The sequence below is a fragment of the Eschrichtius robustus genome, chromosome 6, assembly GCF_028021215.1.
Source record: "Eschrichtius robustus isolate mEscRob2 chromosome 6, mEscRob2.pri, whole genome shotgun sequence".
NCBI classification, from domain to species: Eukaryota; Metazoa; Chordata; class Mammalia; order Artiodactyla; family Eschrichtiidae; genus Eschrichtius; species Eschrichtius robustus.
The window spans coordinates 144,421,326-144,482,273 of NC_090829.1; the positions used below are offsets into that span (position 1 = coordinate 144,421,326).

At 49.4% G+C, this 60,948-nt stretch overlaps 1 protein-coding gene and 1 non-coding gene across 3 annotated transcripts; both read right to left on the reverse strand.

Moving 5' to 3' along the window:
• Positions 1-10,307: 10,307 nt before the first annotated feature.
• Positions 10,308-10,414, reverse strand: LOC137766911 (U6 spliceosomal RNA). The gene has a single exon (XR_011074438.1). It is a non-coding gene; the product is annotated as a U6 spliceosomal RNA (small nuclear RNA).
• A 20,033-nt stretch (positions 10,415-30,447) lies between these two features.
• Positions 30,448-56,497, reverse strand: WDR4 (WD repeat domain 4). 2 transcript variants are annotated; one of them, XM_068547133.1, is made up of 11 exons: positions 56,362-56,497; positions 54,326-54,391; positions 53,181-53,324; positions 46,182-46,338; positions 45,485-45,597; positions 42,995-43,055; positions 37,464-37,562; positions 35,949-36,013; positions 35,001-35,184; positions 34,221-34,290; positions 30,448-33,333 (listed from the first exon to the last, which is right to left on the reverse strand). In XM_068547133.1, the coding sequence occupies exons 1-11, from the start codon at positions 56,448-56,450 to the stop codon at positions 33,137-33,139; spliced, it is 1,245 nt and encodes a 414-aa protein (XP_068403234.1). In that variant the 5' UTR covers positions 56,451-56,497; the 3' UTR covers positions 30,448-33,136. The 2 variants fall into 2 exon arrangements, with proteins under 2 accessions (XP_068403234.1, XP_068403235.1); XM_068547134.1 differs by lacking the exons at positions 53,181-53,324; positions 54,326-54,391.
• Between the last annotated feature and the right edge of the window lie 4,451 nt (positions 56,498-60,948).

Consider the following 60,948-nt stretch of genomic DNA (forward strand, 5'->3'; position numbering starts at 1 on the left):
GGGGCGTCACAGCCTCCCCTGCGGCTCCCCGGGGAAGGCAGCTTTCCAGCCAACGCAACCAAAGTTCTCAGGACACGAGAGCGACCCTTACGTGCCTTTCTCTCCCCTGCGAAGGGTCCAGATGCTGCAAATACCCGCGTACACATACACACACACGCGTGCACCCACCCACAGGTGTACATGTGCCCGCACACACGCACATGTACGCCGCGCTTGCCTGTCCTTCCCTGGGGTTTTCAATTTTCTCGGCTGCTAGGAGAGGACTAGGAGGTGCTTCCCATTTCCGCTCCGTGTGATTTGCCCGGCACTTTCCTCGGCTGCAGCGCCATCTGTACAGCCTGTCCCTCCCAGGTGAGATGCAGTCTCCCACCTGACTCGGGGAACACGCAGGGTCCTCCTGCCACCAAGTCTCCCACAGAAAAAATTTTTTTCAATTCCTCCATCAGAAATGTATTTTTTTCCATTAAGGAAGTGTCCATCATTAAAATGCAAAATGGGAAGCAGGAAGACGTTTCGAGTGGTAACTTCCAATCTACAAAGAGAAAAATCTAAAGTGCTTTATAATCCTGGGAAAACAGGGAAAATGGAAAACCTCAGGGGGAAAAGGAAAGTCTTGTCTGGTCCTGCTTTGATTGAAGGGTTGGAAGCAAGAATATTTAGAAGGCAAAATAGGAAATTAATGGATTGGAAGTTTTTTAAGGGTAAAAAAAAAAAAAGTTGATAAGTTGATGCATCATTGACAATTCAGTGGGGATTAGTCCTCTGATCACACCTGACTGCACTCAACAAGAGGGGGATTTGGGAGGAAGAGATCCCATCATTGTGCAACCTGGAAAGGGCCAGAAAGCACGTTTCTTCGAGTGTCCCTTTGGGGATTTCATTGGGAAACCGCTGGCTCGCTGTGAGGAGGGGCCTCGGGGGTGGTGATAAGGAGGGTGCTTGCGTGGAAAGTGGCAAAGATGGGCTCCCATGGCACCAGCCACAGGCTTTCCTATGACCAGGCGGCCATGGGGCGGCAATTTCCGCTAGACCAGCAGGGACCATGGGCTTTGCCTCGGAAGCCAGGCAGCCAGGTCCAAATTCAGGATCAATTATTGCTAACCTCTGGGGCCTCAGCTGCCCTGCTTTTAAAGGAGGGGTCAGAATGACATCCATCTGGTCGTGAGGATTAAGTAAGAGTTCATAAAACCCCACTGAAGGAGTTCAAAGAGTTCCGGGTTGAACCCATCCACACACACCAGAAGGTGACGTGCCTCAGCTCCATGGGGACAGAAGCTCCTGCGCTCAGGACCCCTCTGGACCTTGCCTTGGCTACCTCTTCATCTGGCTGTTCATCTGCATCCCTTAGGATAAATTGGCAAATGTAAGTAAAGTGTTTCCCTGAGTTCTGTGAACTGTCCTTGCAAAGTATCAAACCGAGAAGGGGGTTGCGGGACGCCCTGATTTGTAGCCAAGCCAGACACAGTGTGGGAACCTGGGGACCCACTCCTCGGGGTCGGCATCCACAGGGGGGGCCGTCTCGTGGGGCTGAGCCCTCAGCCTGTGAGGTCTGCACTAACTCTGGGTACTCAGCATCGGGACTGAGTTGAATTAGGACAGCTGGTGTCAGAGTTGGAGAACCGGTTGGAGTGGGGAATAAACCCACACATTCGGTGTCAGAGTGAAGGGTAGTGAGTTGAAAACAGAAGTTTCCTTTTACGTAGAGACTGAAAGCAGCCTGGTGGTTGCCAGGCGCTGGGGGTTTGGGGACGCAGAGTGACTGCTTAGGGGGTGTGAGGGTCCCTTTTGGGTGAAGAAATACTTGGAACTAGAGGAGGTGGTGATTGCTCAGCACTGTGAAAGCAATAAATGTCACCAAATTGTACCCTTTCAAATGGTTAATGAATGTATATATTTTTAATGAGTCATGGTCTCTGCTCTCAAGACTCAGTCTAGTTGAGAAGAAAAAGCATAGATTCATCACAGTTTGTCACTGCAGGAAGCAAGGGGGAAGAACACCAATTCCAGCCCATTCTCAGCTGCAACCTCCATCCTTCCTCTTGACCCGACCTCGCCCATCACTTGGTCCTAAGATTATCCTAGAACAGAACATTCCGAGGTGCTCACAGAGCTTCCCAGGCAATAACCCCCTCACCCTGACTCACCCCCTTCCCGACACCTGCTTGCAGATATGTGTTGTTCCTCATTTTCTGGATTAAGATTTTTTTTATTCCATTTTTTTCTCTCTACTCTTTGAGAGTTACGTACTTACTCTATGTCTAGTCTTTCAGTGGCACCATTATGTTTTTAACTGTATACTCAGATTAACGGAATCTAAAGTGACTAACTCTACCCTGCTGCAAAATGCAAACATCTCAGGATCTTTCACTCCGATTGCCCCCTTTCGTTTGTGTGTCATTTTTGCCCAGTGTTTTGGGGTCTACCTGGGTGTTTTAACAGCCCAAAGTAGACTTTGACCATTATCGTTATTTTTCAAAGTCAATACTTGTGTATATTTACCAAATCCTCTGCTCACTTCTGTATCTGGCTGTCTAGCTCCTTTCATGGTAAACTCCCTTTGTTTTCTCTTGTTTGAAAATGTCTTTATTTCCTGCAAGTTTGTGAAGGATAATTTAGCCAAATGTACAGTCCTAGGTTGGCAGTTATTTCCTTTTCTCGGCACTTTGTTCTGCTACGTTCTCGCCATACACGTTGCTGTTGAGATGTCCGCTGTTAGTCCATCATCACCACCCAGGTTATTTAGCTTTTCTCTCGACGTGCTTTAAGATTAGTACATGGGAGAAGTGGGAAAGCCACAGAGGAGTGAGGCAGAGATCAGGCAAGAGACGTTTAAGATGAACACAAGTGTAAATGAACTTAAATTTCACATCTGAAGATGGGCTGGAGCAGAAAAAAAAAAGACAGAAGGTGGTATGGGAAGAGACTGCATGATAAGTGGAGAGCTGGCGTGGGGTGAATTTTTCATTGCTTCTGCCTGTCACATTCCTCTTATCGGTGGCTTGCTGAGCTACTTTGGGGCTGGGGCAAGTGGACCTGAGTACAGCAGACCTTGTGTGGTTGCTATGAGGACAAAACGAGCTAATATTTGTAAAATATTAGAGCAAGGCTTGACATACAATTTTTTTTATAAGAACCAAATTTTTAAAATTATTTATTTATTTATTTGGCTGTGCCAGATCTTTGTTTGGCATGCAGGATCTTTTTTAGTTGCGGCATGTGGGATCTAGCTCCCTGACCGGGGATCGAACCGGGGCCCCCTGCATTGGGAGTGCAGAGTCTTAACCACTGGACCACCAGGGAAGTCCCTAACATATAATTTTTATATATGTTTATTAAATAAGCTTCTTCCTGCTCTGCCATCCTTGGTGCAGTGCCTCATGGGCCAGAATAGCTGCTGAAGCACCAGCCATCATGACTGCATGCCAGGAGGAGGGAGGATAGGACACAACATTTCCTCTCACTTTTGGGAAATGCAGTCCTCTGACTAGGCAGCAACGTTCCCAGCTAAATCAGGATTCCATCACCGAGGAGAAACATTCATTTTACTACATGCTGCTGGGCATTCATCTCACTAAATAATGCCATTTTTCTTTAATGACAAATTCTCATCTTCATTTTATCAGGATCTTGCCACCTGAGCCATTTGTTCCTTCTCCCCCAGGGAGATCATACTGGAGAATCATCAAGTACTGTATGTTAGTCCACATCCCACACACTGTCTCAGCCTCCCCAGACAAGCCCATCTCACCTGCAGCAGCTCAGTTTCCAGGGCTGACTTTAGGGGAAGCAGAAGAAACACTTCCCCAGCCCCCACCCATGTGGAGGGGGCACACCTGGAGGGAGAGGCTGGTCGATGCTGAGCCCTGCCACACCTGTCTACCTCATCTTTGAGTGAGTCATTGCCAGAAAGAGGTAGTTATTCCACCACAGTTTTCCTTCTGTAACAAATATCCTTTGTTTTATCACATTGTTGCACTGAAAGAAGAGAAATAGAATGTATAACTTGCAAAATAGTGGAGTGGGCAAAAGCGTGTGTGTGCAGGGTTGGGGGAGATGGGTAAAAAAGCCAATCAACCTAAAGGAAAGAGAGTGAAGGGAGGCAGCAATGAAAAAGGATGCAGTAAGTGGAAAACACCAAGCAAGATGGATAACCTTAGTGCAGAGGTACCAGTAATTACATTTCTTACGAATATATTAGGCTTGTCAGTTACAGGACAGACTTCTTAGAGTAGGAAAAACATACAGCCATCTGCTATTTACGAGATTTACCTAAAATATAATGAAGCAAAAGGATTAAGGAAAGGGTTGAGGGAAATATACCAAGAAAGGATTTACCAAAAGAAAGCTGATGCTGTAATGTTGATACCAAGTAAAAATGCCTTTGTGGCAGAGAGCATTACTAGGCGTAATGAAGGTCCTTGGTTGGTAGTAAAAAGAACAATTCCTTAGGAAAGACAGACAAACCTTGAACCTGTGAGCCACTAAGTAAATGTTTTCAAAGTATAAAAAGCCAAAATATAGGACAAAATTAATAAATCCTCAGGGACTTCCCTGGCAGTGCAGTGGTTAAGACTTCACCTGCCAATGCAAGGGGTGCAGGTTCAATCCCTGGTCAGGGAGCTAAGATCCCACATGCCTTGCTGCCAAAACCGCAAAACGTAAAACAGAAGCAATATTGTAACAAATTCAGTAAGGACTTTAAAAATGGTCCACATCAAAAAAAAAAAAAAAATCCTCAGCTACTTTCCCTCCCTCCCTTAATAATTAAGTCTGAAAGCCGTTCGACTGGGCAAGGCAGTGGTGGAACCCAGTGTGTAAGGGAGTCTACAGGAGGGGCACAGGATGGCAGGAGGGTGCCCGGGAACCAGCCGGGGAGAGGAGGGGTCTGTGCTGGTGAGCCCATGGTGTCAGCAACATGGCACAGGGTTTGGGAGCCCAAGCAAGATAAGGAGGCAGCCACGGGGTCTAGCCCCTGCAGGAGCCTGGTGCAGAGTTCCAGACCCTGACAGGAGTGAGGAGGGTTTACTTACGGTGGTGGAGACAGCAATGGTGGTGGCCCACGGGGTGTCAGGGCCGGAGTGGGATGAGCAGGGCGTCCACGCCGGGGGTGGTGCCATCCATGGGAGATCCGGTAGGGACAGGGGACTGATCCAATAGTTAATATACGTAGCATAATGGGAGCCAGATTTCTTCCTGTTGGAAAAGGGAGTCGCAAACGTGGAAAGGGAAGAAAGGAGAGTGAACTCTGTGGCACTGGACTGGAGGAATCCATGTGAGCTCGTGGTCTGCAATATGTACAGACGGATGTAGAAATACCTCCATGTAGAAGTGTGTGTATTCATGCACCTACTTCCTCTCTCTGTCTCCTGAGGGGGCCTAGGCCGCTATAGCAGTGAGCACACCCAGTGCCCAGATCTTGGTTTCTAATTGCCATTCTCCAATAAATGAAACCAGGGCTCCTTGGAGAAATGGCTGATGCTAGGGCTTGGGAGGGAAGGCACAAGATAAGCCTGAAATCTTTTTGTACCAGAAAGTGAGAGAGTACTCAAAGAATGATGGGATGTGACCAAAAAAATGACACAGGAGCCAGGTCGAAGCCTCTCTCTTTGGCCAAATCAGGGACAATTTAGATTTCTCCACATCTTCACCGACACTTGTTTTGTTTGTTCATTTTGTTTTGTTTAATAGCCATCCTGCTGGGTGTGTGGTGGTATCTTACTGCAGTTTTGATGTGCATTTCCTTAACGATTAGCGATGTTGAACATGTTTTCATGTGCTGTTAACCATTACGTATCTTTAGAGAACTGTCTATTCAAGTCCTTCACCTATTTTTGAATCATGTTGTTTGCTTTATAGTAATCCCTGATCAGATATATGATTTGCAAATATTTTCTCCCATTCTGTAATTGCCTTTTTACTCTTTTTACTTTGTGTCTTTTGATGCACAAATTTTTAAAATTTTCACGAAGTCAAGTTTGTCTATTTTCTTTTGTTGCCTGTGCCTTTTCTCTTGTTGCTGGTGTCATATTCACGAGATCATTGCCAAATCTAAAGTCATGAAACTTTACCACTATTCCTTCTAAAAGTTTAATTATTTTAGGTCTTACATCTAGATCTTTGATTCAACTTGGGTTAATTTTTATGTATGGTTTAGGTAAGGGTCCAACTTCGTTCTTTTGCATGCGGATATCTAGTTTTCCCGAATCCACTTGCTGAAAAAACTGTCCTTTCCCCGTTAAATGGTCTTGGCACCCTTATCAAAATCATTTGACTATATATGCAAGTGTTTATTTCTGGGTTATTCTATTCCATTAGTCCATATGTCCGTCTTTATGCCTGTACCATAATCTTTTGATTCCTGTAGCTTTGTAATAAGAGAGTGTGAGTCCTTTGGCTCTGTTCTTTGAGATTGTTTCAGCTAATCAGCGTCCCCTGAGATTCCATGTGAATTTTACAATGAGTTTTTCTATTTCTGAAAAAAAAAATGCCCTTGGGATTTTAATAGTTATTGAATCTATCACTTTAGGTAGTTACTGACCTCTTAACAATATTCATGGTTCCAATCCATGAACATGGAATGTGTTTCCATTTATTTATGTCTTCTTTAATTTCTTTCAAAAATGTGTTGTAGTTTTCACTGTACAAGGCTCTCACCTTCTGGGTTATGTTAATTCCTAAGTATTTTATTCTTTCTGATGCTATTGTAAATGGAATTGTTTTTGTCATTTCCTTTTCAGGTTATTCATTGTTAGTGTATAGAAATGCAGCTGATTTTTGTGTGTTGACTTTGTACCCTACTACTTTGCTGAATTCATTTATTAGTTCCAACAGTTGTTGTGTGGTTTGAGGGTTTTTTGTGGAATCTTTAGGGTTTTCTACATATAATGCAGTACCATATATCTGCAAATAGAGACAATTTTACTTCTTCCTTTCCAATTTGAATACCTTTTATTTCTTTTTCTTGTCTAATTGCTCTGTTTAGAACTTCCAGCACTAGTCCAATAACAGTGACAAAAGCGGGCACCCTTGCCGGTGTCTGACCTTAGAGGAAAAGCTTTTAGTCTTTCACCATTGAGTACGATGTTCACCATGGGTTTTTCATATATGGCTTTTATTACGTTGAGGTAGTTTCCCTCCATACCTAGTTTGTTGAGTGTTTTTATCATAAAAGCCTGTTTAATTTTATCAAATGTTTTTTCTGCATTGAGGTCATTGGGGAGGGTGTCCTTCATTCTGTTAATGTAGTGTATTACATTGATCAATTTTCATATGTTGAACAATCTTGCATTCCAGGAATAAATCCCACTTGGTCATGGTGTATAATCCTTTTAATATCCTGCTGGATTCAGTGTGCTAGCAGTTTGTGGAGGATTTTTGCATCAATGTTCCAAAAGGATATTGGTCTGTGGTTTTCTTTGTTTATAGTTTCCTTTTCTGGCTTTGCCATCAGGGTAATGCTGGCCTCATAGAATGAGTTAGGAAGTGTTCCTTCCTCTTCAGTTTTTTGGGGGAAAGCTTGAGAAGGACTGACATTATTTCTTTGAATGTTTAGTAGAATTCACCAGTTAAGCCATCAGGTCCAGGGTTTTCCACTGTTGGGAGAGTTTTGATTACTGATTCAATCTCCTTACTAGTGACAGTTCTATTCAGATTTTCTACTTTTTGGTGTGATTTAGCCTTGGTAGGTTTTGTGTTTCTAGGAATTTGTCTATTTCATCTAAGTTATCCAATTTGTTGGCATACAGTTATTCACAGTACTCTCTTACAATCTTTTTTATTTCTGCAGAATTGGTAGTTAGGTCCACACTTGCGTTTCTGATTTTAGTAATTTGAGTCGTCTCTCTATTTTTCTTGGTCTATCAAGCTAAAAGTTTTGTCAATTTTGTTGATCTTTTTGAAGAACCAACTCTTGGTATAATGAATTTTCTACTGTTTTTCTATTCTCTATTTTGTTTATCCCTGCTCTAAGCTTTATTAGTTTCTTCCTTCTGGCAGTTTTGGGTTTAGTTTGTTCTTTTTCTAGTTCCTTAAGTTAGAAAGTTAGGTTGTTGGCTTGAGATCTTTCTTGCTGTTTAATGTAAGCATTTATAGCTATAAATTTCTCCCTTAGCTTTCGCCGTGTCCCGTAAGTTTTAGTATGTTGTGGTTTTGTTTTCATTCATCTCTAGTTATACACTAATTTCCCTTGTGACTTCTTCTTTGATCCATTGATTAAGAGTGTGTTGTTTAATTTCCACAATTTTGTGTTGTTTAACAGTTTTTCTTCTGTTATTAATTTCTAACATCATCCCATTGTAGTCAGAGAAGAGTCTTTGTACGATATTTATCTTTTCATATTTATTTTTTAATAAATTTATTTATTTATTTATTTTTGGCTGCGTTGGGTCTTCGTTGCGGTGCATGGGCTTCTCATTGTGGTGGCTTCTCATTGCAGAGCATGGGCTCTAGGCGCATGGGCTTCAGTAGTTGTGGCACGTGGGCTTCAGTAGTTGTGGCACGTGGGCTTCAGTAGTTGCAGTTCACGGGCTCTAGAGCACAGGCTCAGTAGTTGTGGCGCACGGGCTTAGTTGCTCCGCAGCATGTGGGATCTTCCCAGACCATGGCTCGAACCCGTGTCCCCTGCATTGGCAGGCGGATTCTTAACCACTGTGCCACCAGGGAAGTGCCTATCTTTTCATATCTATTGAGACTTAATTTGTGGCCTAACATGTGGTCTGTCCTGGAGAATGTCCCATGTGCACTTGAGAAAAATGTGCGTTCTGTTGTTGGGTGGAGGGTTCTGTATAGGTCTGTTAGATCTAGTTGGTTATTGCCTTAAGTCCTCTGTTTCCTTACTTATCTTCTATCTAGTTTTTCCATACGCTATTGAGAGCGGGGGTTTGAAGTCTATTACTGTAGAACTGTCTATTTCGCCCTTCAGCTCTGTCAGTTTTTGCTTCATCTGCTGGTCTGTTATTAGGTATAAAAATGTTTACAACAGTTATAGCTCCTTGCTGTATTGAACATTTTGCTAATACATAATGTCCTTCTTTACCTCTTGTGATCTTTTTTATTTAAAGTTTATTTTTTCTGATATTAGTACAGCCACCCTGCTGCCTTTTGGTTACTATTTGCATGGAATATCTTCTTCCACCCTTTTACTTTCAATCTATTTGTATCTTTGGATCTAAAGTGAGTCTCCTGTAGACAGCATATAGCTGGATTGTGTATTTTCATCTATTCTGCTAAGCTCTGTCTTTTGACTGCAGAGTTAATCCATCTACATTAAAAGCAATTATTGATAAGGAGGGACTTACTTCTGTCATTTTGCTATTTGTTTTCTATATGCCCTATAGCTTTTTTGTCCCTGCTTTCCTGCATTACTGTTGTCTTTCGTGTTTAGTTGATTTCTTGTCATGAAATGTTTAAATTCCTTTCTCATCTCCTTTGGTGTATATCCTATAGCTATTTTCTTTGTGATTACCATGAGGATTACATTTAGCATCCTAAAGTTATAACACTCTAATTTGAATTTGTAGCAGCTTAACTTCAGTAACATACAAAAATTCTGCTCCCTTACAGCTCCATCCCCACTCCTTTTCCTTGTCAATTTCACAAAAAAATTACATCTTTATACATTGTGTCTCACGGGGCCCTCAGGCTCTGTTCACTTTTCTTCAATCTTTTTTTTTTTTTTCCTGTTCCTCAGACTTGATAATTTCAACTGTCTTATCTACAATAACACTGATTCTTTCTTCTGCTCAAATCTGCCTTTGAATTCATCTTTTCATTTGGAGCTGTAAGCTCCATTTGAAGCTTTGTAAGCTCCAACTTTTCATTTCAGTTGTAAGCTCCAGAATTTATTTTTGGCTTCTTTTTAGGTTTTCTTTCTTGGTCTCTATTTAGGTCTATTTATTGATATTTCCATTTTGTTTGCATATCATTTTCTTGACTCTCTCCACATCTTCCTCTAGTCCTCTGAGCCGTCTTTAAGGCAGTTGCTTTAAAGTCTTTGTTTAGTAGATCTGCCCTCAGGTCTCTCAGAGACAGTTCCTGTTGATTTTTTTTTTTCCTTTGAATGGACCCTGTGTCCCTGTTTCTTTGAATGCCTTGTAATTTTTTGTTGAAAACTGGACATTTGGATCTAATAATGTGGTAGCTCTGAAAATCAGATTCTGCCCTCTTTCCCAGCGTTTGCTGGGTTTTGTTGTTGATTTGTTTATTGTTGTTGTTGTTTTTGTTTTTGGAGTATAGTTTCTTTACAATGTTGTGTTAGTTTCTGCTGTACAGCAAAGTGAATCAGCCACACGTATACATATATCCCCTCTAAAAATATGGAACGCTTCACGAATTCACATGTCATCCTTGCTCAGGGGCCATGCTACTCTTCTCTGTACCATTCCAATTTTAGTATATGTGCTGCCGAAGCGACCACTGTTTGTGTGTGTGTGTGTGTGTGTGTGTGTGTGTGTGTGTGTGTGTTTAATTGTTGTAGGCTGTCTCTATGCTGTGCCTGAGGTGTAAACTTAGTCTTCTCAGGTCTTTTCTGAGCCTTTCCCTGGGTATATACAGTCACTTTCTAGTTTTCCCCATATATGCAGTTGTTTTTGGATGTTCTAATCTTTAACGTCTGGCTCCAAAAGAGGAAAAAGCAAAAAAGGAAGGATGATAAAAAAAAGATGCCCGCCCTTTAAGTGCTCTGGCAGTCACTTCGGCCTGAGGGGGAGGGACTTGCAGCGATTGGGGAGGTACAACAATGGCTACCCCCCCTCTGTGGGCCCCTCTGGGGTCGGAAGCAGCAACCTGCCGTCAGATCACAGCCCCTTGTATTTGGGGGCAGAGTCCTGTTTCCCACCCTAACTCTCACAATCTACGCAGGTGGCTGTGAGGGCGTAGCTGCCTGCCCTGGGCTGGTGATGGGGGCTGAGTAGCCACTACTGTGCAAGAGCTGAATTTTACCAAAATTAACCACAATTTACAACCCAGCCCTTCCCCCTTGAAGTTGCAAGCCTTCAACAGACTCCAGATTTCGAGAACAGATCCATCATTCAGATGCTGCCGGTGCAATGGTCCAGGTGGGGAGACAGATTCTGCCGCTTCCTACTCTGCCGTCTTCCCAGAATCCTCCCACATAACTCTGGGTGCCTCCTGCATGGGGGAGAGATGAGGCTCAGGGACATAAAGACGAAGAAAACTGTGTCTTGTCTCAAGGAGACAACAACTGCACATGGGGGAGGTTGGACTTCGGAGCCAGAAAAACCAGTGCGACCCCTGGCTCTGGCGCTGGCAGCTGTGTAACCCTGGCCACGTCCCACGTCTCAGGCTCCTGACCCAGAAAGGGTGATAACAGTAACCGCTGTGAAAATTCAGCAAAATGGCCCATGAGAGCACCTCCCGTGGTGGTCAGCAAGTCAGCAGGTCAGCACTCAGGAAATCATTTTCTTCCCATCTCCATGGAAACAGCCCTCAAAGTCCTCAGGCTTGCTCTCCGCCGAATCTGAAGATCTCAGAGGGGAAACCATTTTCAAAATCAAGAGTGACCACTCACAGCTGATTGCCCCAGCCTGCTGTGGCCCCATGGATAGGTGTGCCCTGTGCCTGCCAGGGGACAAGCCACACCTGCCCAACAATAGGTAAAACTTAGGAACTAAATAGGAGTTCCAAAACATTTAAACCTGAAAATTTAATCCCGGGTCTCCATCCATCCAATCCATCCATGTGATCAATCCATCCAATCAATCCTCCAATTGTGCTGTGACCACACTCACACACCAGGAAGGACATGCATAGGCATGCATCAGGCAGGGCACACACAAGGACAGTCACAGCGGCTCAGATGCAGTGGCCCAATGCTCCAGCCAGCACAGCTGTTAAGACAAGGCATCCTCCCAACAATGTGATGAATCTCATGCCGTGATGCAAAATAAAAAAGCCAGACACAATGGAGAACATAATAAAGGATTCCATTCATATCAAGTTCAAAAAAGACAAAACAATATATGATGTCAGAAATCAGGGTTGTGGTTACAGGGGAGTGGAGGGGAGTGAGCCCAAGAAGACTCGAGGGGCGAGGGGCTTCTCCTGCTGCTGGCGCCCTGTCTCCTGACTTGGGAGTGGACTACACGTGTGGTCACGACAACGAGAAATCAAGCTTGGCGTGCGCTGCAACAGACAGGCCAACTTACATTTTCAGGTTAAAAAATAAAACTAGAACTGGCTGGGGAGCAGGATTCAACGGGCACAGGCTGTTTGTTCTGGACCAGAAGCAAAGAGCATTTGGCCCAGTGTGCAGTGCCGAATCCCAGCACAGCACTCCTGGTGAACACCCGCTGCGGCACTGAGAGCAAACCTCGCTGCCCCAGTGGGGTCTGGGAGGGACATCCGTGGATGCCCACTGGCTCTGCAATTAGAGGGGACAGGCAGCTGGTGCATGGACATGGGAAGTCCCGAGGGCTCAGGTGGTTGATCCAGACACAAATCATATGGGCATGACACGCTTTACAACAGATGTAGACCAGACATCCAGTCCTTGCATGAGAATGCATTCCAGACTGCTGCACAGTCTCAATAAAATGACCTCTGAGCTCTGCATCACCGCCCTCCCCCGCTGCAGGTTACCTCTGGTTACCTGGGCATCCCCGCACCTGGCTCCCCAGCCTGACACTCAGTAAGAGAAGGTCAGAGAAAGAGGCAGGACAGTCTGTCCATATGGGGTTCCATTGCTGCAGGTCTGTGGCACCTCTTGACAACTTCCTATGACCTATACTTCCCTTCCCTCAATACATGTAGATTAAGAACGGGCTTAGAATTGCAATAACGATCCAAAAGCTTATATCACTGTCCAGCTTTGTATCCTCAGAGCTGGCACACAGTGGGAGCTCAGTGATTATTTTTTCAGTGCTTTAATATAGTTTTCTCCAGTTTGCAATTTTACATATAGCAATATATACAACACACATATTTCTTAGTCTGTATCTAATGAGCTAACATTTATTAAGAGCTTATTATGTGCCAAGCCCTGTTCTAAGCAAGACACAGATGAATATATGTAGTTTCCTCTACATGTAATTTTCACAACTCTAGCAAGTGGGTATTCCTATTGCCCTCCCTGTATGGATGAGACACTGGCAGAGGTGAGTTATGTATCTCACCCACGATCATAGTTAGTTATCTCATCTAAGCCTTCTGCTACAGACTGTCTGTGTCTCCCCACAATTCATATGTTGACATCTTTCTTCTTATAAATTAATTAATTTATTTATTTATTTTTGGCTGCGTTGGGTCTTTGTCGATGTGCACGGGCTTTCTCCAGTTGCGGCGAGCAGGGGCTACTCTTCATTGCGGTGCACAGGCTTCTCATTGTGGTGGCTTCTCTTGTTGCGGAGCACAGGCTCTAGGTGCATGGGCTGTAGGTGTGCGGGCTTCAATAGTTGTGACATGTGGGCTCAGTAGTTGTGGCCTGCAGGCTCTAGAGTGCAGGCTCAGTAGCTGTGGCTCATGGGCTTAGTTGCTCCGTGGCCTGTGGGATTTTCCCAGACCAGGGATCAAACCTGTGTCCCCTGCATTGGCAGGCAGATTCTTAACCACTGCGCCACCAGTCAAGTCCCATACACTGATATCTTAATGCCTGAAGTGATGGTGTTAGGAGGTGGGGCCTTTGGGGTGATGAGGTCATGAGGGTGGACCCCCCGTGAATGGGATCAGTGCCCTCTACTCACAGTGCAGTGGCTCTTGGGAACCTGTTTTCATGGAAGCAATCTAGGTCTTCCTGCTGCCCAGTTCCCTAAGACCACTTATTTCATAGTGGTTCCCCCAGCACTTGGGATGCTGTACCACCCATCTTGCTGCTGTGAATAGCGGCTTCCGATGGCTTTCAAACGTGTGGTTAATGGTGATCGCAAATGCAAATGTGAATGACAGTTCCTCTTCTGGCCATGTTGGATTTACTGTTGGAAATTTCATGTAGGACAAGGCATCTTCCAGTCTTGTCTCCAACCGGCCTCCCCAGCTGTGATCGCTACACTCCCAGAACTCTCTCAATGTTGCCACACCCATGCCCTCCACACTGCCACCAGTGGGAGGCCAGGAGAGGGGCCAGGGTGGAGCCAGAAGAGACGGCCCATTTGCACAAGGAAGGTCCATGCCTTTTCCCACAGGGTGAGCCTGACATAATTGCCTGGATCGGAGACCAGAAAGGATAAAGGTATGGGAGCAAGGGTCTCACGGCCCTCAGAGGAGATGGGTGTGGCCACTCCCAGGACTGCCTGCTGACAGCCAGGGGGGGCACACAGAGCAAAGGAGGCCCCCCACCATCTTGCTGCTCTTGGGTGCTTTCCCTGAGCAGTGGAACATGAAAGGGCGAGCAGAAGTTGGGCATGCAGACACACACACACACACACACACAGACATACACACACACATACACAGGGCTGCAGCACATGAGCGAGGGATGCACTGGTCAATCCCAGGAGGTAGAGTGTAGAGGATAACGAAGTGCCCCAAAAGGGAAAGATGGGGATCGGCCATTCCCAAGCATGAGAAGTACTTGGAAAATTCAGAGGAAGGCACTTCAAGGTGTGGGGCCCCGGGGAGGGTTCCCAAACCACTTTTATTTGCTGAACCCATCAACCTACGCCCGAGGCATGGGGTTCCACTTGCCCTGGTCCAAGCGTGGTCCTGGGGAGGTACTGGTGTCAGGGGCCCAAGGAAAGTCTCCAGGGATGGAAGCCCTCAGCTTGGTTTGAATGATGGCGTGTGGTGTGCACGTCTGTCAGTGCCCACCCAACAGTATCATGGAGCTCTCCGTCTTTCCGTGTGTAAATTAACCCCCGCCCCCAAATGCAACCAACCCCACGAAGGCAGGACAGGCAGCCACTGGTCCCACCTGGCTCCCCTTCCTGTGGACTCCCTCCTGCGGCCCTCCCGTCTCTCCTCCTTATCAACTGCCCCGCCTCTGCCACTCCATTCCCATAAACACACACCAGGCCAGGTACCTCCCGTGTTTAATAAGTGTCCCACTGACGTCCTCTTCCTGTTCCAGGATCCAAGCCAGGCTCCCACACTCCCCCGGGTTGCCGGGTCCCCACTCACCTCCACACTGAGGCTGTCCCCAGTGCACCCGTCCGTAGTGGCCATGACGCCTTGGAAGGATGAGCCCTGGAGACTGTCCCTCCAAGAGAGCTTGTCTGACATTGTTTCATGGGTTACTCATGTTGGCAGGAGCTCCACAGCCATGACGTCAGGTCCTGCTCAGTGCATCAGGCAGGTCAGGGGGTGTGTGGTGTCCACAAGCCTGATTTACAGGGGAGGCTGACCTTGATCACCAGGCTAGGGGGCGTCTGCTGGGGGTTTCCATTGTAAAGGTATAGTTTCCCTTTGTAATGAATAAATATCTTGGAGGAGGTACTTTAAAACTGTGCAACTGTCCTGTTGCTCCCCAAACTTTTGCCCTCGGAACTGAGCATCCACCGGTGGGTCTTGCTGGCAATGATTATCATGGTGGCGTGTGCCTAGAGGTGATTTTGAATTTCAGTCCTTCCTTTTACATTTTAATTGGAGCTCTTCTGTAAGGAAGAACTGTCTCTCCTCCACCATTTATTTATTTATTCAATACTTTATATGAGCTTGTGGATACCTATTTTATGCTAGGGTTATAATACAACTCAATCACCATTTATTTAGTTGCCCAGATTATCCTAGATTTGGCAATTGGGAATTCCTGCAGGTTGGTTCCTGTGTACTTTCAACAAATGCCCCTCTTTTTCAAGCAATTCCTTGTTTTCTCGTTCCACAAGATGTTTCAGGCTCAGCTTGTATTTCCCTATCACAGTCCTGGAATCAACCAGTTCTCCAAGGATCCTTGGTTCCTTACATTGGAGAATGGTGCTTAAACACCAAGATCTGGGTGCCAGGTGAGCTCATTGTGACTGAGATGGCATTGTCTTTGAGCAACGAGAGCTAGAAAATATGTATATATGCTAACCCAAGCATATGCATACTCTGTATTAATTTCTGTTTCTACATGTCTACATACCCATATATCAAAAACCATAGATTCACACTGATTTCTCAGATGCAATCCAACACCACCAGGTTCCTTGCAGCTCTCTCCTTTCCTTATTTGTAACGTCTTTCTACAACAGTAAGAATCCTGGCCTCCTTCTCCATCATGTATTTAATTATTTATTCAGTCCTAATGTGCACACAGAGTAACTTTTTTACAAGATATTAAATATAATTCCCTGTGCTATACAATATATCCTTGTTATTTATCTATTTTATGTATAGTAGTTTGTATTTGTTAATCCCATACTCCTAATATGTCCCTCTCCCCTCCCTCTCCCCTTTGGTAACCATAAGTTTGTTTTCTATGTGATTCTGTTTCTGTTTTGTATATACATTTATTTGTATTATTTTTTAGATTCCACATACAAATGATATCGTATAGTATTTGTCTTTCTCTGTCTGACTTACTTCACTAAGCATAACACTCTAGGTCCATCCATGTTGCTGCAAATGGCATTATTTCATTCTTTTTTATGGCTGAGTAATATTCCATTGTATAAGTATACCACAGCTTCTTTATCCATTCATCTGTCGATGGACATTTAGGTTGCTTCCATGTCTTGGCTACTGTAAATAGTGCTGCAGTGAACATTGGGGTGCATGTATCTTTTTCAAAATAGTTTTCATTTTTTCCCAGGAGTGGGATTGCTGGCTCATATGATAGCTCTTTTTTTAGTTTCTTAAGGAAGTTCCATGCTGTTTTCCATAATGGCTGCACCAATTTACATTCCAACCAACAGTGTACAGCGGTCCTCTTTTCTCCACACCCTCTCCAGCTTTTATTATTTGTAGAATTTTTGATGATGGCCATACTGACCGGTGTGAGGTGATACCTCATTGTGGTTTTGATTGCATTTCTCTAATAATTAGCAATGTTGAGCATCTTTTCATGTTCCTGTTGGCCACCTGTATGTCTTCTTTGGGAAAAATGTCTATTTAGGTCTCATGCCCATTTTTTTGATTGGGTTATTTGTTTTTTTCAATATTGAGTTGTATGAGGTGTTTGCATATTTTGGATATTAACCCCTTGTCAGTTGCATTGTTTGCAAATATTTTCTCCCATTCCATAAGTTGTCTTTTCATTTTGTTGATGGTTTCCTTTGCTGTGTAAAAGCTTGTAAGTTTGATTAGGTCCCATTTGTTTATTTTTATTTTTATTTCTTTTGCCTTGGGAGACTGATCTAAGAAAATATTGCTACAATTTTTGTTCAACAATATTTTGCCTATGTTCTCTTCTAGGAGTTTTATGGTGTCATGTTTTATATTTTAGGTCTTTAAACCACTTTGAGTTTATTGTTATATATGATGTGAAGAAATGTTCTAATTTCATTGATTTACATGTAGCTGTCCAGTTTTCCCAACACCATTTGCTGAAGAGACTGTCTTTTCTCCATTTTATATTCTTGCCTCCTTTGTCATAGATTAGTTGACCATATGTGTGGGGGGTTATTTCTGGGCCCTCTATTCTGTTCCACTGATCTGTGTGTGTCTGTTTTTGTGCAAGTACCAGGCTGTTTTTGATTACTGTAGCTATGTAGTATTGTCTGGGTAATACTACATTTGTCTAGTAATTGTCTAGTAATATTGTCTAGTAATTCTGGGTCTTTTGTGGTCCCATATAAACTTTAGGATTATTTTTTTCTAGTTCTGTGGAAAATGTCATGGGTATTTTGATAAGGATTGCATTCAATCCATAGATTGCTTTGGGTAGTATGGCCATTTTAACGATTTTAATTCTCCTATTCCAAGACCATGGGATATCTTTCCATTTCTTTGAATCATCTTCAATTTCCTTTATCAATGTGTTTTTTGTTGTTGTTGTTTTTGTTTTTGCCACGTGGCATGTGGGTTCTTAGTTCCCTGACCAGGGATCAAACCCACGCCCTGTACATTGGAAGCATGGAGTCTTAACCACTGGACCACCAGGCAAGTCCCTCCTTTATCAATGTTTTAGAGTTTTCATCATATAGGTCTTTCACCTCATTGGTTAAGTTTATTCCTGGGTATTTTTTACTGCAATTTTAAACAGGATTTTTTTTTCCTTTCTCTTTCTGATATTTCATTAATAGTGTAAAGAAGCACAATAGATTTCTGTGTATTAATCTTGTATTCTACTACCTTGCTGAATTCATTTATTAGTTATAATAGTTTTGTGTGGAGACTTTAGGATTTTCAATATAGAGTATCATGTCATCTGCAAATAGTGACAGTTTTACCTCTTCCCTTCCAATTTGGATACTTTTTTTAAAATTAATTAATTAATTTATTTATCTTTGGCTGTGTTGGGTCTTTGTTGCTGCATGTGGGCTTTCTCTAGTTGTGGCGAGTGGGGGCTACTCTTTGTTGCAGCACGCGGGCTTCTCATTGCGGCGGCTTCTCTTGCTGTGGAGCATGGGCTCTAGGCTCATGGGCTTCAGTAGTTGTGGCACGCGGGCTCAGTAGTTGTGGCTTGCGGGCTCTAGAGCACAGGTTCAGTAGTTGTGGCACACAGGATTAGTTACTCTGCGGCATGTGGGATCCTCGGGGACCAGGGCTCAAACCCATGTCCCCTGAATTGGCAGGTGGATTCTTAACCACTGTACCACCAGGGAAGTCCCTTGTATACCTTTTATTTCTTCTTCTTGTCTGATTGCTGTCGCTAAGACTTCCGATACTATGTTGAATAGAAGTGGTGAGAGTGGGCATCCTTGTCTTGTTCCTGAATTTAGCGGGAATGTTTTCATCGAGTATTATGTTGCCTGTGGGTATATCATAAATGGCCTTTATCATGTTGAGATATGTTCCCTCTATACCCACTTTGGTGAGTTTTTATCATGAATGGATGTTGAATTTTGTCAAATGCTTTTTCTGCATCTATTGAGATGATCATGTGGTTTTTGTCTTTTCTTTTGTTAATGTGATGTATCACATTGATTTTGCTTATATTGAACCATCCTTGTGACCTGAATGAATCCAACTTGATCATGGTGTACAATCCTTTTTATGTGTTGATGGATTCAGTTTGCTAATATTTTGTTGAGGATTTTTGCTTCTACATTCATCAAAGATATTGGCCTGTAATTTTCTTTTTTTTGTAGTGTCTTTGTCTGGTTTTGGTATCAGGGTAACTGTGGCCACAAAGAATTGATTTGGGAGTAGTTCCCTCCTCTTCAATTTTTTGGAATAGTTTTAGAAGGACAGGTATAAATTCTTCTTTGTATGTTTGGTAGAATTCCTCAGTGAAACCATCAGGTCCTGGATTTTGTTTGCAGGGAGTTTTGGGGGGTTTTTTGTTTGTTTTGTTTTTAACAGATTCTATTTCACTTCTAGTGATCAATCTGTTCAAATTATCTGTTTCTTCTTGACTCAGTTTTGGTGGGCTGTATGTTTCTAGAAACTTGTCCATTTCTTCTAGGTTGTCCAATTTGTTGTTTATAGTGTTCTCTTATGATTTTTTGTATTTCTGTGGTATTGATTGTTATTTCTCCTCTTTCATTTCTTATTTTATTTGGGTCCTCTCTCTTTTCTTCTTGGTGAACCTTGCTAGAGGTTTGTCAATTTTGTTTATCTTTTTTAAGAAAACAAAACTGCTCTTAGTTTTATTGATCTTTTATATTATTTTTATCTCTCTTTATTTCCTCTGACATTTACTATTTTCTTCCTTCTGCTGACTCTGTGTTTTGTTTGTTCTTCTTTTTCTAATTCTTTTAGGTGGTAGGTTAGGTTGTTTATTTGACTTGTTTCTGGAGGAATACCTGTATCGCTATGAACTTCCCTCTTAGAATTGCTTTTGCAGCATCCCATAGGATTTGTAAATTTGTTTTCATTTTCCTTTCTCTCTAGGTATTTTCTGACACACAGTAGTTTCAGTATTACTAACCCATAACCCTGGGTGAAACAAATTTACTATCTAAAGGACAGTATTTTGTCCAATTCTTTTTGTCTTTAGACTTAAGAGTATCCTGTCAAAATACTGTTCTCCAAAGTGACTTAAGTTGGTTCTTTCCTTCCTGGCCTCCTTCACAGGGGTTCATTACTCACTGTAAGAGAGTTAGGTTCATTTGTTACTGTTTGTATTCATTTCTCCCCATATAGTCCTTGGTTTTCATCATTTATTTGGGGGTGCACTACTATAGTTCTAAGCATGGGAGCTTTAAAAACAAAAAGTATCCAGTTCCCTGGCAGTCCAGTGGTTAGGACTCTGTGCTTCCACTGCAGGGGACATGGGTTCAATCCCTGGTTGGGGAACTAAGATCCCACATGCCACATGGTGTGGCCAAAACAAAACAAAGTATCCTTAGACGAAATTTGCTCCCACTCCCCCGCACCCCCCGCAGGTAACCAACCACCCTCTTTAGTTTCTGGTTTATCCTGTATTTCTTCTACACAAATAAGCAGGTGCCTGTGTCTTTTCTTACAACCCCATCTTTCTCGCATGAAGGGATCATGCTACAGACACACTTGTGCATGGTATCCTTACACCTAACAGTATGTCCTGGTAATCACTGTGTCTGTTCACATAGATCTTCTTCATTCATCACTACGGCTGCACAGGCTCCACTGTGTGGGTGTACCCTGTTTATTTAACCTTCCCTATGTGGGCATTTGCACTGGTTCCTACACTTTACGGTGACAAATCATGCTCAGTAAATAACATTATGGGTGTGTATTTTCATATTGTTGGACATGTATCCTCAGGGTAGATCCCAAGAAGTGGGAGGAGAAGAACATAAGTGCATGTGTGGTTTTGCTAGTTATTGCCAAATTTCCCTCCAAAAGAGTTGTGCCGATTTGCATTCCTTCTAGCAATGTACAAGAGGGCTTTTCCCCAGAGCCTCACCAACTGAGTGTGTCATTTTATTTAAGTTTTTGGCAATCTGGTAAGTGAGAAACAGTATCTCATTGTCGTTTTAATTTGCATTTCTCTAGTTTTGAGTGAGTCTGAACTTTTTCTTTTTCATGTTTGAGAGTCATTTTTATACCCTTTTTGTAAATTATCTGGGCATGTCTTTTTCCCCTTTCTCCCTGGTTTTTTTTTTTTTTTTTTAATTTATTTATTTATTTATTTATTTTTGGCTGTGTTGAGTCTTCGTTTCTGTGCGAGGGCTTTCTCTAGTTGCGGCAAGCGGGGGCCACTCTTCATCGCGGTGCGCGGGCCTCTCACTATCGCGGCCTCTCTTGTTGCGGAGCACAGGCTCCAGATGCGCAGGCTCAGTAGTTGTGGCTCACGGGCCCAGTTGCTCCACGGCATGTGGGATCCTCCCAGACCAGGGCTCAAACCCATGTCCCCTGCATTGGCAGGCAGATTCTCAACCACTGCGCCACCAGGGAAGCCCCTCTCCCCGGTTTTTAATCCTTTTGTCACTCAGTTTTTTAAAAGGCTCTTTATATGTTAGAGATATTACAAAGAGACAACTCTTTGGTCTGTGTTGCATATATTTCCTCTCAGTTTATCAGTTCAGTTTTTATTTGGTTTATGGTGTTTTCTGTGATACAATTTTTTTTTTATGTGTACGCAGTCAAATGTATCAATACTTTTCTCATATTGTCTCTGGATTTCGGGTCATAGTTAGACCTTCCCTACACCAAAGTTAAGAAGAAATCCACCTATATTTTCTTCCATTACTTGTGTAGTTTCATTTCTTACTTCCTAATCTATTTGGATTTCATTCTTGTGTATGGAGTGAGATAAGGATCTAATTTTACCTTTTTCCAAATGGCAACCCAATTGTCCCAGGACATTTTCTAAAAAATTCATCTTCACCCAATGATTTGAGACACTACCTTGTCACTCACTCAGCTTCCACATATACTTGTGGCTACTTCTGCATTTTCTTTCTTATTCTGAGCTCTATTTATTCACGTGCCTGCACCAAACGGTCTTGACTCTAGAGGCTTGATGGTGTTAATGCTGGTTGGGTTGGTCCCCCTCCTCATCTTTCCATGTTTTTCTGGCTATTTTTGTTTGTTTTTCCATATGAACTTCAGGATCAACTTGCCTAGCTCCATAAAACAGCTAATAGTTTTAGTGGGACTGCTCTGAATTTGTAAAGTTAGGGAGACCTGGCATCTCTGTAAAGCTGAGTCATTCCACCCAAAAGGAGACACGTCTTTCCATTTCTTCAAGTCTACTTTTGTGTCTTTCAAGACTGCTTTAAAATGTTAATTGTAGAGGTTTCCACGTTTCTGGTTAAATTTATTCCTGAGCAAACTCTGCTGCAATTGTAAACGGAATTTTTCCATATTGTCTCTTATTGTTCATATCTAGGCAGTCTATTGACTTTTTAATATTAACTTTGTAACCAGCTACTTCACTGAATTTTTTTAAATTAATTAATTTATTTATTTTTGGCTGCGTTGGGTCTTCGTTTCTGTGCGAGGACTTTCTCTAGTTGCGGCAAGCGGGGCCACTCTTCATCGCGGTGCGCGGGCCTCTCACTATCGTGGCCTCTCTTGTTGCGGAGCACAGGCTCCAGATGCGCAAGCTCAGTAGTTGTGGCGCACGGGCTTAGTTGCTCCACGGCATGTGGGATCTTCCCAGACCAGGGCTCGAACCCGTGTCCCCTGCATTGGCAGGCAGATTCTCAACCACTGCACCACCAGGGAAGCCCTGAATTTTTTTTTTTAAATCATTGATCCCCTAAGGGTTTTCCAGATAGACCATCCTGTCATCTGCAAATAGAGATGGTTTTACTTCTTCTTTACCAATTGTTATGCCTCTAATTGACTCCTCTTGTCTGATACGTGCAGGATAGTAGAAAAGGTAGCGGGCATTCGTGCCTTTTTCCTGACATTAATGGAAATGCCTCTAAGTGCCTCTTCATAAAGTAAGGTACTGGCTTTAGGACTAAGGTGTATTGTGTCAGATGGCTGTAAACAGTGTGACTGTACTTAATGCCACTGAACTGTGCACTTAAAAATGGCTAAAACGGCATATTGTATGTACATTTTACCACAATTTTTTTTCCCATTCTTTTATCATGGTACTGAATTTTGTACAAGACATATCCATGGAGAGAACTATGAATTTTTTTTTTAGATGTGTTAATGTGATAAGTGATACTAATATTGAACAAACCTTACATTCTTAATATAAATCCCAGTCATGATGTATTATTTTTGTAATGCTATTGTATTATTTTTATGTTAGATTCCAGCTGCTAATACTTAGTAATTTTGCACTGATATTCATGAGTGATACTGGTATACAGGTTTTTCCCTTTATACTGTCTTTCTCTGGTTTAAGTATCTGATATTATACTAGCTTCACAAGAGGAATTAGGAAGTGCTTTCCTTCCTTTTCTACACTCTGGAACACTTTATGGTGCTCTGGGACTATCTGGTCCTTGAAGTTTGGTAGAATTCCCCTGTGAATGTCTGGGCCTGTGGTTTTTCTGGGGTAGTTCCTTAATAACTTTCTTATGTATACTTATTTCTAACGTGCTGTTGTCCTCATTTAACCACATACAGTGAAGAGCTTTCCAACACGCACCTACCAGAGAAAAGTCTGCTCTCACCTGTGCTGGTGGCTTTGGGGGTCTTTTTTTGAATACTGAACTTTGTTAAGGTTCAAAGCAAGCTCCCCAGCAAGGCTCAACTGCAGAGGGGCCCTGACCACACGGTGCTGTACAGTCAGACTTGACCCGGCAGGATTCGCGGGTGCAGGGCAAGTGGGGGGCCTGCTTTGTCTGCTCTTCGGGTCAGATTAAGAAAGCTGGAGAGTTGAGGTAGATCATCACGTGATCCTAAGTCAAGGGCGCTGTCTGCCCGCCTGCTGTGCAGAACAAGCCACTTCACTGGAATATTCACTGTCATCGGAATATTTCACAAAAGGAGCAGATGTGTTCCGAGCAGGGTCACCGTGACCGATGTCTCATAGCCTTTTGATTTCTCTGAGTAACGGTCCGTCTCAGCCAGTAACCTCAAAGAGCACTGACCTAAGAGATGCTTGGCCCGGAACCGCAGGCTTCCAGGAACCCTGACCTCCTCGGTGGCCACCCCTGCCCACCTGGCTACCGCCCGTGTGCTCTCAGCTGCGCTGGCCGCTCACAGGCCCTTCCCCCTCCGGATGCCTCCCCTCCCCATCAGGCCAGCAAAAATCAAAACAAAACACCCAGAGGAGCCATGAATACAGCTTTATTATTTTCTTTCATTTCTTTGTCATGGAATTGGAACCAGCAAAACATAACATCAAATGTCAGGCTGGTGATTTTCTGCTTCAAAAATTGGCAAATCCCACTGTGAATCTTAGCACCACTTTGCTTCCATTTCACGGGTAAAAAGCCAGGCTTGGGGGGAAAAATAAATGGCTTTTGATGCGGAAATCACAGTCTTCCCACACATTCCTCCCCACGTCAGGCGGGCTTGTCCTGTCCTTGGTACCACGCTTCTGCCCCCCCCCCCCCGCATTCCTAAACCAGCTGTTTCAAAGGTATGCAGAGTGGAGAAAACCTTCCCAAATACAGTGTGATACCCAAAATCATAAAAAGATGGATGAATCTGACTACCAGAAAAGGCCATATTAAAAAGAAAATATCTTAAAAAAAAGCCAAAAGTCAAACTGGGAAAGATGCGCAATTCACATAACAGAGGAAAGGCTAGAAAGATGTCCTTCAGATCAGCCCCCCCTCCCCCCAGGAAACACTGCCAAGCAACTGGGCCAAGGACGGTCACAGGCAGGTCAGAGACGAGAGGCCAGGCCTCACTCGTCACAGGACAAATGTGACTCAACCGCAGACCACGGGGAACATGGTGGGCCCAGACACACACCCCCCGCCCCCCAGGACCAACTGGAAACCTGGCGACACAGGCCTCAGGACTTTTTGCCTCAAGTAATCCTTCGGCTGCAGCACAGCGGGGGCAGGTCCAGGTGGAAGGGAATTCGGAGGCAGGGCAGCTGAGTTTGGGACAGGGCGCCTGAGAAGAGGGAGCTGCCCGGGTCCCCTTGGGTCTTTGCTTCAACACCACCCTGCGCACGTGTGGTGAAACCCCGCGAGGCTCACACGAGTACTTCTGAGGACAAGACAATTCCCAGACCAGACGTCATCCGAGGCCCCTCCGGCCAGCCCAGCATGGGGAGACTTCATGAACATACAGGGTGTTCCCCAGGGATGCCAGGTGGGCCGGCCTCAGAAAGCAGAGTACACTATCCCTCTAAAGGCTGCTCCAGACCTGCCCCGATGAGCTCCAAAACAGACCCCAAAAGGACCGACTTCATCCACAGGAGCTTATTAACAGCCTGCCAGGAAGAGTGAAACATTCTTTAAAGGAAGATAATAAAGCTGAGCACTCAACCGTGAAAGTGTCACAATATCAGGCACCCAATAAAAAACCTCCTGGACATAGTAGCAGGAAAATAGGTGCCATAAACAGAAGGTAAACCAGTCAGCAGAAACAGACCAGAAATGACAGACAAGATGGAGTTAACGTAAAAGAAAACAATCATTTTAAGTAGGCACCGTGTGCTCAAGGACACTTTTTTAATGAGTATCATGAGAAAAATGAAACTTTTTTTTTTAATTAATTAATTTATTTTTTATTTTATAGCTGTGTTGGGTCTTCGTTTCTATGCGAGGGCTTTCTCTAGCTGTGGCAAGCGGGGGCCACTCTTCATCACGGTGCGCGGGCCTCTCACCATCGCGGCCTCTCTTTGTTGCGGAGCACAGGCTCCAGACGCGCAGGCCCAGTAATTGTGGCTCACGGGCCCAGCCGCTCCGCGGCATGCGGGATCTTCCCAGACCAGGGCTCGAACCCGTGTCCCCTGCATTGGCAGGCAGATTCTCAACCACCGCGCCACCAGGGAAGCCCGAAACATATTTTTAAAAGAACAAAATCGAAATTACAGAGATGAAAAATACAATATCTGATTCAGAAAATACTCAGCCTTGGATTGACAGCAGCTTACAAACCACAGAAGAAAAGATCAGGGAACGTGAAGATGAGAAACAGAATCCATCCATGGTAATTCCCTGGTGGCGCAGTGGTTAAGAATCCGCCTGCCAGTGCAGGGGACACGGGTTCGAGCCCTGGTCCGGGAAGATCCCACATGCCGCAGAGCAACTAAGCCCGTGCGCCACAACTACTGAGCCTGCGCTCTAGAGCCCGCGAGCCACAACCACTGAGCCTGCGTGCCACAACTACTGAAGCCCACGCGCCTAGAGCCTGTGCTCCGCAACAGACAAGCCACCCCAATGAGAAGCCCACGCACCGCAACGAAGAGTAGCCCCTGCTCACCGCAACTAGAGAAAGCCCGTGTGCAGCAACAAAGACCCAACACAGCCAAAAATATATTTCAAAAAAAAGAATCTATCCACAATGAAGCACAAATAGGAAAAGGCCCGAAGAGGAACCGCCGAGACTGGCTGACCTTGGTGCCCGCATCACACAGTCTGAAATACAAGTACTGGAGTTTGCAGGAGGCAAAGAGAGAAGGGGGAAGGAAAAAAATATTTGAAGAAATAATACTTGGAAACTCCCAAATTTGATAAAAATGATAAATCCACAGATCTAAGAAACTCAGCAAATGCTAAACAGGATAAACACACACATACCCCCAAAGCACATCGTGATCAAATTATAGAAAACCAGTGATGAAGAGGAAAACTTTTTAAAAAGCCAGGAAAAGAAGACACATTATGTACAGTGGGGAAAAGAAGGTGTATCAGTCAAGAGACAGAAATCACACAGATAATTTAAGGAGGAAAACTCTAATATAAAGAATTGTTAAATAGGAGCAGAGGGTTGCTGAGTAAAGCATAAAGAACTTTAAAGAACAAAGGAATCTGAGGTCTGGGAGTAGCCAGCACCTCCAGGACTGACACAGAGGGTCCAAGAAGGAACAAGCCAGGAGAAGCGTGGCATCTGTGGACCTCGGGGAGATGGCAGCATCCCACTGGGGGTTTGGGGTGGGGACTGGACCTTGTTTGAGGGGGTGCGGCTGTGGTGTGCCAGCTGGTGGCGCTGGCGAGCAGAAAGCTGCCTGCCAGGGTTCCAGCAACTCACTGGGGCACCGGGAGACAGACTCCCTGGGAGCTGGACGTGGTGCCAGGGCACGTGCCAGGACACCTCCTGCTGGGGTGCGGTGGACACTCACTGGGAGCCCACTGGGGTGTCACAGAGCAGCCCGTGCTGCTGGCCGGCATATCACAGCCCAGGAAGAAAGGGCCCTGGGCCCTGGAGCAGCAACCCCGTCCTCCTGCAGTGGCCCCCCAGCCCAGCCCAGTGCCCTCCACTGACCACGCCTGCCACTGTGCCAACCTGCAAAGGAAAAGGCAGAGGGTCCAGCTGCAGGGGCACAAAGCTGGGCACGGACTTTGTGCACAGACACTGAGGCCACAAGCACAGAGGAAAACAGACACTGGGGAGACGAGGGCAGCCCCGAGACAGAGCAGGAACATCTCCAAAGAAATGACAATGAAAGAACTACATCCAGCGAAGATATCCTTCCACAATGAAGGCCACAACAGCAATTCAACGGAGGACAGACAGCCTTCCCAACAAGTGGTGCCAGGGCAGGCAGACGCCCACAGTCAAAGAACAGAACCTCACATCTTACATACAAATTAACTCATGATTGGGCTTCCCTGGTGGCGCAGTGGTTAAGAATCCGCCTGCCAATGCAGGGGACACGGGTTCGAGCCTTGGTCCGGGAAGATCCCACATGCAGTGGAGCAACTAAGCCCATGCACCACAACTACTGAGCCTGCGCTCTAGAGCCACAACTACTGAAGCCCGTGTGCCACAACTACTCAAGCCCATGCTCCTAGAGCCCATGCTCCACAACAAGAGAAGCCACTGGGATGAGAAGCCCGCGCACCACAACAAAGAGCCAACGCAGCCAAAAGCAAATAAAGAAATAAATTTCAAATTAACTCATGATGGATCATGGATTTAAATGTAAAACATGAAACTATGAAACATCTAGAAATATCATAGGAGAAAATCCTTAGGGGCTAGGGCTAGGAAAAGGATTCTTGACACCAAAAGCACCATCCGTCAAAGGAAAAAACTGATAAACTGGAGCCCATCCATATTACATGTGTTTGCTTTGCAAAAGACCCCGTGTTCAAAGGATGAAAAAAGGAATTGCGCCCTGGGAGAAGACGTTTGCAAACCATATCTGGCAAAGAACTTGAATAAAGAACTCTCAAAACTCACTTAAGATAAAACAGTGACGACACCAAATGCTGGTGAGGGTGCAGAGAAACTGGGTCAACATGCATCACCCATAGGAATGTAAAATGACACACCCACTCTGGAAAATGGTACGGAGCTTTCTTACAAAACTGCACCTGTGCTTCACACAACCCGAATTACTTAGAGTGAGCCCCCAGACGTTTTCCCCACCAAAGCCAAGGTTGTGGCTGGACCAGCCTGTCTGGTTCTTACGGTTGCAGGACGCGCTTCAGCAAAAGCCATCAGGGAACTTTGAGAAATGAGGTTTATTACTCAGTCCTAGAGGGCACAGCATGCCCGACGGCCACACAGCGAGGCCGAGGAGAGAGTGACCGTGCAAATGCAGGAGCCTGGGGCGCTGCCTCTATTGGGGCCGACGCTGGGGTGCCTAGGGTTTCAAGGGTTCACTGTTTACTGGCTACTTTGAGGCTTAAGAGTGGGAATTAGGGTGTGGGAAGGGCAAAGCAAGGTCATTCACGCAGCTTATCTAGGCTACCAAGGCTTTCTGAAAGAGGAACCTTATGTAAAGTACACACCATATTTCTGACAATTAAGATTAAAAATAGAATGTAAAATAGCTCATGAATAACTTTTATATAGATTATATGTTGAAACACTATTTTTGCTGTATTTGGTTAAACAGACTATTCTCAAAATTTTATCCGCTTTTTCAAACTTTTCAAAGTGACTACTGAACACTTTAAATTACATACGTGGCTCAGCTGAATTCCCACTGAAATCCAAAATTTGGAGGATAAGAAGACATTGTCTACAAAAAAACAAAAAAAAACACTTTAAATATAAATACATACATAGGTTAGAAGGGATGAAAAAAGAAATTCCATGCTAACACTAACTTTTTACTTGGAGTGGCTGCATTCACAGGATAACCTACACTTCAGAACAAAGAATAGGACTAGGGACAGAGGGATATTTCAGAATGGTAAGGCATCATTCATCAAGATGACACACTACTGCTACGTGTGTACGCACCTAATATCAGAATCAAAAACCACTAGGACAATGGAAAATTAGTTCCTCAATTAGACATTTAAGTACTGCTTTCAGTACGTGAGAGAGGTACACAGAAATTAGGAGGATGGCTGTGTTCCTGAATTGGTAACAACCGACAGCCTCACCGACTTGACCTGATGGACATTTACAGAACGCTCCTCCAGCCAGCAACGATGGACATGTTCTCTTCAAGGGCACGTGAGACCGCCACCATATTGCGGAACATAAAACAAGGCTCAATAAATCTAAAAAGAAAGGAATCAAAGTATATTGAGACCACAATGGAATTAAAACCACAAATCAATTTTAAAAATCTGAAGAAAAAACATCCAATGTTTGGGAATTTAACCACACTTCCAAACAGCCCATGCAGCAAAGAAATCACAATGGAAATTAGAAAGAAAAATGCATGTCAACACGTACAGAATTCAAATAACAGTGCTGCAGGAAAAAAATCCACAGCATTCTCTCTACATTTATACTAGAAAGCTCTCCCAAGACAGTCAGTCGCTAGCTGTTGGCAGGAGGCCTCAGTTCCCTGCCACAGTGACCTATGTGCAGGCCTGAATGTCCCCATGACCGGGTGCTGGCATCCCCCCGAGCGGTGATCCACGCTGTGTTAAGGCGACTTTGCTGAGAACAGGGTCAAGGTTGAGTCTCGACACGAAGTGGGCAGCTTCCCTGGCCCGCACACAGCGGCCCGTAACTCCAAGTCTGCCCCTTTGCGAAATTAAACCTCAAAGGCTGAGCAAGAGAATGTAGCGAGTTTCACGTTTTGCGTTCACGGTAGGGGTAGAAATGAACAAGGAAGGGCAGCTCTGCCCCAGGAACTGCGGGCCAGCGAGGGCGCTCCCGACAGAAACGCTTGCGCGTGTTCCAGGGAAGTGACCAGAATGCTCCTGGCGGCCGAGACGCGGGAACTACTCAAACGCCCACGTGACAGGGGGATGAGCGCGCCGTGGTGCTTTCACACGAGGGAGCAGTGAGAGTGGAGACCACAGCCGTACACAACAGCACGAGAGACGGCAAACCAGCGCGTTGGGTCGGCCTGGCCTGGGGGTAGGGGTGGGGGCGGGCGGTGACTGCCAGGAAGGAACCTGGGGGCCACTCTGCTGTTGCTAAGCGTCCTGGCTCTGGCTGGGACTGTTACACACGTGTATGCAGTTAGTGATGTTTGTGCATTCCATGCACACTTGCCAGCCGTACACTAGGATGAAAATGAAGGAACAAAACCGCTTAGAATTCAGAACTGTGGTAACCAGGTTTTTAAAAAATCAGTAAATGAGCTGGAACAAAGCCCAAGGAATCTCCCCAGACGCAAAACATACAGACACTGAGAAAGAATGGAAAATAGGAGATAAGTAAAGGGGTAAGAAAGCCAACTCAACCCCTCAGTTCCCGTCAGTCAACAGACAAACCAGAAGAAACTGCTCTTCTAATCAGATGACGATGGACCGGTCTTCTCGAGGCAAAGCCACGGAGGGAAGCAGGGATGTTGCTGCTATGGGTGAAGAGGTGAGAGACGAAAACCCAGGAAATCCAACAGGTGGCTCCTCACGGGTCTGGGTTCCGCCAACCGTAGAAGAAACTTCGGGACAACCGGGGGCACATGAGCATGAACAGTTCCTAAGTCAGGGTTCCAGCGAGAATCCGGCTCACACTCACCCGAGATTTGTTAAGGTCCTTCGATGGAGAGACTAATTCCAGAGACGCGGACGGGGTTTCGGGACCAAGAAGCAGCCACGTCTGCCCCTGGGGCTGGGTGGAGCCAGGGCCCCCAGGAGGCTACAGTCCCAGAGGGATGCAGCCCACGGGAATGGGCACTGCAGCAGAAGAGAAGGCCGCTGCCTCCCTCCCCCTCCCCTTCCCCGACACCTGCTGCCGGGCTCCCAGCGGCCGAAGCCCCGGGAACAGAGGCATGGATCGCCCAAGTGGGGACGGGGTGTGTGGGAGAAGGAGCAGACTAGGTCACGGTCACAGTCAGCCCGTCAGTACAGTTTGGTCTCTGACACGTGCGTGTGTAGCTTCGATAAGAATGAAAGTAACTTTAAAGCAATCCCCGGAAAGGTGGGAGACTTTCGTGGCCCCTCTCACCTGTGCTCTGCTCTCCCGGACAGGCTGCCTGGCGCTACCGCTATCGTAAGTCTGAGCCTCCCAATCAGGTGCAAGAGGCCAGCCTCACACACCCCTCAGCGCCGCCCCTGCTGCCCGGAGCTGAGACACCAGGGTTCCAAGGGCCTGCTCCCCTACCTGCCCTCAGGGACCACATGGAACGCGGTGAAATTAACCAGTTCACTTAGAACACTGAACAGACTTGAGAGAGATCGCATTAGGGACTGACAAGGCTCTCTGTAGAGGGCCAGATAATCAAGGTTGTAGACTGTGCAGGCCATTTGGTCTCCGTGGCAACCATCCCACTCTGCTGCTGCAGCCCCAAAGCCGACACCGAACACCCCCAATCGAGCAGGCGTGGGCGTGTCCCAGCAAAATTTTATTTATGGACACTCACATATCTCTAAATATTTTGTTTTTGACTTTTTTCAACCCTTTAAAAATGTAAAAACTACGCTTAGCTCACAGACCACAGAAAACTGGTCAACGGGTGGCATGCGGCCTGTGAGCCCATTTGCTGACCCCTATCTTAGACCAAGACGCCAACAAGAACGAACCTAAATTGCTCCTAAAACCAAGAATTCAGAGCCGACTACTAACGAAAACCCTTCCTGTGCCCAATGCAGAACTAACGAGGTCAGGCTCCCCCTCCAGGACCATGGCCAGGGCACCCCACTCCGCCCTGGGGACCCCATTCCATCCCAGGCACACCCCCCTCTGCTCTCCTTTGCCCGAGACAGCCCCCAGTCTGGGCAGGTCCTGATGTCCCTTGCGGGAAGTTACCCTGGGCGGTTCACAAACAGCATTGTTTTCATATCGATGTTTAAAGTAAAATAAGGCACTTAGGGAAAGTCTGAAGCTTTCCAGCTTTTGATACACAAAATGGTTTGTGTCCAAGTACCCTGTGAAACCCCACACCAAAGAAATGTTTTCCTTCAAATCAAAAAGCAAACGTTTCAGTTGGAAACAGCACACTCATCAAACATGGTTCTGCTCGTATATTTTGAGATTAGCTCCATGTGTTGCTGCTAAAATTTCTAGAAGCTGCAAAAAAGCTCATCTTTATTGATCAGTAATTAGAATTCAGCCGACCCTCCTGCCTGCAGCACGTGCACAAAGTTCATCCCGAAATCAAACAGACACAACGTCACCCGTCACTTCCCTGCGGAGTAAGTGTGCAGCCGGGCTTCTCTGTCCTCACGCATCGCGGACAAGCCCGTCTCCACCAGCCCGGCGATGAGCTCTCCGCACCCCGAGGGGCCTGAGCACTGCAGCCAGCGCTGCCCAGGGAACCGAGGACCTAACTCCCCTCAGGTTTACGGCCCCCGAGGCGTGCAGCCGCCTACTGGACAGCGTAGTGGACCATCGAGAAGGGCGAGGGCACTGGAGAAAAGCGCAGGTGTGCACCGCGCTGCTGGAAAGACGTCCGTCCGCTTCCAGGCTCCCCTCGAGGAAGCCGCGTGGACGAGCGGGAAAGGACAGCACCACAACTGCAGGGTGACGTGCCCTCCAGCGTGAAGGGAAGGGGCTCGGAGGCACTTACTGCTCAGGCATGGCGGCTAACACGCTGCATGGCCTCCCTCCAGCCAGAGGGCTCTGCTCAGCAACAGAATGTTCTAGAGCCCAGGGTCCCGTCCAGCTAGCCGGCAGGGCCCCAGGTGTCCGTGGAGTCGGGATGGACCTCGCCCCCCCCCAGCCCGAGTCGGGAGTGAGGTCCCCTTTGCCTGCGTCAGGGCGCTGCGGGCAGGAGGGGCGAGCACAGCGTCCCGCCGCCCGAGGCTGCGAGCACCCCCGAGGGGCATCCCGAGCCGAGCTAGGACGAGCAGCTCCGTGGTGCGCGCCCCGCCTTCATCCTCTTGGTCTGCCCGCCGGACCCGCGCGGCGGCCCCCCGCGTCGCTTCCTCTCCAGCTGCTGCTGCAGCCGCTCTTCCTTCTTCTTCAGGTAGGTGGTCATGTTGTCGCAGGTGGCCTTGTAGAGGCTGCTGAAGCCACCGTCCGTGCCAGCAGGGCCTGTGCGGAACAAGAATGGGTGCCAGCGTGCCACAGGAGCGCAGGGGCTCTGCTTCCAGCAGGGGACGTGGTGGGCCGCAGGGACCCTCCTGCGACACTGACCACCCGGCTCTCCGTGGACCTGCGGCGCCTCCTCTGGCATGGCCCCAAGGATGCCCACCTCCTGGTGGCCACGCCTGGCTGCACCGAGGACTCGCTTCTAACAGGACACGCGAAGCCCGGGGGTCCCCGGGAGGCCAGGTGCAGAGGCTGTGGCTGCGTCCTGTCGGCACCGTGCCCCTGATCCTCTGCGCTGGGGACTGGGGTGTCCTCCAGCCAACAGCCAGCGGGGACCTGAAATCTGCCAACCACCGAGTGGCCCGGACGCAGACCCCACAGGACCCACAGAAACAGTGGGACGTGCGGGCCGCTCTAGCATCTATACACACCGAAGCTGCGTTTGTGTCCCCAGAGCTCAGAGGTCCCAGACCTCCATCCGGACGGTGGTTTGTCTTCCCAAGAAGTCTTCTGAGCAATGATTTTATTCAAGTGAAGGCACCTGAGTTCCAGGGCTGAGTTAAAAGCGTCCCCCGGACACAGCCAGAAGCTGCGTCCCAAGAGCCTGCCTTCTGCCAATACAAGCGGAGGGGCTCTCGGCACCTGAATCTCCTCTAAGGGAACCAAGGGCGCGGCCCACCGTGGCCCTGCAGCCAACCAGGCCCCGGCTCACAGCAGCTCTGCTGTCCTGACGCGGACGCGGACACGGACACACACACCACACCCACCACAGGCCCTGCACCCTCATGCACAGGGACGGCTCCCTGCTGCGTTCCGCGCTCTGGAACCTGCCTCCGCCCGCACACACGGCTGAACATGACCCTGCCAAGGAGGCCAGGGCGGGTCCTCACCTTCCAACATGGCCCAGTTCTCGCGAAGGTGAGCACAGACCCTCTTCGACGCAGCAGTTGCGGGAACAGACTGAGAAGACGAACAGAAAACCTTTATCAGAAAGAGGCCGGTGGGCAGTGGTGAGGCCTGCGCTCACAGGAGGCGGCAAGGCCGCTCTCCCCGATCCATCAGGCACAGCAGCGGCCGCGGCTCGCCACGCGGGACTCCGTCCAAGGTGTCTGCAACCTGGCAGGCACCAGCTGGCGGCATCGCTCACTGCTGGCTTTCAGATAAAGACACCCGAGCGAGCTGTCGGGCAGCTCTGACCACTCGTCAAGGCCGTGCAAGTTTGCAAAGGGCTCTGCAGGTGTCACCTGCTTCTCCCCATGGCACCTTAGACACAGGACAGGCGGGAGGTGACATCCCTGCTTTACGCACAGGCTCACCCAGGCCACCTGCAAGGAGGGGCCCCCTCACTGTCCAGCGGGACCCCTGCCCCAGCGCAAGGCTGTGCTGAGGCTGCAAATGTTAAGGATACACACCCAGGGCTCACCAACTGTGGGCTTTTCTCCTAAAAAGACGTGCCAGCAGAACAATCACAGGCTTCTAACAGGACATGCAACATACCAATGACAACAATTCGCCCCCGAGACACCCGTGCAGGCACCATGACACTGAAGAACCCGGCCAGGCACCCAGCTCCCTGCACCCACGCCGCAAGCCCTGTGGCCGCTGCCCCCCGAGGACAGAGCCGCTGGCATGGGCGTGATCGACGGAAACAGCAGGGCTGCCCATCTCACCTGCCACTGGCCGCCCACAGGCCTGCAGAGCACGAGGGGGGCCTCCCGGCAGTCCTGCAGAACCCACAGCCCCTGGGCCTCCTCAAAGGCGGCGTCCCACACTCTGTGCTGGAAAGTCAGCTGCTGCTGGAAGACCAGCTGCCGCCGGGGGGCATCCAGCTGGAAGAGGCAGACCGCGGGCAGCCTTCCCAGGGAGAGAGGGGACGATCACGACGGCGCCCATGGGGGCGCTCAGCCCCGGGCCAGCCCCGCCAGCACCTCAGCTGCAACCTCGGGACGCCCTGAGCCCAGAGCCCCCAGCCAAGCTGATCCCGCTTCCCTGACCCCGGGAACCGTGAGCTAACGAACACTCCAGTCCCGAAGTCCGGGGGCAGCTTACTAGGCAGCAAAGACGAAGCCGTGCGGATGAGACAGCCGCCCCGCCCGCCGAGCAGCGGACGGGACCCCGGGCCGCGCTCAGCCCTCCCCAGCAGGCTTTTTACCCTCTAACCCTGCGTCCTCATTTCCAACACGAGCTCAGCCGCCCACCCCAGGCCTGCTGTCAGGACAAGTGACAATGTGGGAGGCCCCCAAACACCCCCCCGGCATGCAGACAAGGCTCAGGAGGGAACAGCTGAGTGGCCCGTGCTCCCCACACCCACCTCGTCAGCACCGCCAGCCCCCGACGGGTCTCTCGTGCCGAACTGGGACTGACTGAGGTGGATTCTACCACAGCCGACCCTTCGTTGGGATTCTATCTGCACAAAAGACCAGCCGGGGGCCACTGCTACCTTCACCCTAGCGGATTAAGATGCAGCGCATAGAAAGGAAGCCACCCGGCCCGCAGCAGCAGGGCTCGTAAAGTGAAGTTCACTGCGGGGAGATGCCAAGCCAACGTCACCGTCCAAGCCTCCCGACCCAGGAGACACAGCCCGCCGTTCCCTCCCACACGGGTCCGCGTGGGCTTACCCGTCACACAAGAGCGCCACGCAGTCCTCCTGGCGCCAGTAAGTGATCCTGGACGCAGCAAACCTCTGAAAGGAAAAGCAGCGGCTTCAGAGATGTCAGCCTGTCAGGACCTGACGCCGGGCTGCTCTGTTCAAACTGCGAGCATCGCTGCAGGATGGACGGTCCCCACGTGTGGCCCATGACAGGCAAAGAGAAGACACTGCAGGACTCTCTGGACACCAGTGAGGGCACAGTTCACAGGGAATTCCGACACAAGGGGCAGACAGCAGAGGCCGCTCTGTGGCTCTGGCCCTCCCTCCAGAGCTGTGCCACATCTCCAAGGCCAATGGAATTGCTCAAAAAGGAGGGAGGACAGAGCACACGGGGAGGAAAGAAAGGCGTGCACGTGACCGTCCACGCGTTCCGGCAGAGGAAGCAGCCTGGGGTCGGCGCCAGCAGGGGCGGGGGGGACACGGCAGCTCCACGCACAGCTCTCGGGGGCTGCCCTGGCTCCTGCACGGAGCTGCTCGTGCTGACCCCCTCCCTCTATGCTCTCTCCTCGCCGTCCAGGGGCGTCAGGGGTGAGGAGGGCGCGGACGGGAAGAAGGCAGAATGAGCAGGCCTCTCTTTGCCGCAGCTCCAACGGGGGCACTGTGGCTGCAGAAACCCAAGGCGGAGGCGCGCACGGGGGCGGCCAGAGCAGCTGGAGGCCACTGACCCGGAGGGCCCTGCAGCCACTGGGCTGGGTGGCCTCAGCCCTGGGGTCCTGGGGCTCTGACCCACGTCAGGCCTACCTGCCCACGTGCTACAGAGAGGTCTCGGGGTGGATGAGAGAACCGAGAAGCCAAGGACGGGGCAGGAGAGCCCTTCAGTTCAGGCCCAGGTCTCGTTAGACACGCGGCAAAGCCCCGTGCCACGGGCTGCCACCCTGGTCATCATGACCCCAGCCCCCAGGCCAGCTCTGCAGGCCCGGGAAATGCGTGAGCAGACCCTCCCTCCCCACCAGGCCCAGCTGGGCCTCTGGAAGCTGCCAGAACCATCCACGTGTGACCAGCTGGACCCCAGCCAAACAGGGCACCAGCCCGGGAGCATCAGAGTGAAGAACCCCAAGCACCTGAAAAGCAGCCCACACCTTCTCCCCTGCAGATTCCCTGACACCTGAAGGCCCAGGTGACCTGACCTGGGGATGCACTGGCCAGTGCACCATCCTGAGGACATGAGGTTGACCCACGATGGACAGAGGTAGGGAACCCTGGGCATGCTCAGCTCCCCGCCAGGCACCACTATTTTTTCCATTTCCAAGCAGGATTAGAGGCCTTTCTGTAAATTAGTGGTTTGAATGCAAACATGGTAAGATATAAATTTTTTCCCATTTACATGACTAGGTGCCTTCAGAATTTGAAATACACGATTCCTCTCAAGCTGGAAGAAGTTTGCATTGACAGGAAAAAAACTTTTCCAACGTAAAACGAATTTTTTCCACAGGATCCATGACTGGAGAGATGCCCTATAAACCAGAGACAAACACGAGGTTACCTTGTCGCTCCAGGGCTCCGTTGGCTCCTGCAGGCTGGGCAGGTGACAACAATGCAACTCGCGGCCGCTTCTGTATTGCCAGAGCCTCAGGGTGCAGTCCTGCACACACCAAGGACGGGTCAGCACCCAATGAGGCATCCAGGCTTCACTGGGTAGTGGGAATAACTCAGCGATGGCCACTGCGCCTCTCTCCCAGCTAAAGGCTCTTTGCTTAGTAACAACTGTGCAAAGTCGCACAAACCAATAAGTAAACATGGGTGACCCCACACAGCCAAATGGGCAAGGACACAAGACACCCTGTCACATGCTGGAGGTCAAAGACAACACCTGCTATGCTCGGGCTGGGAGTGAACACACACGCATGCACGCACATACACACACGGACCCATCAATGAGCATGCATTCGCACAAGGAGAAACACATGGGGTTAATGAGCATGTGACAACTGTCCACATCACTGCTTAAGAATGGGTGAAAAGAGGACATCCGTTTTTTACCCATGAGAGTGTCAACTGGCATGGCCTTGATGTGCGCTCCAAAAATAACATAAATGCAAAAAAAGGAGGGTTTATCAGGAACAAGACAAGGATGCCCACTTTGGCCACTTTTATTGAACACAGTAATGGCAGTCCTAGCCACAGCAATCAGACAAGAAAAAGAAAAGGAATCCAAATTGGAAAAGAAGTAAAACTGTTACTGTTTGCAGATGATGTGATTTTATATATAGAAAAGACTCCACCAAAAAACTACTAGAAATAATAAATGAGTAAAGTTGCAGGGTACACAATGTAGAAAAATCTGTTGTGCTTCTACACACTAACAACAGACTAAAAGAAAGGAAAATTAAGAAAGCAACCCCACTTACAATTTATTTAGGAATAAATTTAACCAAGGAGATGAAAGACCTGTACTCAGAAAAGTATAAGAAATTGTAGAAAGAAACTGAAAACACAAACAAATGGAAAGATATTCCTGCTCATGGATTAGAAGAATTAACATTGTTAAAATGTACATCATTAACTAAAACAATTGAAGACTCAGTCCAATCACTATCAAAATCCGAACAACATGTTTCAAACATAAGACAAAAAAATCCTAAAATTTATATGAAACCACAAAAGCCCCTGAATAGCCAAAGCAATCTTGAGAAAGAATAACAAAGCTAGAGTGTATCACGCTCCCTGATTTCAAACTATACTGCAAAGCTACAATAATCAAAATGGCATGGTATTGGCAGAAAAACACACACAGATCAATGGAACAGAATTGAGAGCCCAGAAATAAACCCATGCACATATGGAAATTTACAACAAGGGAGTAAAGAACATACAACAGAGAAAGGACAGTCTCTTCAATAAATGGTGTGGGGTAAACTGAACAGCCATATGCAAAAAAAATAAAACTGGACCACAATCTCAAACCATACACAAAAATGAACTTAAAATGGATTAAAGAGTTACACGTAAGACCTGAAACCATAAGACTCCTAGAAGAAAACACAGGCAGTACGCTCTTTGATGCTGGTCTTAGCAATATCTTTCTGAATATATCTCCTCAGGCAAAGGAAATAAAAGCAAAAATAAACAAATGGAACTATTTCAATCTAAAAAGCTTCTACACAGCGAGAGAAATGATCAACAAAACAAAAGGACAATCAACCAAATGGGAGAAGATATTTCCAAATCATATATCTGATAAGTGGTTAAAAACCAAAACAGATAAGGAACTGCTACAACTCGACAACAAAAAACCTTTAAAAATGGGCAGAGGAAAAAAAAAAAAAGGGGGGGGGGCAGAGACTATTAATAGACATTTTTCTAAAGACATACAGATGGCCAACACGCACATGAAAAGGTGCTCAACATCACTGATCGTCAGGGAAATGCAAATAAAAACCACAATGAGATATCACCTCACATCTGCCAGAATGGCTACTACCAAAAAGACAACAAATGACAAATGTTGGCGAGGATGTAGAGAAAAGGGAACCCCCGTGCACTGTTGGTGGGAATGTAAACTGGTGCAGCCACTGTGGAAAACAGTATGGAGGTTCCTCAAAAAATTAAGAATAGAGCTACCATATGATCCAGCAATTCCACCCGAGAAGAAAATAAAAACACTAATTTGAAAAGATAAACGCACCCTTCTGTTCACTGCCACATTATATGCAATAGCCAAGATCTGGAAGCAACTGAAGTGCCCATCAACAGAAGAATGTGGTACACACACACACACACACAATACATTACTCAGCCATAAAAAAGAATGAAATCTCGCCATTTGCAGCAACATGGATGGACCTGGAGGATATTACGCTCAGTGAAATAAGTCAGATGGAGAAAGACAAATACCATATGATTTCACTCATACGTGGAATACAAAAAGTAAACAAACGAAACAAAAACAAACATGCAGATACAAAGAACAGAGTAGTGGTTACCAGAGGCGAAGGGGGGGGGAGGGCAAGATGAGTGAAGGGGGTCAACTGTACTGTATTGTGACGCATGGAGACTAAACTTTTGGTGGTGAGCACACTGTAACGTATGAAGAAGTCAAAATGCAATGTCGTCCATGTGAAACTTACACGTTATAAACCAACGTTACCTCGGTAATATGAAAAAGAGGAGAGGGTCATATTAAGAAACGTTCGTTACAACACTCATTAGGACGGCAGGAAATAGAACCCCACGTCTACGGAGAAGGACCAGACAGTGAGTGAAACAGAGCAGGGTCCACGCCACCATCCGCCTCAGATAAACCCCTCCTGTGGGTGGGATCCCTTTACTAAAACCAGACATGCACAGGCCACGGCCACCTGCGGAGCAAATACGAAGTCCAATGAGAAGAACCTCTGTGTGATTTAAATGACCAAGCGAGAAAGAGGAAAATTAACTTCCCCTGAATGGTTAAGGCAGGAATCTCCGGATGCTGGGATGTGAGTATGAATGTCTTGCCGTGACTATGGCTGATAAACAGGGAGACGAACGCACGTCTACAGGTGTCCCCACTCGCCCCTAGTCCCCCCAGGCGACAAGGGGTGTTTTAGAGCAGAGCCCTCCAGGACAAAGACAATCACGGGTAGATGCAGACAGAACCCAGCTGCTGGGGACAGACGATGCGAACAAGAGGCCTTGGTCTCGGGGATGCTGGGACACATGTAGAGAAGAGACACGGGGCCCCTCCCCACAAAGGGTGAAGACGGGAAACCGAACCCCACCCCCATGAGAAAAGGAGGACTGACTGACCCAGGAGGGCGCCCACAAGGATGCAGCCGGGTGCCCGAGTCTGACACCCGGGCTCGCAAACCCAGCCCCAATGCCATAAGCGGACAGACGGACCACCAGACATCGAGGAAAACCTCCAGCTGGAAAGGCGGGCGACACACAGGGAGGAAAGGAAACACACACAGGAAAATCCCTAAAAAAAAACACACGTCACACCACCTCAAGGAGATCCAAAGTCTGCATTAGGATGCAAGAATGGGGGCTATGAAGAAAGAACATTCCAAGGACGAGAAAGAGCCTTGAAAAGTAGAAATCACGGCAGAAATTAACATTCCCACAGAAGGCTGGAAAATAAAGTTGAGAAAATCTCCCCCAAAGCAGAACAGGGAGCAGGAACATGAGAGAAAAAATATGAAAGGAAAGAATCAGGAGTCAGACAGCGGGTCAAACATCCAACTGCACAAACCCCAGGAAGAGTGAGGTGGGGACGGTTCCAGGGGGAGGGAACCTAAGAAAACTCCCAGGTCTGTGGACCTGAAGACTCAGAATGGAAAGAGCCACTGACTGTGCAGCTAATTTCAGGGCCCCCATGACACCCCCGCCCTGCTCCATCATTCTTCAGAGCACGGGGTGAGAAGGCCCCCAAAAAACGGCCAGAGAGAAGGGCGATCAGACCCCACATAAAGGACTCAGACTTCTCAAAAGAAAAAGCGGGCAGAAAACCAAGCAAACTAAAAACCAGAGAAAAGCCTGGAGCAACGGCTTGACAATCTGCAGGGAAACATCTGACTGAGCATCGTACGCCTGCCTGATAACCGAGTGCTGGGGGCGGGCGAAGGGCACCTCCCGGAAGGCAGGCTCCTAACCACCCTCCCTGCACCTTCAGAAAGCCGCCCCATGATGTGTGCCCCAAACAAGGTCGGGGGCACCTTCAGGAGACAAAGAGCCCACCAGCGAAGAGGGAGGGGATGCAGGCAGGAAACTGCTGCTTCCCATGCAGATGGCAGCAGCTGACAGGAGGAAACTGCTCATGCTTGTTTCTTGATGACTCGCGTCGTTTGGAAACACGGGCCATCAAGAGGACGCAGCTGAAGGCTCCCAGGGCCTGCCTTGGAGGCCACGGGGGATGGAGTGCTAGTTTCCACTCTAAGCCTTACAGCAGCATCTGACTCTTTAAATAAACATACAATCTGCACTTGACAGCGTGCAGGGCACGCAGCACACCACGCCCCGGCCGGGTGGCCCGTGAGGAGGTAGGACGGCAATGGAATGGGGCACCCAGCACGGCCAGCGCCAGCCCTACTGCATTTCTGTAAAAAGGAGTAGAAGCAAAACGCTGGACTTGACAAAGCTAAGTGGTAAGACCAAAGGTGGTCACTACGCTTTTCTGTATGGCTGAGTATTTTTTTTTTATTGTAAAAGAGGCTTACAGCAGAATTCGCAGAAACTGGCTATCTCTGGGAACTCCAGCACGTTTATTTTCTCCTCTTTACTTTCACAAGTCACTTTCAAGAACAGGACAAGAGAACGGAAAAGTAAAAACCTGTGAGAAACCACACTTGGTGAAGGAAATGGGACGTGGCCACCGCCTGGAAGGCCTGCCCGTCAGGAGTCCATGAGGCCCCCAGCCCACCCCAGGCCCCTGACTTGCATAAAAAGCTAAAGGGTGGAAAGACAGAGATAAAGGGCTGTGGGCAGAGCTTCTGAAAAGAAAAGAAGAATCAGAGCCATTTAGGAACTCAAAACCTGCACTTCAGCAAAAGTGCTGCTTGATGGTCCTTCTAAAGAGTATTCCTTAGAGGAAGGTGCCACTAATCAGTCAGCTGTTAAGGCTGCCGGCTCCTGGACAGAGCTACTGATCAAACTTCCACCAAGGCCAAGTGCCTGGCCCCTCTCCACGCACTCACACAGGGGCGGGTCAGGGAGAAGGGCTGAGAGCAGCAGCGACGGGGTGGGGGGAACCAGGTCCCTCTGGGATTCGGAAAGGGCCGTCTACCAACCGTTTTAACGAGGTCACAGTGCTGTAAGGACCCCTCAGACCGGAGTCCCTGCACACCGGTTCCGGCTCAGCGCTCGCACACGCACTCACACGCACAGCCCTGGAGCAGGGAGCGGGCCGGCCAGCTCTACCCTGCGGCCCACAAGCACCACCTAGTGGACGGCCACCCAGGAAAGGCACGTGCTGACCTCCCGACCACACTGGGAACAAAAGACAGGCTGCTGACTGACAGGTCCTCCCCCAAGCGAGGCTCCAGGCTGCGTCCCCACCAAGGGGAGCGGGGCGCGCGTGGGGAGTGGAGCACTTACCCCGGAGGAGGACAAGAGCAGCTCGGGGTGGTCGGGCACCACGAAGATGCGACTCACAAACCTACAGGTGGAGAGAAGCAGAGGGTGAGCCGGGCTGCTGTGACTCTGCCCCGCCCGTGTCACCTCGGACCCTGACCCCAACAGCAGCCGAGAGGAGTAGCGTGACTGCGTGGGGAGCACGCCCTGTCACTCGGGCCCAGAGGCACTCCCCGGCCGCGCCTGCCAGGAAGGCCCCAGCGGGTCTGCCCTGCTCGGGAGCTGCCCCAGCACGCACGGGGTCTGTGACAGCAGGGTGGCCTGCGAGCAGGGCGGGGTGGAAGGGGAGCGGCACCACTGACCGCAGCCAGAGCCACACCCATCGAGCCTCACCGGAGCAACCCAGCTCCCCCCAGAAAGCAGCCTCGGGGCTGCAGGCGCGCACCCGCATCTCTAACGCGCTTACTAGCTCACGGGTGCCTGGGGACCCCTGGGGAGGTGGGGACCCCTGGGAGGGGGGCCCCCGTGGCTCCCTCGCCTCCACCGGTTCCCATCCCAGCCGCCTGGAGCTTCACCCCGGCCTGGGCCCCGTCCTGGTTGCAGCCACCCTCCCTCCCCAGGACAGCCTTCCCCGAAGGCCCTCAAAAAGGAACAAGTACACGCTGCAGGGTGAATGCAGCCGGTGTCCCCCGCAATGGCACGTCCACGACAGCGGGTACGAGCCACCTCGATGTCTCTACAGGAAAGGAGTGGAAACCACAGTTTCCAGGGCCTTCACCAAGACTCTTAAAGAGCAATGATTGGTCATTTATTCGCCGAAATATCCACTGAGCACCTCGTGCCAGGCGCTGTGCTGAGGGCTGCAGACAGCAGTGAGCAAACCTGACAAAGACCCGCCCCCAAGTCTAGGACTCGGGGGGAAACAGGCCATAGGAGACCCTGGGTGTCAGCGGAGGCTCAGAACGGCCCATCCAACAGAAACACGGCCCCAGCCATGATGTGAGTCACGAAGGGCATTTTACATTTGCTGATAACCGCGATAAAAAGGTAAATAGACTCAGATGAGACTAATTTTAATACTATGTTTTGACTTAACTCAATATACCCAAAATGTTACCATCTCAACCTGCAATCAATATAACAAATAATGAGCTATTTTTACATTGTTTTTTCACACTGTCTCTGGAATCAGGTGTTTTACGCTAACTACTGGCACATCTCACTTGAGACCTGGTGGCTCATGGCTCTGAACTGGCCGCACAGGCTGAGAAGCCCAGCAGGGAGGGGCTGGGGGGGGGGTGCTTCCTGAGAGGGCAGGTGGCATCGGGCAGAAAGCTGAGTGAAGGAGGGCGCTGAGCCGCATGGGCAAGAGCTTGCCCGGTGGCGAGAACGGCAGATGCAAAGGCCCCGAGGCACAGTGTGCCCAGTGGGGTGGGGAGCAGCAAAGACCCCCGAGAGACGGCAACGGGGCGGGGGCTGGCAGGTCACAGGAACCCTGCTCGCAGGATTACTAGACAACTGAATAAAAGCTAAAACAACGCTATCATGACGTACAAACCCAGCAACCATCGACCTTTAAGGTCAACGTTTACATTCCATTCAAAAACCAGGAAACAGGAGTAACATCAGAATTGAATTAAATCCCTCCAATTCTTCCCCTGCCTCAAATAACGTAGTTTAAAACACTTCAGCCAGTTAAACTAAGTGCTTTTCCTTCCTGCAAACTGTAATCAGCCTTTTGCCTCAGGAGAGCGACATTCTTCAGAAACGCCACCCTCACATAACGTCAAACTTCACTTACTAAACGAGCGCTCACCTGCCAGAAGACAGATCGCAGAGCAACGCCACCCGCCTGGACGACTTAAATTACTGAAGCACGTTCCTCGTCCCCCGACACACACCCCACTGACCTCTGACTACTGCCAGGCGCTGATGGGCATCTACGCTGGCCTGCGGTGACCACGAACTGGGGACTGAGACCTCGGTGCCACCAAGAAAACCTCTGGGAAATAGATTCTGAATAGGGAAGGAGGTTCTGAAGGTTCTGAAGCCCTGGGATCAGGGGGTGAGCTAGACCGGGGCCTCATGAGGAAGCAAACCGATGCAGGCCAGGCCACCCAGGCTGGTCCCCTCCTCCCAGGAGGCACCTCTCGCTTCGCGACCAGCTTCCCCAGCTGAAGGGTCCGCCTGCATTTCAAACCTGAGCCTCGCTCTGTGGAAGGTGAGGGACTCACTGGGTGCGGGGATGGGGGACACTCACTCGGTGGGGGGACGGGGACAGGGGACACGGTGCGGGGACAGGGGACACTCACTAGGTGGGGGGACGGGGACGGGGGACACTCACTAGTTGGGGCGATGGGGACAGGGGACACGGTGCGGGGACAGGGGACACTCACTAGGTGGGGGGACGGGGATGGGGGACACTCAGTGCAGGGATGGGGACGGGGGACGCTCACTAGTTGGGGCGACGGGGACAGGGGACACGGTGCGGGGACGGGGACGGGGGACACTCACTCGGTGTGCCCAAGGCAGAAGGACTCGATGTTGTGTGGAGCCGCGGCCCAGCTCACTCGGATTTTCTCGTCCCGGTCGGCAGTGAGGACATAGCGGTCGTCGGGACTCACGGCCTGTGCACGAGGGTTAGAAGGGGCTGGTCAGCACGGCCGGCTCCCCCCGCCACCCCAGGCCTCAGCTCAAGTGTCCCCCGAGGGCCACAGCTGCCCCACACCTCCTGCTCCCGCCCCAGCCCGGCCACGCCCACTCCCGTCTCCGGCACCTGGTCACCTTCCTCTCCTTCCTGTCACATGTCCCCATGTCCAGCCCGCCACTGAGTCCTGGTGATCTGTCCTTCACGACCCCCCCGGTTCCTGTGTGCCCCTGCAGGGTCCCACCCCGCCCGCCGCCCGTGGCCGCTGCCCGGCCCTCGTGGGCCTCTCGGGGCCTCTGCGGGGGCAGCTCCTGGCTCGGGGGCTCGGAGGACGCCTGCTCTTTCCACACCCCTCCCCCCTCGTCTCCCCGACCTGGGCCTCCCCCACATCTAGACCACCCAGCTGCCCCTAACTTGACCGTCCTCCTTCAGCCTGCTGCCAGCTTCACCTCTGAAATTGGGGCCCTGCCCACAGCGGAGCCCAAACCCGCCCCCCTGGCACACAGGCCGCCCCCTCCTCGTCCCGAGCCGGACTGTAGCCAATGAAGCACGTAGCCCACGTACCACATCCAGCAGCATCGACAGGTGTCCCAGTTCAAGCTTGCCGCTCCCGTGCGGCTCCAGCACCGAAAAGGAATAAACGTCCCCAGACTTGTCTGCTACCAGAACCTTCTCCTCAGAGGCCGTGAAGGTCAGGGCTGTGCACCTCCTCACCACAGACCTACAAGGCCAGAGACGCCCACGGTCGGCCTATACGGTCGGCGCCAGGGCCGCCCGCTGACCTGCAAGGCTCCCGCCACGTGGCAGTTACCGAAGACGGTGCCAAAAACATAAAGGATGGAAAGAGAGCCAATGCCTCAGACAAAACCTACTTTCGCGATATTTTTTCTTTTAAAAATGTGCTAATGGCAGAATCTGGGTGGCGGGTATCTACGTGTCCAACGTGAGACCCGCTCAGCTTGACAGTGTGTTTGAGGGCTGTCGTGATAGAGTGCTGGGGGCGGGGCTCCCTGGGCTCCCTGTGCGTCGGGGGGACGACAGCAGCCAGCTTCCTAGAGGCCAACACGCTCTGGGCCGCGACCGCAGCTGCGGGGTGCCCTCCTGCCCCCGCGGCTTCCCGTCCAGGACCCCGCCCTCCGCACCGCCCACCCACTGCCGGCTCTGCCGGCTCGCCAGGACCCTGCGCGCGCTGCTCGTGCGCACACGGGAGGGCCGGCCCCCTCCGCTGGGGGCACATCACAAATCCACATCCTTGATCCGGAGCCACAAGAGCTGGCACGTCTGCGAGCTGGCTCAGTAATGACGTCAGCCACGAGGAGCAAAACCTCAAGCTGTGGTGACACAGGCCCCATCGCCGGCCTGCTCGCCCCGGGTCGGGGTCATGCCATTCCCTCCTGTCGCCGTTTTTCATTTTGTTTCTACTGGGACGTCTTCCAGGTAGCAAAATAGGCTCTCCACGACAAGGTACCCGTATGTTTCATTCTACGTTAGAGACAAGCCGTAACGCTGCTTTACACACAAATGCCTTCCGTTTATCTACACGCGTGGCCTCTTCACAGAAGGGCCGGTCTCAGCTTTGCTGTCACCCGAGGGCTGGAAGGGGACCCACTGTCCCCGTAAAGAGCTAACGTCCATGCAGATGACACCCAGCTCACAGCAGCCGGGACTCCAGACTTCCGCCTGAAACGGAAACTGAACGTTACGCCCCCCCGCCCCCCACATAGGGCCCATCAGAGCCCTGCCCGCCTCTCGGGAGGGAGGGAGGGACGAGAGGACAGAGAAGCTAGCGCGAGCCCCTGCTGGGTTCCAGGCGCCGCCACGGGGCTCGGCAGCTGCTGCACGGCCCCCACGCCTCGGTCCGGTGCCGCCCGGCAAGGAGGCGTGATGCCATGAACGTGGGGAAACAACAAGGAAAGGGAGCCAGACCCCAGGGCGAGACTGATGAGAACTCGCAGCGCGCCCGTCACTTAAACAAACGGCCTGTGCGGCACCAGCACCACAGCCGCACAGCCTAGCGGGCCGACTGAGCACCTGCACGGAGCGCAGCCACAGCCTGGGGGGCGGAGGGGGAGGCACAACCCGTGGCCACGGCCTGGGGGGAGGAGGGGGAGGCACGGCCTCCTAGGGCGCACTGGCCTAGGACAGTCCTCGGGAAGCAACAGGCTTGCATCCCAATGAGCTCGCCCACCCCAGGAGGAAGTGAGCCCTCCAGAGCCGGCCCCCTCCCCACTGCAGCCCCCGCTTCCCACTCTGCATCTCGCCCCTTTGTCCTCTGCCAGCTGGGGGCTTCCAGCTTCTCAGGCTAAACCCGTCCTGGCAACGATTCCAGGATGTGGCTCAGCTGTGCAGTACGGGTGTAGGAATTGGGACCTGTGGGCATCAGGACACAGGTGGCAGCAGGCCATCGGACAGGACCATCGGTGGCTGGCCATGCCGCCCCAGCAGAACGAGCCCCGGGGGCACCAACCTTCGGCCTCTGCGGGGTCTGGGGCCTCAGCGCTTTCCCTTGCTCCACGGAGGCACTGGGTTCAAGGTCCAGGCCCATCTCCTCAGGCCCCCCCAAGGTGGGTGCGGCCCCCTCCTCCGTGCCAGGGGCAGAGGAAGGGGCCGCTAGAGCGAGCTCTGAGCCGTGAGCAGGTCCCACAGCCGCTCGGGGCCCCGGCCGGTCAAATGTGGATGAACTGGACGTCAGATGTACCAAGGGTGGGTGCTGTTCTGAGGGGGCCCATCGGATCCCAAAGGGGTCTGTGCCCCAAAGGTGAAGAGCTGCCGCACCCCCTCCAGGGTGACGTCCACTAGACCAGCATGGGGGGAACCGCCCACTGCATGTCGTCGCCCTGGCGACTTCAACTCACCCTGCTCTCCTGCAAAAGCGTAATCAGAGAGGGAAGGCGCTGAGCTCAGGGTAAACGCACAGGAAAAGGCAACGGGAGACACACGACCCCTGCCCTGAGCTCGCCCCGGCCCAGCCCCTTGGCACCATTATCCGAAGGCTGCAACATGAGGGAGGCCCTGGAGTTGTAATCTGGTTCCTTAACTTCATCCAATCACATCGTGCCTTCCACACCACCTAATGCAAGCATTTCCTACACAAAGTTATTCTGTGGATATCAACTTAAAAGCCAAGAGAACGTACGACTAAAGGGAAAACGCCCAGCACCAAGACCGCTGAGGTCTACGGCCCCGAGTGTTATTGGGTCTCACGTGGAAAGAAGCCCCGACACACGACCTTCCAGAGACAAAACAACACGGCACCTTCCCTTCAGTGCACACCCACAGGCCTCAGGGTGGAGGGACCCAGGCACGGTCACGGGGACCAGGCGTCTGAACACCTGCCCTGCCCCGCACCCGAGGAGGCCTCACCTAAACTCTCGCACTAAGAAGCCCGACGTCACGCAGACCCCCTGCTCCCTCCTCAGACCCTGCACGAGGCAGGACCCTTCTAGAACAGCCAGAGCCCCCCAGAGCCCTGGGCGCTTGCCGTGCCACCCCGGCAGAAGGGCAGGACCTCCGGAACCAGGACCCAGGAGTGCGGCAGGCTGCGTGAACACCCCCATGCCCACGTCCAGAGTGAAATCCCTACCCGCCCGCGGAACGCACACAGAAGTGGCAGTTCACCCGCGTGTCTGCCTTCCAGCAAGTCCAGAGCTGCCACCTACAGAGCAAGAGCAAGCTGGCCGCCAACTCTCCCCACCACCAGCAGGCCCTGTGCCCGCACCCACGCGTCACAGAAGTGGTCAGTGGGCCTGCGAGGGACCCAGGGGTCAAGAGCCCTAACAGTGGGCACACCCCATCGGTGAAGAATCACCCTCATCCAAAGAGAGGTCAGGCCCGTGGCCTCACGGCCTGGGAGGAGGTGATCTCGAGGAGGACAAAACAGGTCTCCAGGGGCAGAAACAGATCCCGCGAGGAAACTGTCGCAGGCGGAAGGCAGGTGCCGGGGAGGCAAACGCCGAGTTGGAGGGCCGCGCGGTGTCTCTTGCTAGGGATCTCTGGATGATGAGATTCAGGGTGATCTGTTTTTGTTCCCACTTTGGCCTTTTCTGAGGTTCCCTAATTTTTACATGAACCAAAAAAATTCAAGGGGGAGAATGGAAAAAATTGCTGTGGTAGGAAAGCACACTGCTCCAGGGACCAGACAGGACACCTGCGAACCTGCCCTCAGCTGCCCTCCCGCAGACCCCACAGGGGCAGGTCTGCACACAAGCACGCCCGTGGCAGCTCTGGACGGCGGCCTGGGGGAGCCTGTCGGCCGAGGCTCACCCGAAGTGTCTCGCTCAGCACGCGACGCTATACGGACGGCCGGGTGACAGGACAGCCGCAGTGGATGGACGCGTTTAACACAAATGGGAAAAACCCACGTTCCCCAACCACCCCGCAGGAAAGCACAGGGCGTGAGAAGACAGCTCACAAGATACAAGCAGTTCTTCAGGGTGAGGCTGCTCTCCTCGCTCCTAACAAGGCGAGCACGCAAGGTCCCACTTTTCTTCTCACACGGCCCCAAGTCCAAGGTTAGACGCTACTCAGTGCTGGGGTGTGAGGCGCTGCTCCTGCACTCGGGGGGTAAAGGGAAAAGCCCTTGGGAAGGCCATTTGTGATAAGCGACATAATTTACAAATACACATCTTCAGACTTGGCGACTCAGTTTTGGCAACTTTTACAGATAAATGAGAAAAATTACGTCTGTATATGATAATTCACTGAAGCACTTTTTGGAAGAGCAGAACAAGTGAAAGGCAGGTAAGACATGTCCATGAAGAGGGAGGCCAAGAAAACGACGGGACTGCACGCAGTTGCTGCTCTTCACGAAGTATTGCCCAGCACAGACGTCTCTGCCATCGGCTCCATCGGGTGTACCTCCAACACGCCCTTCAGTCCTGAAGACCCCGAGTCTCCTCTGACCCAGGCCGGATCCCCTGGGTCCTCTGATCATTGCCCGGGTCCCCTCATCAACCTGGGGGTCAGACGCAGATTTACGGATGTCCTTGGAGGGCGATCAGAGCTCTGAAACATCACGCTGCAGGCAGAATCAGTCTGCATGTCCTCAAGGTACGCCGGTGGGCGCACCAGCAGCACGGCCAAACAGCCTTTACTTTAGCAGAAGAATTACTGCCAGCTTCCTTTAGATCGTTTGATTTTCATCTTTTGGGGCAAAGCCCCCTTTGAGAATCTGGTGTAAGGTATGGAGACTCCACAAACAAAAGTCAGCAGTCAGGGGCTTCCCTGGTGGTGCAGTGGTTGAGAATCTGCCTGCCAATGCAGGGGACACGGGTTCCAGCCCTGGTCTGGGAAGATACCACGTGCCGCGGAGCAACTAGGCCCATGAGCCACAATTACTGAGCCTGCGTGTCTGGAGCCTGTGCTCCACAACAAGAGAGGCTGCAATAGTGAGAAGCCCGCGCACCGCGATGAAGAGTGACCCCCGCTTGCCACAACTAGAGAAAGCCCTCGCACAGAAATGAAGACCCAACACAGCCATAAATAAATAAATAAATACTTAAAAAAAAAAAAATCTATTAAAAAAAAAAAAGTCAGCAGTCAGGGTCAAGAAAGGAGATTAACTACTGTTACGGGCTGAACTGTGCCCCCCCCCAGATTCATGCTGGAATCTAAAACCCCCCCCCCAGACTTCAGAATGTGGCTGTATTTGGAAAGACAGCCTTTAGAGAGGTGATTCAGGTGCAATGTGGCTGCTCAGGTGGACCCCAATCCAGCGTGATGGGCATCCTTACAAGAGGAAAACAGCACACAGAAGGATGACCGTGTGAAGGGACAGCAAGAGGGTGGCCATCTACAGGCCACGCCCAGGAGAAGCCAATCCTGCTGACACCTTGATCTTGGACCTCAGCCCCCAGAACTGTGAGGACTAAATACCTGCTGTTTAAGCTGTGGTGTTCGTCACGGCAGCCCTGGCGGCCTCATCAGCTACCATCACCTGCCATCACTGTCGCGGGCCTGCCCTCCCCGCTTCCCTACAGGCTGTGGAAGCAAAACCAAGGCTACCTGCAAGGATCCCTGTGGGGGAGCTCAGGGTCAGAAACCCCAACGTTCCCGGCGATGTTCAACCCTGAACCCCGAAAATACATGACATCGTCTGTGCTCTAAGTGACCCGCTAATGTTCTGGCTATGCTGGCAGGAGGACGCTGCCTCACAGGCCTCTCCGGTTGAGGGTGATGTGAATCCACATCGGCAGGAAGGAGCAGCTCATCATCAATTATCCTGTGGCTATACGGCAACACACATTTAAGAGTCATTTCGGGGCTGGAAACTGTAATTGACTGTGGGCGATAGCTGGAGGGCATGGGTGCAGGGAGATTCCCTGTACATCCTTTTAATTTTCTGTTTTAAGCTTTTAAAACATGAGCATCTATTGCCCATCTAATACACAAAAACATGTATAAGGTAAAAACGAAGTAATGTTACTGGACTTTATTTTTAACCTGACTGGAATCGAGGGCAGAGTGGGTACTCCTTGCTTTTGATGCCACCTGGAATCTGGCTTTTTATCCTTCTCTTAGCAAATAGGATGAGATAAAAATCTTAGAAGTGTAGCTGTCCCAATACAGGTGTGAGTCGGCTACAACAGGAAATTCCTTGACCTTGGCCCTTCAGTAGTTAGAACGTTATAACCGCACACGTTTATCTCTGATTATGAGAGGGCAGTTAAACCCTGCAGCCGCAGGGAGGCGAGGAGGAGGGGAAGGGCCGGCTCTGCTCCAGGTGGGTGTTTCCATCAGTGTCAAAGAACAATCAAAATAAAGCCAGCCTGCACCCTCCGAAGGAAACAGAGAAGGTGCAAGTTAAGAGCGTATCAAAGTCAAAGGACATTTACATCTGCCCCCAGCCGACTGTCAGCATCACCCACCTCCTCTCCAAAGACGAGGAAGCTCTCGGGAAGCGAGCGCTCAGAAAACCGCAGTGCCCCCTCCCTTCGAGGAAATGATGGAGAGAGATGCAGGAGAAGAATAAAAAGTCGGAAGAGCATGCACAGGACTTGGCTGGGTAAGAGGAAACACCTAGGCCCAGTGACAGCTATGTTCTTGCTGAGTTACTGACATCATCTCCCATCAATGCCGAGCCCCCAGCCCTTGAGATACTCAAGTAAGTGCACCGACTTAAAAACTCACCAAGTTAAAACCGTGGCCCAGGTGCCTTAACTTACACGAAGCCCCCGACACACTCTCAGGGGGCATGCTGGCGTTCTCTATTTCTGCCACCACAAGACTGGAGGAACACTGTTTGGAAAGCACGATGGCACAGTGGCCAGGAGCACAGACTCTGTAGCCAGTGACCAGGACAGGGCCCAGCTGAGTTGAGTAACTGGAACTGCTTCAAAGTTTCCTGAGCAGCGGTGTGGGTGAGAACACCGCCCCGCCCCACTCACGGGCCTGTTATGAGAATTAAATCAGTTAACACAAGTACAGCACTCGAAACAGCTCCTGGCACAGAACTGGTGCTCTGTGTTAGCTTCTTACACTATCGCTACTGTCACTATTGTTATTGGCATGCAAGTGTAAGCCGTGCGTTCAACATCGTAACGATTCAATGTTAGCATTTCATACCTGACACTCAGACATTGCCATGGTTTTGTACGGAAAAGAATCAGACGCTTACTGTCATCAGTTAAAGCAAAATAGCTGCCAGACTTGGAGAAGGTGGACGCCAGAATCGTGTCACTCCCCTTATCCACGGGCTGTCCGTCCTCCCTGAGAAAGAGAGGGGACAGGTCAGGCCTTACCTCAGCAAGTGAGACTGCGCCCTCCAGGCCAGCCCTGTGCGTTTATAACGTGATCGGACGCAGAAAATGTGATGAGGTTCACGTAGCCAGAATAGAAAACATATTAAGGGGACATGGGGAGGTTAGAGACCACTCTGATGTTTAATGAGTAAAGCTAATTAAACAGAAAAGTCTCTCGGCATACACACCAGAATCCCAAGGGCTGAGCTGCAAAGACCCTCAGAGGCCCACTCCCTCAAGGACATGAACTCATCTACAACTAGAGGCAGGGATCAAATCATATTAAGAAAAATAAAGTGGGCCCCAAGCCCGATTCTTCTAAAGAAAACCACCATACAGAATGACCATACTCTGAAAACAAACCTATGGTTACCAGCGGGGAAAGGTGGAGAGGGATAAATTGGGAGATTGGGATTGACATATACACACTACTATACATAAAACAGATAACTAATAAGGACCTACTGTATAGGACAAGGAACTCTACTCAATACTCTGTAATGACCTATATGGGAAAAGAATCTAAAAAAGAGTGGATGTATGTATAGATGTATAGCTGATTAACTTTGCTGTACACCTGAAACTAACACAACACTGTAAATCAACTATACCCCAATAAAAATTTTTTTAAAAACCATACTCTACTTTTATCTTTCAGTTAGCTAAAATTAAGTTCATATACATGCTTTCAATGCATTTAAAATTGCCCTGTTATTTCAAAGTGCCAGTAAAATAGCTAATTACTGACAAAAACGAATTTAAAGTATTTTAAAAGGTGCTAATATTCTTAATGCCGAATTTGAAAGGTAGTTCCACATTTCTCTCCTGAGGTGGCACCTGGTTTATCCACACAGCCGGGTCACAGAAATGAAGAATTCAGCAAATAAGACAACAGCTTACACCTCAGACTAAACGGTCCCATTATGCAAACCATGCATCAGCCCTGAAGAGGCGCCCCTACCATCTCACCCTTTATGCTCTTGTGTCTCCTTTTCTGCAGCACTGCAATCATATATGAAGAGGCTGTCATCATCACTAAAGAAAAAAATAACAAAAACATTTTAAAGGAAGCACTTCGTTAATTATAATGCTCATTTCTTTTTTTTTTTTTTAACCTGGATCAAAAAAAATTTGCGTACTCACTAAGGGTCTTATCCACAAGAAACTGTCTCCATAAGATATTTCAGGAGGGGCTTCCCTGGTGGCACAGTGGTTGAGAATCTGCCTGCCAATGCAGGGGACATGGGTTCGAGCCCTGGTCTAGGAAGATCCCACATGCCGCGGAGCAAATGGGCCCGTGAGCCACAACTACTGAGCCTGCGTGTCTGGAGCCTGTGCTCCGCAACAAGAGGCCGCGACAGTGAGAGGCCCGCGCGCCGTGATGAAGAGTGGCCCCCGCTTGCCGCAACTAGAGAAAGCCCTCGCACAGAAACGAAGACCCAACACAGACAAAAATTAATAAATAAATAAATAAATAAGTAAATAAATAAATAAATAAAAAAGATATTTCAGGGAACAGTTAAGGAGCTTTATTTGCTTAACCTATTTATATTTGCCATACATAACTGATATGGTCTGTCCATAAAAGTCAGTTAAGTGAAATAAGTGAGGACAAAAACTCAACAGGAAGTAATATACCGTTCTTTGATAAGCAGAACATCAGTGCAAGATGGCTATGTAAGAAGAAGTTATATTCTGATGTTATTGAGTTTTCAGAGGGTCTTTTGCACCCACGTTTAAAACCGCCATAACTTGTTTAGAAAAATGTCTCATCTGCCCCAGAAAAGCTCCCATGGCTGCCAAGCATTTACCAGTATAGAAGCCACCCACCTTCCCTATCAGACCCTGAGCTCCCCCTCCAGTGCCTGGCACAGAGAAGACATCGTGCAAATTTATAGCCTTTAAAGTGACTGCAGCCAAACTCTTTTCACGTGGAACACTGCAGTGCAGGAAGAGAAACAGTCCTCCAAGCCAGAAGCTGTGCCAGCCAGCCACTAGATTTCCTCAAAAGGTATGGAATGAAGCAACCAGACGGAGTCTAATTTAGCCATCTCTCACTGTGGCATGTGTTAGATACCCCGAGGCTCTAAAACAAAATAACCTGGGACAGACAACAGGTTTGTGAATAAATCTGTGAAATCTAAACTTAACATCTTATTGGATCTCTGAAACCAAACACTGAACAAAGAACACAGAGAGTACCTTTACATTTGACAGACACATTGTTTCAAGTACGGAAGAATCAAAACTACCCTGGGCAAGAAAACAGACGCCGAAACTGACCACTACTAATATCCAAGAGGCTCCTGGGTCAAGACTATTCGATCAACAAACATTTACTGATTTAAAAATCCCGGGAACGATAAGGAAGGGGCGTGAAATTAGCGAAAGCAAAAGCAGGACCTTGTAATGGGCCACTAGGGAGGTGCGCGCAGTGGCTCTGGAGTACCCCCGAGCGAGGAGGTGTCAGATAAAACCCTCCAGCCCCGAAGGGCAAGTAGGGCGGGGTCGAGGGATGTGGGCTGGGAGGAGGAAACAGGCACCTACGCAGGAAGAGGGAGGGGAGAGAGGGAGGGGAGAGAGGGAGTGCGCCGAACTTGGTCCCCGGGAGTAAAGCCCTCTCCCCAAGGGAAAGCAAGGGCTGCTTTCCACCCCTCTCTCCAGAGAGGGTAGGACCAGCGTCCCCCGGACCTCGCAGAACCCGGAAGTGTCCCGCGCCGAACCCTCAAAGAGCGCCGCAGACCCACCGCGGAGGGCGCGGGGCTCTGGGCAGGCGGCTAGGGGACCCCCGGGCGGGTCTTGGGAGAAAGGCGCGGAGAGCGGACATTCCGCGGCGCAGGCACGCGGCCGGGCCCAGGTGGCAACGGAGAGCTCACAGGTAGCAGTGGGGCTCCCCGGGGTCACCCCAAGGCGGGTGCAACCCCGGCTGTGCGGGAGAGCCGGGGTCTCAAGGCCCCGACGCGCGACCGCAGCCTTGGCTCCTGCTCCAGACCCAGACCCCTCACCTGCTCGAAGTGGAGGTGGCCAGCAACCGGCTGCCGCCCCGCACCACCAGCGCATGCCCGCACAGCGACAGCCCTGCAGAACCCGCCATGTACCCGCCCGCGGTGCAGCCACCCACGTGCGCCGCCTAGCGCTTCTTCCTGCCAGCGCCGAAAAGTGACGTCAGACGTAGACGCCGCGAGGAGACGTCATCCGGGCTGGCCCCGCGAACGCGCCAGCCCCGGGCATGCGCAGAAGGTGCATTCTCCATTCAACTCGCAAGGTGGCTTTCGCGCCTCTGGTGGCTTGGGGTCTGTTGCTGATCGCGTTTGTCCGGATGGAATACACTTGCTTGTTTAGTGTTCGTCTCTTTCTCCAGACTGCATAGGGCCAGTTCTGGATCTTTCTCACGCTGTGGCTGGGCGACTTGGCTGGCCTGGTACCTACTTGGTCCTTCAAAAAGTGAGAAGGTCTGAGTTTGCATCCAGGTCGAGGACGCGGTGTCTGAGGTGGGCTCAGAGCTGAGGGAAGAGAAGCCAGACGCGCCCGAAACGCAAAGCCTCTGAACTGCTATGGGGTGTTTTTTTGTAATTATTTTATTTATTTATTTATTTTTGGCTGTGTTGGGTCTTCGTTTCTGTGCGAGGGCTTTCTCTAGTTGCGGCGAGCGGGGGCCGCTCTTCATCGCGGTGCGCGGGCCTCTCACTATCGCGGCCTCTCCCGTTGCGGAGCACAGGCTCCAGACGCGCAGGCTCAGTAGTTGTGGCTCACGGGCCCAGTTGCTCCGCGGCATGTGGGATCCTCCCAGACCAGGGCTCGAACCCGCGTCCCCTGCATTGGCAGGCAGATTCTCAACCACTGCGCCACCAGGGAAGCCCCTGAACTGCTATTTTAAAACCCAAGATAGGGCTCTTTTCCTGTGTTCTTATGCTCACGGAGTGGAGTCACCAGGCACCAGTTATGCGGGATGATTTCTCGGGACTCTCCGCCCCCATATTCCACACTGTTCATCTAATCTCCTAAATCCTCCTGGACGCCCCTTCTCTCCATCTCCGTGGCCTCCGCCACGACACAGCCCACAGGAGTCCCGCTGCCCACTGGTGTCACATCCGCCCTTGTCTCCCCGCCACCCCACCCCCCCACGCACTTTCCACACTAAAGCCAGAGGGACCTTTTCAGAACACAGTTCCAATTCCCTGCTTAAAATCAACAAGTGGCTTCTCATTGTTCTCAGTACAGAAACCAAATCCTAATCTTCCACTATGAGACCACGTGTGGTCTGCCTCCTAACGACTCTGCAGCCTCCTTCCCTACCAGGCCAGCTTCAGTCTCAGGGCTCTAGCCATGACTACCCTTCCGTTCACTGGAACAATGGTCCTACTAACCACAGAACCTTAGCACGTGCTATGCTTTCCGCCTGAAATGTTCGCCCCCACACCCTGTCTATGTCCCTAGTTAATTCCAGTCACCCAGTTTCATCACAGTGGAGTCATCACTTAATCAGGGAAGCCTCTCCTGACTTTCCATTATTTGCATCCACAGCACCGTGATAACTTGTTTAATGTCTGTCTCCAGACTACAGATGCCATGAAGGCAGGCACTGATGCCTACTAAATTGGCAAGTCACTGATCAATGCCCCAGCTTGCACCACAAAACCTGGCATGAAGTCAGTGCTTAATATTTGCTAAGTAAATAAATGGAACAACTAATTGACAGTCTTAAAGATCAGCTATTTTTGCATAAGAGGAATTATGATAGGCATGAGGCATGGAAATTCTGCCTGACCCAAACCCCACCTCCGGTTTGATTCAAGGATGAATTTACACCCAGACTTAAAGCAGAATGCTTGGGGGACTTCCCTGGTGGTCCAGTGGTTAAGAATCAGCCTTCCAATGCAGGGGACACAGGTTTGATCCCTGGTCGGGAATCTAAGATCCCACATGCTGTGGGGCAACTAAGCCCGCACGCCACAACTACTGAGCCCACGTGCCACAATGAGGAGCCCACGCGCTGCAGTGGAGGATCCCACATGCCTCAATGGAGGATCCCGCGTGCCGCAACAAAGATCCCAACGAAGAACCCGCGTGCCGCAGCTAAGACCCGATGCAGCTAAAAATAAAATAAATATTAAAAAAAAAAAAAAGCAGAATGCTTGGGAAAAGTTTGGCTTCCTTTAAGACAATGAGGTAAAATGGGCTTTCATGGAGGCAGAAGATGGAAGAGTCTGTATCACAGAACGGAGAACACAGAGGGCTGGGGGCGGGGGGGGGGGGGGCGGGGGGGGCGGGGGGGCGGGGGGGAGAAGGGGCAGGAGCTAAGCTGGAGACTCACGTGAGATCATTGCAAGGGAGCTTCCACGGAGGGATTGACGCTGGGCAGTAACCAGAGGAAGCAGGAGGCTCCCCAGTGTTTCTGAAGATGAATCGGCTATAAACATTTCTATTCAGCTAACCTAGCCGGTACAGTGAAAGTCCATACTCATGGTCTGGGGTATTTTTCAGGCCTGCAGGTGAATTTACAGTTTCTCTTCTGGGTGGGATAACAATACCAAGACCACAGAGATCCTAGAAAGGGGCAGCCAGTCATCAGCACATCAGCAGGCTTGCAAGCAAATTTAACTTTCTTTACAATCGTGGTTTACATCGTTTTAAATGTTCTGTAACACACATTCTAACAGATACAATTAACTGTAATGTGTGTATTTAAACTGACCTTGAAGCTTCACTACTTTCATGTTATAGGTTACAACCTTGAGAAATAACTACAATTTTTTTGGAGTTGCAGTATTCCTCCTAAGTCTTTATTATTTGTTATTTGGAGGAAAAATAATAAAGACTTAAGAGGAATCCTGTATTGTATCAAAAGACGCAGAGCAGGTATAAATGAAAACTTAAAGATCTGTACTTGACCATCAGATGTAAACAAAACTTAAGCATTTTGAACTTTTTGAGTTGATAAATCACTTGCCTCATACTTTGAATTCTTATAGTACTTGTGCCAACAAGACTTATTTTCCTCAAGATTTTTTTCATCAAATTTCAAGATAACATCTACCTTTTTAATTTTAATCAAATCTAATTGAAGGGGCTTCCCTGGTGGCGCAGGGGTTAAGAATCCGCCTGCCAATACAGGGTACACGGGTTCAAGCCCTGATCCAGGAAGATCCCACATGCCGCAGAGCAACTAAGCCCGAGAGCCACAACTACTGAGCCCACGCACCTAGAGCCCGTGCGCCACAACAAGAGAAGCCACCGCAATGAGAAGCCCGCGCACTGCAACGAAGAGTAGCCCCCGCTCGTGGCAACTAGAGAAAGCCCGCGCGCGGCAACGAAGACCCAATGCAGCCAAAAATAAATTAATTAATTAATTAATTTTTTAAAAAGTTAAGAGAATAGATCTTGAAAGTTCTCATCACAAGAAAAAAAAGTTTGCAACTATGTGTGGTAATGAATGTTACCTAGACTTACTGTGGTCATCATTTCACAATATATACAAATATTGAATCATTATGTTGTACACCTGGAACTAATACAATGTTATATGTCAACTATATCTCAATAAAAAATAAAATAAAAATTTTACGGAAAAGAGAAGAAAAAAGAAAATGTTACACATATATGTATGTGTATATATATATATATATATATATACACATATATATGTGTGTATATATATATATATACACACATATATATGTATATATAATTCAGCCATAAAAAAGAAGTAAATCCTGCCACTGCACCATTGCAACAACATGGATGAACCTAGAGGGCATGATTCTGTGTGAAATCAGACAGACAGAAAAAGATGAATACTGTATAATCTTATTTATATGTGGAATAAAAAAACCGAACTCATAGAAACGGAGCAGATTGGCAGCTGGCAGGGGCAGGGGTTGGAGTGGGGAATCAGGGGGAAATGGGTGAAGGCGGTCAAAGGCTACAAACCTCCAGTTATAAGATGAATAAATACTGGGCATGTAATGTACAACATGGTGACCATAGTTAGGAATATTGGATTGTATATTGGAAATTTGATAGAGTAGATCTTAAAAGTTCTCACCACACACACAAAAATTATACCTATGTGAGGCGAGGGGAGTGTTAACTAACCTTACTGTGGTAATAATTTGCAATATATACACTTGACCCTTGACCAACTCAGGGGTGAGGGGCGCCAACCCCCTGTGCAGTCGAAATGCAGGTACTGCTATCTCTGCCTCAAAGGGCAGGAAGCTGACGCAGTTTGTACCAAATCAGGACTCAAACCCCAGTTCTTTTGATTCCGCATATTGTGATTGCTAATCGAACACAAACTTTTCCCTACACTTAGTTAATGTAAAGACCTGTAAAAGGAAAATACAGGTACTATATTTATTGAAAAAATACAGGTATAAGTGGACCCATGCAGTTCAAACCCTGTTGTTCAAGGGTCAACTGTACATATGTCAAATCATTACATTATTCACCTTAAACTTACACAATGTTTTGTCAATTATATCTCAATAAAGCTTAAAAATTTTTTCCATTAAAAAAAAATAAAGTCACTCATAATCTCCCATTTGGTGTGGTTTTGACATATGTTATGGGTTGAATTGTGTTTCCCCCAG

Excerpts from the sequence above, each read along its gene's own strand:
- WDR4 (XM_068547133.1), bottom strand. The coding sequence starts at position 56,450 with ATGGCGGGTTCTGCAGGGCTGTCGCTGTGCGGGCATGCGCTGGTGGTG. Across the intron at positions 36,014-37,463 it reads CGGAGCCCTGGAGCGACAAG|AGGTTTGCTGCGTCCAGGAT; the intron begins GTAACCTCGTGT and ends TTTTCCTTTCAG. Across the intron at positions 34,291-35,000 it reads CTGTGGGCGGCCAGTGGCAG|TCTGTTCCCGCAACTGCTGC; the intron begins GTGAGATGGGCA and ends TCGTCTTCTCAG.